The 71257-nt window shown below is 41.2% G+C and overlaps 4 protein-coding genes across 8 annotated transcripts; 2 read left to right on the top strand and 2 right to left on the bottom strand.

Moving 5' to 3' along the window:
* Positions 1–14354: 14354 nt before the first annotated feature.
* LOC125885567 (uncharacterized) lies at positions 14355–16629 on the top strand. Its single transcript, XM_049571214.1, has 3 exons — positions 14355–14992; positions 15116–15149; positions 15478–16629. Exons 1-3 carry the CDS (start codon positions 14771–14773, stop codon positions 15870–15872), a joined length of 651 nt encoding a protein of 216 aa, XP_049427171.1. The 5' UTR covers positions 14355–14770; the 3' UTR covers positions 15873–16629.
* Positions 16630–21144: 4515 nt separating this feature from the next.
* On the bottom strand, positions 21145–24315 carry LOC125885615 (tumor necrosis factor ligand superfamily member 14-like). Of its 2 annotated transcripts, none has more exons than XM_049571284.1 (8): positions 24137–24315; positions 23935–24024; positions 23329–23600; positions 22489–22557; positions 22336–22369; positions 22133–22201; positions 21773–22010; positions 21145–21597 (listed from the first exon to the last, which is right to left on the bottom strand). In XM_049571284.1, the coding sequence occupies exons 3-8, from the start codon at positions 23524–23526 to the stop codon at positions 21378–21380; spliced, it is 828 nt and encodes a 275-aa protein (XP_049427241.1). In that variant the 5' UTR covers positions 23527–23600; positions 23935–24024; positions 24137–24315; the 3' UTR covers positions 21145–21377. The 2 variants fall into 2 exon arrangements, with proteins under 2 accessions (XP_049427241.1, XP_049427242.1); XM_049571285.1 differs by having other exon boundaries at positions 21145–21582.
* Positions 24316–31444: 7129 nt separating this feature from the next.
* Positions 31445–39261, top strand: tmed1b (transmembrane p24 trafficking protein 1b). Its single transcript, XM_049567790.1, has 5 exons — positions 31445–31720; positions 33232–33329; positions 33430–33619; positions 37254–37421; positions 37528–39261. Exons 1-5 carry the CDS (start codon positions 31469–31471, stop codon positions 37576–37578), a joined length of 759 nt encoding a protein of 252 aa, XP_049423747.1. The 5' UTR covers positions 31445–31468; the 3' UTR covers positions 37579–39261.
* A 572-nt stretch (positions 39262–39833) lies between these two features.
* LOC125883480 (dynamin-2-like) lies at positions 39834–66962 on the bottom strand. 4 transcript variants are annotated; one of them, XR_007448537.1, is made up of 21 exons: positions 66493–66961; positions 62698–62771; positions 59909–60058; positions 59612–59815; positions 58337–58435; positions 57926–58086; positions 57418–57560; positions 57190–57325; positions 56674–56741; positions 56137–56275; positions 52658–52744; positions 52458–52528; positions 48760–48814; positions 47283–47393; positions 46461–46570; positions 46231–46342; positions 45103–45270; positions 44749–44972; positions 42268–42510; positions 40544–41971; positions 39834–40417 (listed from the first exon to the last, which is right to left on the bottom strand). XR_007448537.1 is itself a non-coding variant. In XM_049567784.1 (20 exons), exons 1-20 carry the CDS (start codon positions 66651–66653, stop codon positions 41905–41907), a joined length of 2586 nt encoding a protein of 861 aa, XP_049423741.1. In that variant the 5' UTR covers positions 66654–66962; the 3' UTR covers positions 40438–41904. The 4 variants fall into 4 exon arrangements, 3 of the variants coding, with proteins under 3 accessions (XP_049423741.1, XP_049423746.1, XP_049423733.1); XM_049567784.1 differs by lacking the exons at positions 39834–40417; positions 56137–56275 and adding an exon at positions 54341–54479 and having other exon boundaries at positions 40438–41974; positions 66493–66962; XM_049567789.1 differs by lacking the exons at positions 39834–40417; positions 56137–56275 and adding an exon at positions 54341–54479 and having other exon boundaries at positions 40438–41971; positions 66493–66962.
* Between the last annotated feature and the right edge of the window lie 4295 nt (positions 66963–71257).

Raw genomic sequence — 71257 nt, 5'->3', positions numbered from 1 at the left:
AAACCCTAAATTTAATCAGAACTCTGTTCTGGCAATTAAGATTGAAGAGGAACCTATGGCAAGTTCTCTATTAGCCTGTTACCTGGGTTGTATCCTTGATGGAAACTTAGGGGGGAGTCTCTATGGCCTTGAAGATTTTGGGCAAGGTAAACGCCAGACCTATACCTTGTCAGGGGGGCTACATTACTGAATAGTGTCACTTGGACTGCACTGTTAGTTCATGGTTGTGGGGCCTTAATAAAGCCTTAAAACAGAAACTCCAAGTAGCAGAAAGGTTAGAGTGCATCATATCCAACTTAATATGGTCCATAAGATCTTAAATGGCAGAGCCCACCGAAGTTAGAAATATACCATAACCACAATACCAAAGCTAAGGTAGCTAACCTGAACCTCTGGAGAATGCAACATCACTGAAATGCTGTTTAACGTTACATTATTTCAGTGACTTAGGTTTATCACTTTTTTGTTGTTGTGTTGCTTGCAGGTAATAAGTTTATTGTGGGTTATCAGTCTGACAAAATTGTTGAAAAGGGTGTTCCACAAGAGTCCACCTTGGGTCCCCTTCTTGTTTCTATTTTTATCAATGATGTACCTCAAGATTGCTCAAATTGTCACGCGCATTTGTGTGCTGATGACACTGTTACTTACATTTCTAACTCTGATATATCACAAATCCAAATTCTTTACAGTTAGGTTTTAACTTGGTCCAAATTGGTTTCATAACAACAAGCTTGTACTGAATAACAAAGAAGTCCTGCAGCATGGTTTGTGGTACACAATACAACCGTTTGCTTCCCTGAATTTGCACATTTAATTTGATGATGGGTCACCTCTTCTGCAAAAGGTGACTCATTCAAGTATCTTGAACTTGGATTGATCCTGAACTCTCCTTTGAGCCCCATATTAGTTTTATTATTAAAAAAGTGTATGGTTATTTGAGTTCACTTTATCAATCAATTAATTCAAGTCAGAAAAAGAGTCATTTCACCGTTGATATTGCCTAATATTATTGATTATTATTATTATTATTATTATTATTATTATTATTATAATAAGGGCGGCACGGTGGTGTGGTGGTTAGCACTCTCGCCTCACAGCAAGAGGGTTGCCGGTTCGATCCCGGGTGTGGGAGCCCTTCTGTGCGGAGTTTGCATGTTCTCCTCGTGTCAGTGTGGGTTCTCTCCGGGCACTCCGGCTTCCTCCCACAGTCCAAAGACATGCAGATTGGGGACTAGGTTAACTGATAACTCTAAATTGTCCGTAGGTGTGAATGTGAGCGTGAATGGTTGTTTGTCTCTATGTGTCAGCCCTGCGATAGTCTGGCGACCTGTCCAGGGTGTACCCTGCCTCTCGCCCGATGTCAGCTGGGATAGGCTCCCGCCCCCCCGCGACCCTCAAGAGGATGAAGCGGTTAGAAGATGAATGAATGAATGAATGAATGAATGAATGAATGAATGAATGAATGAATAATACATTTTATTTCTGGGTGCCTTTCATGACACTCAAGGTCGCCCTACACTGTAAAATACAGAGTAAAATACAATAAAATACAAAGAACAAGATAATTAAACATTTTTACAACAAACAAACAAACAAACAAACAAATATCAGTTTAAAAAGCAAACAAAACAAACATAAACAAAACATCTACCCACTCAAAGAGAGAAGGAAACCCTGAACAGGTAAGTTTTCAGCCTGGATTTGAAGTGTGGTAGAGAATCAATATTTCGGAGGTCAGGGGGGAGTGCATTCCAGAGTTGGGGAGCAGAGCGGCTGAATGCTCTGCCCCCCATGGTAGTGAGGCGAATGGAGGGGACAGTGAGGTGAATAGAAGAAGAGGATCTAAGGGTGCAAGCAGGTATGGTGATAGGAAGGAGGTTATTATGCTGACATTGTTTATCAAAACACATCTGCCACTAATATTAGACCTCTAGATGTAGTGCATAATCTCCATGTATATAATTGTTCATTTCTTTTGAGGTGTTTATATAGAACTTACTATTGTTTAATGTACATATGTATCCATGAATTGGTTGCAGCCTAAATCTTTCACTGGCTTCAATTCATTTTCAAATATGTTCACTTCAGTTGTCCCTCATATTTGAAACACTTTTTGATTCCATGCATTTCCTCTTAGATATATGTAATATCACATTTTCTTTGTCCTTAGAAGAAGTTGGACGTAGGTCATTCCAATATCGAGTTCTATCCGAATGGAATGATATTCCTTTTTCTTGTGATGTTACCTTTTTCCACTGCTTCAGAACTTCTTTATATTCTCATCTCAAAACAACTTGCTCATGTTTTTAAGTCGTCATATTGAAAACTGCCCCGAAACTATCGAGGTCATGTTATCCAATTCCAGTTTCCACTACAGGTGGTAGCTGTAGGTGGGTGATGGTGAGAGAGACTTCTGTATCTGTGTATTTGAAGTGTATATTTAATATGTAATGTAGTTTTGTCTGTATGTTTTTGTTCTGTATTTGTGCTGTGAGGATCCCCTTGAAAATAAGAGGGCGAGCCTTTTATAAATTCAAATTCAAATTCTTGCAATAATGGTGGTGTAAAACCACAAGCCTTTGATAAAATCAGTCACACAGAGGCTGCTAGATAACAAGTCCAAATGAGGTCATGGTCATTTTAATAGATTTTAATCACCCATCCATCCATTTTCATTTGCTTGCTGGGTCTCAGGGGCAGCAGGCCACCTTTAAAGAGAGCCATCCAGGAGGCATCCTGATCAGATGCCCGAACCACCTCAACTGGCCTCTTTTGACGAGAAGAAGCAGCGGCTCTACTCCGCGCTCCCTCCAGATGTCTAAGCTCTTTACTCTATCTTTAAGGCTGAGCCCAGCCACCCCATGGAAGAATTTCGGCCATATGTAGCAGTGATCTCATTCTTTAGGTCACCACCCAGAGTTCATACACATCCTGTATAAATATTATTTTAATTGGCATATTAATCTGTAAATGGATTGTTGTGCTGGGATGTGGCATGTTGAGGTCATATATAATCTGCTTTGGGTGTTGAAGGGCTGTTTCCATCTTGTAATGAGGATGGACTGATGGAAGACCTGGGACTATGATGGAAATAAGTCCTGGAATTTGTTGTGTTATCCCTGACAAATATGCTTGTGTTTTTCTACTATATTTTAATTTTGTCAAACTCAACTCAGCTCAAGTACTAGCAGGAAATCACATACACAAACTCACTTTGTATTATGACCCTGTCACATTGTCCCACGTTCTCTCTTTTGTTTTGGTTTGACCTCTTTTCTTTCTTATGGGTTCAGGGACTTAAAGCTGAAGTTCCGTTTTTTACAACCTGGACCTTATTTCTGGCATTAAATACGGTTGTTTACTCACCCAGATAAATTTGGTGTCATTTGGAGTCCTTCGGAAGATATTTAGATCCGTGAGAGCCGCGTACATCCATATAGTGGGAATGATCGGGGTACCGACAATGAGGCTTTACATAACACATTATCTGCCGCGAAACTCATTCATTTCACCAATATGTTTTTATGAATCGCTAGAGTTGCTTGTCATCATCATCCGGGTCATTTATACTGACCTACTAACCTCTGCAAAAAAAAAAACAGAGGCAATTCGTAAAGACAATCCTCTTTACCACCAAAACATTCACCTTTCTGTTTCTCACTTTTTGTCACTGAGCACTATGTAATAATAAATTAACGTTTTGCATAAGAAGTGCCTCTGCTTTTTGTGCGGTGTGCGGGCCGTTCTACACAAGTGATGAGAAGAAACTAAAGAAATGTAAATTCTTTTAGTTATTTACTTATCAAGCAAACAGATTCAAGGAAAATAAACAATTTATGCAGCTGTGTAGGCTACTTACTCAATTGGAAGTTGCCCGTTCGGTCCTGCAGGTTTTGGCTGGGTCTTCCAGTTTACTTTCAGAACACGAAAAAAACAGCCCAGTTGATCATAGAAGTGAAATCCTCTGTAGTTGTGAGACAGTCATTTCTGGAGACATCCAGACTTGTATCTCCTGGCCTCAAATCCCACTCGGAGCAACAAAGGCATTCCTCCTCTGTTAGCATAGTGGAACATTGTCCACAAGAACACCACCACTTCTCGGACATGCAGCGGTTTGTTGTTCTCTGGCCAGCTGCTCCTCTCTCTGCCTCCGCATCCTCCTTTCAAAGAGCTCCTCATCCGTATACTCTGGCTCAAAACAGTAAGGACATCCATCATATTCAAAGTCGTCGTCCACAACCTCAAAATCTGACAAATATTCAGCCATGTTTCAAAAAAACAACAGTAGCAAATTCCAGTTGTAAACAAAGCCGTGCTGCGGGTGTGTGGTGGTGTGCGTACCTGGATGACATCATCCAGGTCAGAGGTTAGTAGGTCAGTAAAATGACCCGGATGATGACGACAAGCAACTCTGGCGATTCATAAAAACATATTGGTGAAATGAACGAGTTTCGCGGCAGATAATGTGTTATGTAGAGCCTCATTGTCGGTGCCCCGATCATTCCCACTATATGGATGTACGCGGCTCTCGCGGACCTAAATATCTTCCGAAGGACTCCAAATGACACCAAACTTATCTGGGTGAGTAAACAACCGTATTTAATGCCAGAAATAAGGTCCAGGTTGTAAAAAACAGAACTTTCCCTTTAAGTCGAGGAATGGTTGATTGGGAGCAACAGATCAACATAATATTGTTTATACATCTCAGTTAACAACATGGGAAATGAGATACAATAGTTTCCTCACAGTAAAAGAAACTTTCGTGTCGTATAAGTTCCTTTATTCAGTAGGATAGTGAAAAAACACTAAGTGTATGGAAAGGTTTTATAATTTAACTCTATGATACCAGCGGGAAAGACTGTGTTTGCTCTTGTTTTGACTGTGAAATTGCAGTTGCAGCGGAACATTCAGGACTGATGGGTTTTGTGCTGTAGGGGGCAGCACTGGGTGAGGTTTCATTTGTCTTTGCTGATGTTTGTTTCATTTCTATATGTGGAGGGAAACAGAAGAGAGAGAGAGAGAGAGAGAGAGAGAGAGTTGTACTTTTCTGATTGTGAAGTGAAAACAGAGGCTTTGACTTCCCTGTGAGAAAGCCCAGCACATCACGATGGTGGGTTTTATTTTTGTCAAAAATGCCCTTATGTAATCCTGACCACAGAAAACCCAACTATGGATATGAAAACTGCATGTGTGTGCATGTATAGTATGAGTGTGTTTAAGTTTATAGATTTATAATTACATTGATAGAGTGCCATAGGTGAGCCATTAAAATAATGACGCAATTTTGGTTCAGCCTCTCTTGTGTATTTCATCATTTTCACTGGCCTAAGGAAATGTGTTACCATCAATGAAATGATTACATTCATCCATGTGACACATTACAGCAGCTGGCTGAGTAATACTGTATGTCACTTCCTCTGATGAATGCTGGAGAAGCAGTGGCCTGGGAGAACTTGAGGTTTCTTTCACTAACAGGTTGATAAACCACATCAGCAGTCCAGTAAATACAGTGTATAAGCAGTGAGTCCTGGCAGTGAAAGCATGTCCTGACAATCAGATGTGATGTTGGTTTTGGGCAAGATTTAGCTTTCGTGAACAAATCTGGAAACTTTTGAGGAATTTATCTGTGTGTGTGTGTGTGTGTGTGTGTGTGTGTGTGGTCGTGCCTGATGGTGTGCTTATATTTGAACAAGCGCTGTTAGTTTCATTAGGGAACAGAAGACATGGGTTTTTGCCCTGCAGGAGCATCTGACCTTCTGCAAACTGTATGTCATACTCGTAATGCTAAATGCTAAATTTCTCATTTTCTCTGTTTCATGCTGACTTCCCCATCTCTCTCTTTCACTCCCACACAGAAAGAAGTCCCCGCATTCTTTCCCATCATACCCACTGCCTTTTCTCACTTGTCATTCCTCATGACATTTTAATGAGTGAAGCACTTTTTTTTTTTACTCTTCAAAGTTAGATGATGTTATATCGGAACACTAAATGTGGTGAAGTTAAATTTATGTACTATATTGCAGTATCACAAACAATGTCTTAGTGGGCTTTACAGACCTGCAACATCAAAGCTTCCTGACCAGACCAAGCTCTCTAAGAAGATAAAAGAAAACTCCCCCAAAAAAACTCAGCACAGGAGGGGAATACGAAGAAGAAACCCAAGAACAAGAAATTTACAGAGTGATTCTCCGCTCTCGACAGGAGCCACGCTGTTGTAGGAAAGTGGAAGTTAGAAAATGAAAACAGAGTTGAAACAAAGGTTGAATATGGAATACATGTTAACTTGGAGGATGTGCAGTTTGTTGGAGGGTTTCCAGGGCAGGAAACTGAATAGAGTTGGAGACGGTTAACCTTAAATACCATACTACTAATACCAGTACCTCCAGATACTTAAGTGCAGTATCTACTCAATTACTTCCCATCTGTTCACATTGCTTGACAGAATAAATATAAATTGTAATAATAAACATTGTTATCGTAGTTTACTTGAAACCAAACAAGCAGTGCAATATAGCAAGAACAAAAAGAATATAAGCATGAAATATATTATACAAGAACCAATACTGTATTTATAATTATATGTACAATAATCACTCCTGACACATTATTACCGTCTATGTCAAAGTCAGTGATTTTCACTGTTTAAAGCTACTTGGCAACGTTTATGAACATAACGTTTTGTCATGAAACTGTCACTATAATTTGAAAAAGTACATGAGACAGATTTTCTGTGGAGAAAAGAAATAATGTCCCTCCTCCCCTCCTACTGCCCCTAATGGCTTTCACTAGAATTGACCACGGCACGCTAAAAACAACCAATCAGAGCCAAGGGGTCTCTAACGCAGCTGTCAGTCATGTCATTCACTATTCATGAACTTCAGCCAAACTGTCAAACTAGGCAGCGCTGATCAAATATGAATCAAGATTCTGTTACTGCATTGCCTTTTTCTTACCTGAGGTGTTTTCAGAAACATGTTTTAGTGTACTGTTTAGCTGCAAAATGAGAATACAGTCGACCCAGCACCGCCAACAAGCCGCACCATCTTTCTTATTTTTAAAATGCTCAATTTGTTGAACACATTCCCCATGGAAAGGCTCTTTCCTGTGTTTCATAAATTAATTTATAATTTTAGAGTTTTTTGTACTGTTATTTGACAAAATCATTAACAATGTGCAATTGCATTGGCTTTTATTTTCATTTTTTTTTGCAAATTTTCTTAGGCCTGTTATCTTTGTAGAAATGTAATTACATCTGAATGTCCTTGTGCTGTAAAAGCCAGCTTATAGGGTATTTATCTTTCTGGTTACATTTCAGATTTGATCGCAACTGACATTAAAATTCTCTTAATGTAATATAAATGTAAATGTTCAGGATTGAAAAAAAATAAAAGTGCTGTGTAATGCTTTATTTTGCTGATCTGTGCTTGATTTCTACATTTCTTCCAGACAGTTTTCTGGGAAGAAGAAACTTCTGTAACTGAAATTACTCAATTTAGACTCCAGTAAATGTTTATTCACCATTTCGTCAGTACTGGAACTCAAGTCTTTATATTTGATGAACTGGCACATCTGAGCATCCTCTTGAATAAATTTTCTCAGAGTTGCACAAGGTTACCAACTGATAACTCACTATTTTACCAATAATTAGTTCTAATTTTGGAGTTTCCAGTTCCCTCATCTCAAGGTCAATGGGTGCTTTGAATGTTTTTTTTTTGTTATTAGCCTCAGATAAGGTCTGTAGTTAATACAAGCTTGAGGTGTCTTCATGTTTTGTTCTGCGACATAACATACACCAGTAAATACCTGTATACCTGTAAATTTTGAAGCTTCTCTGTGACTTAAAAATGGCAGTTCCGAACAAGTGGCTATAATTAAACAAAAGAAAAAAGTGAGCGCTGCCCTGGGTCAGGATGAAAGGAATCAAAAAACCACACAGGTGCTCTTCGTGGACAAGGAAAAAATTGATATATAAAGAAGAAGAAGGACTGTCCTATTCGTAAACAGAGATATCAAAATGTAACAAAAGGTAGTCCAAACTAAGAGTCCGAGGCACAATGGGGTAGTGCAAAAATCCTTTAATAAAATGGGGATATCATCGCATTTCGACTATACAAGTCTTCATCAGGATATATCTTGAGTTTTTTTCAAGTGGCTATGTAAGACTACAGAATGTCATCACACCGAGCCGCGCCAAACACAGCTTCACAGTCTGTTATAGCGGTGACGTTAAGTCATGCGACAGAAATGTAGTTCGTTTATAGCTAACATTAGCTTTTTACTTCTGGTGATTGCATTCAGACTTCAATAATCAAAAAGTGGGGTTCATTTGTGAAGATTATCTTGCTGAACAAAACATGTTAGTATCATAAACGTTTGTTTGCCACAAAGCTTATTTTCTGCAATAATCCAAAATCCAATGGGAAAATCCCATAGGCTTTTTGACAAGGTAACCAGTGCGACGCTAACTTAATTTCGTGCTGGCCTACAGAAAAACGTCTTCCCTGATGGACTCTATCAGAAGTGAAACAAGGCAATGGAGTAGGTAGAGGAGTATGAATTTTTTTCCAAAGGTTATCTGTCTCACGCACTACTGTGTGGGTATAGAGACAGTTTCAGATAGGTTTTATAGAAAATACCAACTACAGCAGTTAGTATAACTGTAACAGCTGTTGTTGTGCAATTGTTATTCTGCTTTGGCCAAGAATAACACACGTCATGTCCCTCTCAGTCTGATCCACTACAGGCAAGTGTTTTTCAAGACTGACCCTTTACTCTGGATTTTATTGTTACATGTGTGGTTTTCAGGGCATTAAATGATTAATTAATAATACCGTTATTCTTTTTTTTTGATAGTTACAATTCATTACAATAATGGCTTCCTAAGTGAGGTAGGGAGGGAGGCAGTTATCAGCAATAGAGTGCTCCAGGGATGACATTTTTCTGCAGGCTGATGCAGAAGCAAAGCAGCAGAAGCAAAAGCTTCAAAGCTTTTTTTTTTTAACTTCAAGAGCACTTGGCAGACAAGAATATTGCATATCACTGCATGTTGCTCAATGATATTCCAGTATACAGCATCACTTCAGCACTGGTTCCTGAAAACCACACATTTAGATTAACATAATAGGCTACAGAACAATCACATAGAAAAATTCTGCTGGGAAACCTTGGGTCCTGGCAGTCACATGAATGTCACTTGACACGCACCACTCACTGTTCTCATGCTCGTATGTTTTTCCTATGAAAAATCATGCAACAATGCACCAGAATTCGTACATTTACCACATAATGATGAGGCAGTAATTTGTACATAATCCATGTATTTTAAAAGGCTGTGATCACATGACCAGTGAGCTTATGGTAATAAAGAAGGAAGCGGTCCTGAGAGGTCCAGTTAGGATGCAGGTTGGGGCAGTGGATGGGTCATAAAATGTAGGACTTCTCCCTGAGACTTTCCCCAGGGGGTCAGTGTTTGCAACCGTGTGAACTTCTGCTAAACCTAACCTCTGCAATTTTACGTTAAATACGTAACTTGCTTTGAGGACGTAACATCGTTTGTTGGGCAAGCATACCCAATTTGTACGGATCATATGGACAGCGGTATGTAAACTTTCATAGGATATCATACAAACCACTGTATGAGGATATGCTGGTTGCAGACCAAGTCCCACCCCATTATGGCAAAAGCACTTCCTGATGGCACAGGAAATGCTGTTACAGAAAAAGGTGCCGTGCCACACCGCATGACAAAGAGCTCAAGGCATCACTCTGATCTCCAACTTTCCCAGATCCCAATCCAACTGAGCATCCGTAGGACATAATGGTACCCCCGAGGTACCCCCAATCCATGGTGGGGCCTCTTTGGATTGAATTTGACCGTGACCTGTCAAGGCATGAATCTGGATCTCTAGGGGTGTCCTGTGGTGTGTTGCACCAGGGCATTGGTGGCAGATCCTTTGAGTCATGTGGGTTGCAAGGTGGGGCGTCAGCAGGTGGATGGGTGGTGCATGTCAAGTGGCATCCATATGAATGCCAGGAACTAAGGTTTCCTAGCAGAACATTGCATTGTAAAGAGATGGTCAGTGTTATTCACTGCACCTGTCAGTGGTTTTAATGTTGTGGCTGACTATGCCTGTAGTGTTTTCTGAACATCCTATAGATGTTTTTTTAATCGTCACCTGTTTCGCAATAGTCTGATTATCAGCGTCAGCTTTGACCCGTTTAGCTTTCTCAGCAGTACAGTCAACTCATAGCGTGAACACATCTCTGAGCAGTGACAGTCACTTCCCGTCTTATGCTTGTCTTTATGTCACTGTTCACTTCCCTTTCAGTAACAACCACAAACATTCCCTTGACATTTTTCTCTTTGCAAACTGTGCGGATCTGATCAGCTGATTGTGTTTTGATCAGTATTTGAGTGTGATTCCCAAAAGTCCCAGTGTAAACTCTCCTGTGGGAGGTCGGGTGCTGTATGGACCACCACCTGATGCAGCAGGACAACTCTCACCAGTAGTTGCACCAGTTGCATCAGTGATGACACTAGTGATGATTAGTTCGTGACTTTCTGTATCTCATTGTGAAAAATAATCAAAGCCCAAAGGTCCAGTTGGCACATCAGCTCTGCTCACCTGGAGGAAACATATAGACTTAAAATGCATTTATTCAGTCTTGCATTTGCAGTTTAATTCTTACCAGCAATCTCTCTAGCTGCATGCTCTCTGCACTGATCCAAACACTGATTAGGAAGAGTCTGCAGCGTGCTACCAGCTCTGTGAGGCTGTACTTAGGCACAGTGATGCTTTGAGCTACATGCTCAGCATCCTAACATGCTCGCATTTACAAACATGCTGATATTTAGCTGTTATTGTCTTAGTTAGCATGTTAGCATTTTCTAATTAGCACTAAAGTAGATCTAGAGCTAATGAAAAAGTCAATTAGCTTTACTTAGTTTTAAGGCCCAGATCCACCGAAGCTACATCAATGAACTCATGGGGAAGATGGCCAACTGTTGGTTCGCCTCACATCGCCTGTATCTCACCAAAAAATTTGCACTTGACCAGCTAATGGTCAACTAGCAGATACTTTCTCCACCTGCATGAGGGGAAATAACTCTATACCAGCAGACGGTGGTAGTCTCTATATGTTATTAAAAATGGGAAACTGGAAGACCTACAGGACAGATTCAAGATGCTAGTTTGCCAGTTAGCACATTGACAACACAACGTGATGTTAAAAAAATGAAAAATATTGACGCTTTGCTCACAAACAACAGCACAAATATTCACAAACCATTTCTGCTAAATAGCTCAACGGGTAAAAACATAATCTTACCTCATAAAACAAGCTTGTTTCGATCTCACGCCCTCTTGACTTTAGCTGTTTGTTTGATTTCCTCACTTAAATGTATTTTCTTGTGCATTTATTTTCAGTTCTTGAGCTGAAAAACCGGGCAACAAGGGCCGACTAGTGCCAACAGTGCAGACCCACGACCGCCCATTGTCTTGGTGTGTCAGGGCCCTTACAGGTATTTGGCTATAAACCAAAAGTATGTGAGAATTAAAACTGTGATCTGTGATGTTGGTCGATAAAAAGTTAGGGGATCATAAAAAATATTAATTCATTTAAGGGGATGTGAATGTCTGTGCTAAATTTCAAGGAAATCCATCAAGTATTTTGAAAGACAATTCACTCAAAGCCACAAACATCAGCCTCATAGTGGGGCTCTTGGGGCCTTGAATCTCAGTATCAACGTCCATGGCAATTCATCCAGTAATTGTTGAGATATTTCAGTCTGAATCAGAGCGGGGGCTCGACAGACAGACCCACACTGTCACACCTCGAGCCACGCGTGACACATTACGCCAGACTGTGATAAGAGTAATCACATGACTTCGCCATGACTGCCTGTGTCTTCACTATGATTTCAAAAGGACCTCAGGTGGTGTTTTTTTCTGCGTGAAAATAGTCTTTATAGACAGAAACATAGAGGACAATAAACTCTCTCATAGAGGTTGATTCATACTGAAGGGACACAAAGTCTCGTTGACCCCGGGGTTCAGCTACTTTTAAGCTATCAGTTGGAAGGCTTTTGTTATTGTTGGTATTCTCACTGATTATTTTTTGCCACAGCCCCCTTCTCACAAAAATTGAAGGTGTCACACTTGAGGGCTTTAATCTGCTGCTAAAACAGCCTCCACTCTTCTGTGAAGGCTTTGGAACCTGTCCACAGGGATTTGTTGCCATTCAGCCACAAGAGTATTAGCGAGGTCCGGCTGATGTTGGCTGATAGAGCCTGGCGTTGCAATTTATCTGAAAAGTGTTGATCAGGGCTCTGTGTAGGTTTGGACCAGTCAAGTTTGTCCTTACCAAACTGAGAAAAAAATACCTTTACTGACCTCATTTTGTACACAGCAGCAGTATCAAGTTCAAAGGGCCTCAGTCAGGCTGTTGCCACAAACATGGAGGCATACTATTGCCTATATCACTATGATGTAGCTTTAAAAGAACAGTGTGTTAAGAGTGAACTGCTGATTAGGATTCCATCAGTGTTCATTGTTCTTGAGGTTCTTACTGAAAGCTGAATTATGCACAGAGGTCTCTTCTTCTCCAAAACAAATGAACCAGGTAATTAAAACTGGTAAAAACACTGAATAAAGCAGTTTCATGTTATAAATCTGTATTTCTGCTGTGTTGTTTGGTTCGTCGCAGAGGGGTGATGAAGGTCACCCACCAAAAATGTGCACTCAAATTTTTTACTCTAATAACTTAAGATCCAAGCTTTCATGAGTATTTACTGAGAGCCAAATTATCCACAGAGGTCTCTTCCTCACCAAAACAAACAGACCAGATGATTAAAAACACTAAATAAAGCAGCGTCACATTAAAAATCTATAATCTATAATTGCCAATTGAAAAGTGAAGGGCTGTAGTTAGAGCCAGTGTTGAGATTTACAAACTGTATACGTGACATTTCACTACATCCTCCCAGAATAATTTAGCTGAAGTGTTAACTCAGCCTAACTGTCACAAATACTCTACAGATAAGCATCTACAGGCAAAGCAAAACAGTTGAACCTCAGCCTCAACGTACTGTAAACTATCCGTCGCCCAAAAGTACACAAAAGCACGTGGACAAATATATCCAAACACTTTTAGCCACAAAATTTACATGTAAATGTCCCAGACAGTGCAACTTTCAGGACTGCACAAAAGTTGCAGGGTGATGCAATTCTATATGTCAAAACCTGCGGCCTACAGTCACATGCTCAGTCCCATAACTGCAACTACTGCTTTTTGTTTTCATAATGAGCATTTATACACAGTGTATATAAACTGTAATCTCTTCATTTTGAATGTAAAGTGAAAAAAGAAAGACAACTCCAGGCACAAATGAATACTGCAAAATGGAGTACAGTTGTCTAATGGTGAACACAGCGTCTGAATGGTCTGACACATTGTGATATAAAGGGCTGCAGTGTCAACCAGCCCATACTAGGGCCCACTCAGGAAACTATAAAAAGACACACACAAAAAAAAATATCTATAAATGATTGCTAATTAAGTGTAACGTGGCGTCCAAGATGACCTAATGTAACACCAAAGTGCATGTTTCCATTTTGTGTTCCCTTATATGAACACTGACATCGTGGAAACACTTGGAAACCACTCTCCCTGTCTTCTCCTTTCCCTCTCAGTCTGAAGCACCTCTCTTCCCCCTCTCGCACACACGATGTGGGGAATTCCCCACATCAGTCGTCCTCCAGGCTTTACACTGTGCCACTTTAAGATTGCAGTAATTTTATAGGATACCTGTCGCTCCAGCTCCTCCGGCTTGTACACACCCACCTGTCTCTCTCTCTCTCTCTCTCTCTCTCTCTCTCACACACACACACACACACACACACACACACACACACACACGAAATACAGTGGGGGATTCCTGGTTGTTTTTGCACAACTGCAAAATTCAGGTTCTGATTTGTTAGTCAGCTGGCACGTGGTTATGCCAGTGTTACGCCAGGTATATAAACCTGGTGGTGTGACGCTGCGAGCTTTCTTTAGCCTGATGATGAAACAGCTTATCTTTACTTTTGACAAGTGACCCACCCTTTCCTATTACATCTCACACACGCGCGCGCACACACAGAACTGTCTCCCTTGTTGCCAAAAAGTACTTTTCCAATTAGGCAATCAAGTCCAGATTCACATTGTGCTTTAGTTATCTCCATTGTGCCACTTTTGCCAGCCGTGTCGAGGCTTCAGAGTGGAGTCAGAAAGATGTTTTAGTTTGACTGTGTCGGAATGTAATGAAGCTGTAGAGGATGCTGCTGCCTTTTCTCTCCCTTTCGATTTCCACCGCACGCGCTGTCTCTGGGGCGCACTTGCGCAATCTCAGTGAGAGCCGCGGAAAGTCTGTGCGTCTCTTTTCTCACCTCGCGTACACGCAGCGAAGGAGGGGGGCGTGTGTGAGGAGGCGAGAGGGAAATCCATGACTTCCGCGTTTTTCCTCCCTGTCTGAAACCGTGTGCACAGCACAGTAGCCTATAAAAAGACATCATGGTCCTCAGTTCACAGAAGCGACATTCACACGAAGACGCAAACAGGGCTGTGTGATATCAAGACAACTATTTTGTGGAGGTTAGGTACCGGAACACCTGAAGCTGCACAACTTCTCAAGTCTTTAATTCGCTGAGTCTGTAAACTGGACGCCGTGGACAGTCTCCCTGAAGCTCAGGCATCCTTCTGCCAACTGATACGACACCAAGATAAAGACATGGACATTGAGTCTCTCCAGAAGAGTGGCCGCCGCCGTGGAAGCTGCCTGGACGTTTTTCTCGTCATGTCAATCATTTTTCTGTTCGTGGCTGTGACAGCTGTGGCTGCCGGCGGAGTGATGGTTGTGATGGAGCTGCGGTCCAAACTGGACTCCACGCGTTCTTCTCCTGAGTTTCAGACAGCAAAGCTGACAGGAGACACGCCTGACCCAGCATACAAGGTAAACAAATGACTCCTATCACTATAGTCTGAATCATTTTCTGCTGTTGCCTACCTTTTGTAAAGTTTGACTCATGTCCTCTGCACATTTTAATTAACTTCATCTTTTCGGGATTGTCAACAGATGGAGAACTTTGCCTATCTGGAAGCCGTCTCAAGTAAGTTTACTTTTATTTGCTAAAAGCAGACATATAACAGAGTGGCAAGGGAATAAATCACAAAAGTATAGAAAAGTAAAGAAATGAAAATAGAGAGTAGGCTCTAATAATGGTCACTTCCTTAAGGGCCATAATCGTAGTAAAAATAAACAGATCCACCCATTTGCATTACTGGAATATGATATTAGAGATATTTCCTATGGTTTCCAGCTGTGCCAAATCTTGTCAGACTTTAGACAAAAAACACCAGAAAGGAATGTAACTATCAAGTCTGTTGTTGCATGGTGTAAACGTCATCTAAATGTGATGTGTTTGTCTCCTCCTGTAGGCGATTTGAAAACCTCCACCATGCACTGGGCCTCAGTTGCCTATGGTGAAGGGACATCTGTGGGAAGCAACTACTTGTTTGATGAAAACCAGCATTCGCTGACACCCAAACGAAAGGGGACCTACTTTATGTACATTGAGCTCAGCCTCACCTGCACCTTCGACTGCACCGGGGGCCTCCTCAACGTGCGTGTGGCCAATGATCAAGGCGATAAGCTCACCTGCGAGGTGGAGCTCCCGGCTCATTCAAGACGTGTGAGCAGGAAGTGCTGGACAGTGAGCCAGCTGGATGGTGATCAGAAACTGGTCACTCAGATGACTGTACCAAAGGAGGGACTGCAGAACTGGAAACTGGAGCTGCATGCTTCAGGATTTGGGATGTTCCATGTCGCCTAATGTGGACACTGCAGTGCCACTGCTGTCATCAAGATGCAGATCTGCCTGTGACCTTGGGTCCTAACTAGAGAACAACGCCAGTTTGTGTTTTCTTAAAGTCCAAGTAGGTGAAAATGGGCAGGTGCCGGTGCCATTTTCAAAGCTATGACCAGATTTCTTGCAAACTAAAGGTGCAAGATGATAAAGCTTAGCAAGGCTGTGAGGTGGAATCTGAAGAGAAGTTGCATTTAGGATGATGCAAACATCGTATGGACAAGACTGTACATTCACTTCATTCTGTATAGATATGTATTATGTTACTCTGTGTATGATATATTTATTTTATGATATGGAATTATTTATGTACCTATATTTATACTTTTTTTAAAGACATTTATTTTGATGTAGATATCACTACATTAGTGTTGATGTGCAATAGCTGCAAGTCCAATCAGCCTGCCTTGGGTTCATGGTGACCTCATAGCTCTGTTTTCATTTTATAAATGGCTTGGGGCATAAAGTTGAGGCTTACAAAAATGTGTATGATTATAATTCTGCTCCAAAAGCTAATAAGCTCCTCAGAGACCTCATTTAGATCTAGTGTAAAAAAGTGGAGTAATATGTTCTGGCAAATGATGAGTAACAGTTACATCCCATAATAATGATCCTTCTGTAATCAAAACATGACCAGAATGGCTAACATGTCTGTAATATGTGTACTCATGGACTGAGGAAATGTTTGTTTTTAAAGATATGTAAGTCCTGTGGACAAACTACACTGTTGAATTTATTTTATTGGAGTCCATATTAAACGTGGATATGTTGAACACTGAGAACGGCTTGGTGTGAAAAGTAGAAAGTGACGAGTGTGGAAGTGACTGCGACAAAGTTTCGAGTGGAATCTTTGAAAGTTTATAGGTAAGGGAAAGTTCCTTGCTGTTACACAGCGTATACCGTAAACTAGATGTACATCACTTCCTGTTTATTTACCATAGAATGTGGTTCAGAAAAAAAATTATGTGGGCCAGCAAACAAACACATCATACCTCCTGTCATCTGAAACAAATGCTACCCGCTATTAAAACATACGAGCTGCGGCTTTCACCTTGTCAGCGCAGACATAAGGCATGCTCAGATAATTATAGAGGAAATGCAGAGTGCTATTTGAGAAATTGGAGGTGGTTTTAATCAGATCATTAATGCTGAACAGTGCTGTAGTGTGTATAATTTGTTCTTTTTTTATTTCTACTCTTTCCCTGCTGTTAATTTTCTTAATGGTGACTCTCTTCAAAATTATTGATACCCAAGCTGAGACACATATAAAGTAAGCACAATATATTGTTTATGGTCAAAGTTACACATCAGCAGCTCAAGCATTTCCTGTAGATCCTTTACTTAACAGTGTACCAAATGACAATTTGAAAGGGGTCAGTCATAGACCTACAGAGAACTAGCACATTTTTATGGGGAGTTTCAGCTCATCGTTCAGCTGTCAGTGTCTACACTGCAGCTGAACAGTTCTGGTTCACTCTCACCGCTCACATTGCGTAATTTTTAGCTGCAGCAGACAGGTGTTTCAGTGAAAAAGCCATAAAAACCTACTATACACTCCCTGCTCAGCACTAAATGGCAGACTGATACAGTTAGCAACTAAGCTGGTGAACACCGTGGAGCATTTAGCAGCTAAAGAGACAGATATTTCCTGCACAAGGTGTCCAAAAACAGAGCTAAAAGAGACAGAATATTGGACTTGCATTCATCTGGTGGACACAGCTTCAAATAAATGATAATGTTGCTCCAGAACTGCAAAATGTAATGGATGGATTACTGAACGGGCCTGCCAGGCACAGGACCAGGGGCCTAGAGTGTCAGAGACCCGCTTTGTATCACCCACATTAACACATACTGACCAGGAAGAGATTTAGGCCTTGTTTACATGGATACTAATACAAATAAAAACGGATTTTTATTTATCCCGTATAAAAAAAAATCATACGATCAGTTGTGATGCATGCACAGTGATTTGTTTTCCTCTTGGCGCTAGTGATAAAAACAATGATAAACTACATTTTAACCTTACGTAGCATAGTTAGCTGCTATGCACTTACTAATATTGGGCACAACAGACATCTTTGTTCGCCGATGTAGCAGTGATGTTGATGCAGCAGTGCTAAGTTCATTTGTAAGCTGGTAAGTAGTCCCAAAAGTGCTAACAATACGTAAACAACCCGGCATATATCCGCCATTGTTGTTGTGGTTACGAGGCACCTAATGGGTATGCGCAAACTGGGTTGCAACGTCATCGTTTTCCAAAAACTCCGTCTGTCCTGCTAACATCTCCACAGAAATGGATATTTTTTTTAAAAACTTTAACTTTGGAAGCTGTTTTTGAAAAAACTATTACACAAAAAGATGGATAATTACCACAAAGAGACGAAAAAAAGAGGCAAAACCACCTCAAAGTCTGAGTGTCTTGTTCCTATGGAGGAGAGGTGGTGGGGCCTTTTGAATATCTGTGCCCAGAGGCCTACTGTCTCATAATACGCCCATGCTGGATACACAAATAAACAACTGTTTGTCACAAAGTTTGCTTTATCACCTTAAAAGGTGATGCTATGTAAATGTTGTGTTATCGCAGGTTGAAAGGCTCCCTGTGAAGTGTTTGACCTTTAGTAGCACTAAGGAGCTGTGAGCTGTGAGTTCCTGTTTCGTCTGTATCGTGCACACGCATACAGGTGATGCAATTCACTGTTGACAGTGGTTTCTCACTGTTCAACTGATCTGCAGGCACAAGCACTTAAGACTACAGGCTACTAAGCATGAGTGTAAACTGTGTGACTGAAAATACTACAAAAAATGTTTGGCAAATGTTTTGTGAGGGAGAAAATACATTCAACGCATGTTTAAATTCAAGAGCATCAAAATTTGCTGCAGTGATGTAAACATACATTTTCTATATTTACAAGAAAACTCACCACTGAAGGTACATTTCCATGCGTAAAAAATATACAAAGCCAATTTCTAAAGTACTTAAAATCCCTTCTAGACATGTTTTACACTATTTAAAAATACTTACATGCTACTAATATTTAGCTGAACATGATTTTCCCACATAATAGTTAAAAAAGAAATATAAAAATGGTGTGAAAGCAGATCTACAACTTCTCCCTTTTTGAGAAATTTATTAGGATTTTACTTTCTATTTTCTCCAGCACAATGCTGACTAGTGAAAGAGCATTGCCCATCAAGATGGCTAGCGCTAGCGTCAAAGGAAACACTGCAAGGATTCCGCCATACATGTTTGAGCCTGAGTCAGACCTTGACTCATATTAGGAATCTGTTGCGCATCAAAATTGGCAACTAGCAGACACATTAGAATGTTTATGCTGTTTGTTAGCTTGTAGGCTAACAAACTAACGGCTAACACAGCGTTAGTGACTGTGAAACACACAATAAAATCTGCTATGAAGAGGTTTTTGGGAAATAGCAGAAGGAAGCTCCATGGTCTGGTTTGCACCCAGTAAAACTGCACACTCTGCTGTATTTGCTGTCAAAACTTTCACTATGCGACGGCAAACTCTCGCTCTCTAACAAGTGCACTTTGGGCTGGAGGTTTCAGGTCTCTTGCTGGTGTTGTGTTGAAGTCTGTTTGATAAGTCTTTCTGATTTTGGGAAGTGATCGGGTTTGGTATATGTGATCAACCTGATGTAGCTCGTGCGGTTTGAATCTGCAGATTTTAGAAAAATGCACAGACATCACCCCCTTCGGTAGAGTGTTGTAAAAACACCTTTCTAGTGACAAACTTGCACAGGTACAAGTCAGAATAGTCACGGTCAAACATTTTAGGGGACATAACTGGAGGAGGACTTTAAATCAACGCTTTGTTTACATGCATGTCAAAATGCTGGTTTTCTTCTTCTTCTTTTTTTTTTTTATTAGATATTTTTAAGGGCATTTTTAGCCTTTATTTGATAGGACAGTCAAGCTTGAAGGGGGGAGAGAGAGAGAGAGAGAGAGAGGGAGTGAGGGAGTGACATGCAGCAAAGAGCCACAGGCTGGAGTCAAACCCGGGCCGCTGCGGCAACAACCTTGTACACGGGGCGTCTGCTCTACCACTAAGCCACCAACACCCCTGTTGGTGCATTTCTGTGTTGCTCTGCATTACCGTCACCTGTTGATCAATGGAGTAGTGAGATGATGTGATGTGCATCCATGCACCCAACAATGCACCTCAACTATACCCCAACTCCCCAGAAGTTATTTACATAAACACTGTTGTTTAATTTAGAGCAATGCATCATATTCTGTAAACTGGTTATATGTAATGCATGCAAAATCATACTCATAACTTAAAACTGCAGTTCTCAAATGACTATAACTGTCTTTGAAACATGGCAGAGGTAAAAGTAGAGTAGAGGTAAAAAATGGCTTAAGATAGAAACAATCAGATAAAGCACGAGTACATCAAAATTGTACTTAAGTGCAGCAGTTCAGTTGATACCTTCAAACACTGCAAGGACCGAAACAGCAACATTTTTTGTGCCAAACCTGTATGCTCGAGCTGCAAGAGCATTATCTTGTTGTGTGTTTGTTTCGCTCAAACACACAGATGATTATCTGTGTCTCAGAGCAGGAAATGACCCAAATATTTCAGCTGCATCTAAGGTCAGTCTTTCCACTCACATATATATTTGGTTACCTGTCTACCTGTCTACATGCTTTCCTGTGTCTTCACACTTTTCTCATGAGTTTGTAACACTTTGCTTTTTGCATTTCTTTTTCCAACCCAATTCTCGGGCAGAATTCCCTCGTTGGTTAACAAACTCTCCTCGACTTAACATCTCTGTACCTCCATATGCCTTTTTTTTCCATTTGAAGCCGCTGCAATGGCTGCAAAACTTTCCCCTGTGTACACTGTGAGAAGAGCTGAGTCAGCCACACCGACCTCAGCACCTAAGTAACTCTTCCCCTCCATCCTCTCCTCAGTGCATCCTTACTCAACCACATCCTGCACACACACACACACACACACACACACACACACACACACACACACACGTTTGTGTATGTATGTTTCTATAAATCAACAACTGTGTTCTGTGGTTTGTTTCAGTGTGCTCAAGTTATCCAAGCTGGTTACAAACAGTCTTGCATGTTTGCACGCTTTATCGTGTGAGCAGAGATGAAATCTGTTTGTATTCTTCTGCAGATTGTCATTAAAGATTTTTAGCCATTGAACTTATCAGTCCAAGATATGACCTTATCTAGAACTGATGCCACCTCACATTTCCATTTGATAGCAAACTGAATTTTATTCACAAAACAAAAATCAAGTAGAATTATATAACCTGAATATCAGGTACTTTTTATATCACAACCATTTGTTGTTTTCTCATAAAGGGATTGAAATACATTCATTGTGTACAGTATAATTTAGATTATATATATTAGATATATAAAATTCATCACAACATATGGAGTAAATTAACACACAGAAGCATAGAATCTGATGTAGGACAGAGGTATTATTGCTGCAGTTGACCTGGAAGTATCATAAAGGCCCCCATGAAATTGTCTTTAGATCCTTGACGCAGTTTTTGTATATCACTCAGTGTGACAAAAATTTTATCTCCCTTCTCCAGGTGAAAGATCCCAGCCAGGAAACTGTTCCACAGATCTTCCCCGCTTGGAGTCGTTGTACTTGGGGTTACCTGGGTCCGGCAGCGGTTTCTGGAGGAAACATGCCTAAGATGTCAGAAAGCAAACTTACCACATCATAATGAAGACAGCACTGATTTTAACTTGCATTCAAATGCACAGAAGCAAAGCCACAAACTGGCTGCACCCAAGTTTATTTGTGCACTTGTGAGCACATGTGCAGCGACAGAGGAAGGAAGTAAGGAGGGGTACACTGACAAACCTTTTTGATCTCATAAGCTCCATTGGTTTTCCGTAGGAGGCGGTGTATCTCATGACTTTGTGCTGAATAAGTGAACAGTCCTGTACAGCATTTGCTGTCACTTTGGAGTAGAGGTAGTAGTAACCAGCCTTCACTACCAACAACCGGCCATTGTCATAGCCCATGTTGTAGGTGACAGCATCACCATGTACATTTTCCCACAGCACCACATTGTCCCTCCCATAAGGATTACTGGAGCCTGGTATGAAGATGAGGAAGAAGAAAGGAAGAGTTAGTGTGAACAAAGAAAACAAAGGAGATCAGTTCAAATTAATCATTAAGATCATATACAATATTTTGGAGTGTTTAGAGGTGTCTAACCTGTCAGTTGAGCAAAAGGTCTCTGCTGGACCTGTTTCAGAAGTGGTTCCACTGTGGGAATCTCATTGTCTGTTAAAGAAAGCAGGGTCAATCAATCAATCAATCAATCAATCAATCAATCAATCAATCAATCAATCAATCAATCAATCAATCAATCAGTGGCTCATCTTAATCAGTTACAATAACAGAGAGTAACTCAATACCTTTATGTCCCACTTGACCCATTTTGGTGCCACCCTGAAACAGAAAAAAGGTGTTAAAACCAAAAACTCAACAACAACAACAACAACAATCCAAATCAGGCTGTGCGTCAGTATAACTTGTGGCTCAGCACCCACATATACACCCACACTTACCTGCTGGCCAGATGTTTGGGGATTGGACAGGTTCTGGCAGAGAGGATGAAACTTACAGATGGAAAATTCCTGCCGGGAGAGGATGAGATAAAAGAGGGTGAGAAATACAGGAAAAACACTTGGGTGAGTAACAAAATCTGTGTGCGCTTGCAAGCAAGATGTCAAAAGTTCAAGGAGTACGTAAGAACAGGAAGTGTCCTGCCTTGTGGAAACCAAAAGAAATGTACACAGACACAAAGACATAAGGTCATTTGACATACACACTAAAAAACAAAAATATACATCGAAGCCCTGAAGTTTTAAAAAAGTTAAACAGAAAATACATTTTAAATGAGTTTAATCAAAATTGTGGTCTCAGCCTCATGTGATATACAGTTGACACGAAAACAACTTTCTGCCTTTTAAGTGAGCTATTGAGAAATATACGGGTTGGTAAGGGAATGAGAGTCATTCAGGGACACTGCACAGCCTCTATGGTTTGATTTTTAAGCGTAGTGCATATTACATAACACACAGAGTGGACAACATAATAGCAGCAGGTGTGTAATAAACAACGTTATGAAACCGTCATAGAAAAGTGAAGTTATATTGTGGGTTTGCACTAGAGAGAAAAGAAAGGGAAGTAGAACTAGAGAACAAGTCCATTTCACACATTTGTCATTCTGGACCTGCAACTTCAAGCACAAATGACCACCCACTTAAAAATGTGTGTAGCTGTCCGGTAGTGCGCGTGTCTGGTGATGACGTAAAGGAAAATAGGGAAATTCTCGCGAAAAGGAATTTCCACGTGTTCCAAGTGCTTTGGGTTCTCACTTCACACAAACACACACATAGCCTCACCTGATTTTTTTTATACAGACTGTAGATGAAAATTCCCTCCACGACAAGTCCCAACAGGGCCAGTCCCACCAGCAGGAGAAGAAACTTTTGGCTTCCTCTTGCCCATCTTGCTTTCCTTCCACCGGGCACAGAGACGTAGTTGGCTTGGCTGTCAACCACAAATACCTGGGGGCATGTAGGCACACCGCCCTCTGCCATCCCACCAGATCACACTCCAAATGGGATGTTAGGGCTAAAGGTCAAAGGGCACGATTTGGTGCAGGGGACAGGTTCTGAAAAGACAAGGTTACAGTTAGGTAAAGCAAAAAAAATAAATAAATCTGGAGATAAGAAAGGCAGGGAGACAAGACAGGGAGAGGCAGTAGAGAGACAGAAACAAAGAAATACAAGACAGGATGAGAGAGATATGACACATACAGACTTGGCCTCGGGAGTTAAGTCTGCTGTGCTTACTAGGTATATGCAATGCAACCAGTTTCTGGGAAACATATTTCTACACCCCCTGACTACTGCAAGCACACAAGAAGAGGCAGCTTCAACAAGTCCAATGTTTCAAAGAAAAAACAAATCCTATTTTTTGTTCAAGGTAGATCAGACAGAGATTACCTTGGATTTAAATGTGCACCAGATGTTCCCCCACAGCTCAGTCAACCATCCAGTAGCACAGGGTGGTTTTCACACTCTCCTTTCTGACACCTTAGGGATTTCAAATGACAAAAAATGTCCCCAAACATTATGTTAAAACTGAAATAATATCAATGACATTCTCTGATATGCCACAGTGTATCACAGCTTCTCCATGCCTCACCTTCTGAGAAGATGAAAGTTCCTCCTCTGCACCGCTGCGGACAGTTCTCTGTGCTCCCTCACTTCTTGTGTTGCTCGCCTGCTGTCAGCTATCGCTAATATTGCTCTTTAAGCAAGCTCATGTAAGGAGGAAATGAAGATGACTCGGGGTAGAGAGAGAGAGGGTGAGTAGTGTGCATGTGAGAGTGTGTGTTTGTGTGGGACACTCCCTACGACTACTGAATATAGTTATCATCCCTCAGCTGACACTTCCTTTTCTCTTTCTTCAATTTCTCACTCCATATGTGTCATGTTCTCTTAAGCACTTTTGGTTTGTTTGTCTCAGTGTCTGTAGCAATTTTTAGTTTTTTTTTACTTGTCATTTTCTGAGAAACTTGCACAATCGCTCAGTCTCGCCGTGCCAGGCTTTTGGCACTTTTTTTTTAAACCCACTGAACCACGCCGTGTGATTTTAAGTGTTAGAATGGCTGTGGAGGCTAACTTGAGGCGGGGGGTCAAGTTGTTAAATTCACACCCTTGCTTTTGACCACTACTCACTGCTGCTACCACAGCCTTGCACACTATCACCCACAGTCTAACTCATCTGCACCCTGATGCAACAGTATCACTCACCCTGAGCTCACATTTACAGAGACTGTCAGGCTACAACTTTGTAAAATATATTCCTCCACAAAAATATTTACGGGAATTCATGGTTGCTATCTCATTTCAGCGAAGAAGTGGCAGTGATTTACAATGACTAATGTATTGTAGAGGATTCGAGACGGTGAAGAAAACTGCGGCTCAAATGCAAGGCCTGATGAGGCAACACTTTCTTTTTCCATGTTGACGGTCACTGTTTTTTTTCTTTTTTTTCAATGATTGCTTCACTTTTTTTTTCTTCTCTTCTTCCTTTTTCCCTGCATGTCTTTTATTAATGGGTGATTTATCAGTGATTGTTTTCTGTTTTTAGCTACAATGTCCTTTCCCTGCTCTGCTATGCTTGCAACATCCCATGAAAGTCATCCCACATCGTGATATGTCTGTGGACAGCTGAGTAGAAGTACAGAAATGTGGGCAATCTGTGTTACAGTTTTTTTTTCTTCTTTTTTGCTCTTCCTCTGAACCAAGTACTGTGAGACATACTTTCATCTCCCTCTCTTTATCAAACATATATTTTCATATGTGCTTATGACTTTGAATGTTTTCCTATTTCCCTGCAGTTTAAATGTAAAATGTATTAAAGGTCCAAGAAAGTATTTTGATTCTAAAAAAGCAATGATTCACACTTTGTAGAGAGTGAAACTTTTTTTTCTTTGCTGTAGGAGGGGGCAGTTTGACATGACAGACTCCACATGTTGAAACTACACTACATACACTTTGACTTACTTGCTACCCACACACTTTAACACACAAACATGCACACACACACACACACATACACACACACACACACACACACACACACACACACACACACACTGTGTTCAGTGGAGATAAAGAGTCAGGGAGGACAGACGGAAGTCTACAGTTGGTTATTTCTTGATAAATGCAGTTATTGAAAGAGAGAGACGGACCTGGACATGTGTGGAACCCCAGAAGTAACTTTTTACATAATTAACACACACACACACACACACACACACACACACACACACATTAAATAGCACATAAAATAAGAAATTAAAAAAAAAAACTCTTCTCATACTCTCAGTGGCTTTCTATTATCTCCTCACTTTCCAATCACATGTTTAATAATTATCTATTTCCTATTTTTGCCAAATAAGATTTCCCATACTGCTCTCGATTCCCTTTTACAAACAGACATACCCCTGCTTATATTATTTTTTTTTTTTTTAAAAAAGATTTTTTTAGTTTAAGCATGAAGCGGGGAGAGCGGCACGATGGTACAGTGGTTAGCACTCTCGCCTCACAGCAAGAGGGTTCCTGGTCAGTGTGGGATTTCTCCGGGTACTCCGGCTTCCCCCCACAGTCAAAAGACATGCAGATTGGGGACAGGTTAATTGGTGACTCTAAAATTGTCCATAGGTGTGAATGTGAGCGTGAATGGTTGTCTGTCTCTATGTGTCAGCCCTGTGATAGTCTGGTGACCTGTCCAGGGTGTACCCTGCCTCTCACCCAGTGTCAGCTGGGATAGGCTCCAGCCCCCCCGTGACCCTCAAGAGGATAAGCGGTTAGAAAATGGATGGATGGATGGATGGATGGATGAAGGGGGGAGAGAAAGAGAGAGAGGATGACATGCAGCAAATGGCCACAGGCTGGAATCAAGTCTGTGGCTGCTGCAGCAAAGACGTCGCCTTCGTATATGGAACACCTGCTCTACCCACTAGGCCACCAGGTGCTCCTGTCCTGCTTATATTCTTTATACTTCTTTGTTTCTCATTCATAAGGTATTGAGACTGATGTGCTGGTGCAGAGGACAAAGGTTGTTCAGGCCGTGGGTGTCTGACATTCGTACAAAAGGAATGCAGACAAACAATGTGTGTCGCAAACTGCATTCTCAGTAGGTGAGCGGCTCAGAGAATCAGCCGTCACTGGCATCCCTTTTGCCTTCATGGTCTGAATCTGCAGGGATGAGGCTGCTCAGGCTCGTGGGGAGGAGGGCTTGCACTTCAGGAAGAGCACAGGTGTAACTAATAACATTAATGATAAATCCATTCCATTCAGGTATCCCAGTAAGCCTTTAAAGTGAACCAGCAAGATTAACACCAAGGCCAAGCCTGGCTGTGGTTCAGCTAAATGACACGATGCTATTACTAATGTCACAGCTATTGTGCAGGAGTCAATAATTCACCTGGGGGAATTCCACCAACAAAACAAAAATGCTTGCGTCACAATTGATCTATGTCAAAATTACAGCTGTGTGATACTTAACCTGCCGCTAATGACACAAAATGAGGGTGGTTTGTAAGTGTTTAATTACTGCTTAGGTAAACTATGTTAGAGGACACATTCAAACTTCCCTGTAAATTGTTAACAAATAATAGCGGCTGAATTCCATTTAGCTGCTTCACCAACACATTCTCACGCCGACCTCGTCACATATTGACATTTGGTCATGGACTTTCCACGTCCACATACGATGTGCAAGGTACCCTGGGTGCGTTGGCTGTTGATGTTCTTGGACACTGTGTCAAGTTTTACCTGTTACATTGTCTCCTTTGAAAAAACACTTAAGTTCTCACAGGAAATTTACCATTTACATACAGTCTCTTTAAAAATAAACGCACTACATTGGTACAACACTGCAATTTTTTTTTTCCTTCAACAACAAAAACACATGGTTAGGTTTAGGGAAAAAAGGACAGGGTTTGGCTTCAGAATGTTATGGTGCGTGAACACTGCTCTCTCGGGTGAAAGTTGATGTTTATTGGACCCATCAAGCTCCAGTTGGACTCTCGCCGTCTTAACTTTCGTCCTTGGACCACCTTGTTTCCCCCGACACTTCTGACTATAACGGCAACCGGCCGCATAACATGCTAACATTAAAGGGTTCTTTTTTTTTTTGTTGGTTTCTGACGCTGCAAGTCACTGCTTCACTATCATGGCTTACCAGGACTAAGCCATTGTTCCTGTTATTATCAACACCTGTGATTTTCCCACAATGTCCACGTTTATATGAACAACATTTTCAGTTTTTGTCTGTATTCAGAAAACGATTCCTACTAAGCTGTTTAGATGGCAAATGAAAATGAATATTCCACTGATTATTCTCGTTTACATGCAGCCTTGCTTACTGCGATTAGTGTGCCATAACATGTCATTTATCACGTTACAATATGGAGAAGTGGAACAATTTTGCTTCTTTGAATCAAAACTGGATTTTTTCCCACCGTTTTCCACAGACTTGTTGAACTGTGGGAACACAGCTTCCCTCTTTCATTCCTTTAACCACCCTCTTGGAAAGTTTGGCATTGTGATAGTTGGATATATCCAAAAACCTATTAATGTTTAGAAGTAGGTGTGTTTCTACTTCCAAACAGAAGTGTGGGCTTTTCTTTTGAGTATGCATCTCTACCTTAACCTTGTATCTGTCTGTTTAAAAAATTATAAATCTAGCAGGATGAATAAACCAATTGATGAAATCATTCTGTAATCTCCAAAACCTGCAATAAAGTAATATAAAAAAAACCCCCTTGTATCTGTCTGCTATTTGGATTGTGTACAATGCATCCATGACAACACACAGAGCTGACTGTAATCTGGCAAGAGGCCATATTTAGCAAGCAGCTGTTAAATTGAGATGCATATTTTGGATGCACTGTATGTCCAAAGAATGTTGCTACAACCTGAATAAAATCCCACATGTCTGATTCAGAAAATGATTAATTCAGAAAAAGGCCTAGAAAATCCAAATGGGACATGCTGATTGCATGACCAGTATCAAATTCATAATATTGTCATATCCAGAAAAAGTGGAATACTTGTGCGTATGTAAAAGTCACCAATGAGTCGTTAGAATTTCTGCTGTAAAAAAAGGCCTGATTAATTTCTGTCATGCAAGACATAGTGACTGAGTGAGCGAGGGAGTGATTTTGTACACAGCTTGGGAAAACTGTTATGGACACACTCCCTTCAGTACAAAACGAAATAAGACATTGTTTCAGTATGATGTTACTGATTCCATTACCAGGAGTCAATGACCAGCACATGCCAGTTGTGTCACGTTGTCACAGCCACGATATATGTCACGTTAAAAACCACAGTCAAAAATCCCCAAGCTGTGGTGTAAACTGTGTGTACTCAAAACAGCATTCATAAACTGCGCAAACTCAGTACTTTCATTTTCCTGTCAGGACCCTTTTCACAGCGGCAGCTATGAAAATGAGTCATGGCTAGGTTTGTTTTGGGTGGGCTAATTAGCAAGCATTGACAGTATTTACTGTTACTGTCTTTGCTTTCTAGCCGACAGACCTTCCCATCATTAAGTTGATTACCTGCAGCTGTGTCTGCCCTGCTGTGATATGTAAAAATAATCAAATGGATATGTACTGAGTGGAGTGCAAAAGTAGCGGCAGTATGTGTTTGACACAAGACACAACAACTGAAAGCATTAAATTAACTCTAATGAGTGTTTGCATCCTGTGAAAGTCTACTGTAGTAAGTGCATGAAGGAGGAACTATCAAGCGTAATAAGTAAGGAAAGGAAGGCCTGCGTCACCTTATTTCTCCCCCCAACCATAACTAAATGTGAGATCATAATAAACAGGCTTCCTCGGAGTCTGACGGGGTTAAGGAAAGGATCATGCCCACAATAGGCCAGCTCCCCCATAAGGCTCTGTTGTGGCCCAGATGCTGGGTCAACATCAGTTACAATATACAGGATGTTGATGTTCATACCAGTAGCCACACGCTAACTCGCACAAAAGGGCTCCCCCACCCTGGTTCAAACCCCCCACCTTGGGTTCAAACCAGGAACCCTCTTGCTGTGAGGCAACTGCGCTAACCACTACGCCACTGTGCTGTTTTAATGTGTTATGTGCAATATCCACACATGCCAGATGATTCATTGTTCTTCAGATAGGCTGGTTGTCCTTTTCCCTAACAAGGACAAATGTTTGAATTTGAAGGAGTGCACTGATTGTACAGAACAAAACATTTACACGGAACAAGCCCTCTCAAGTTCAGGGGAGACTCATGGGTACCCATAGAACCTATTTTCATTCAGATATACTGAGGAAAGAGTTCAAGGGACCCTTGAAAATGGCCATGCCAGTTTTTCCCAATAATTTAGCCTAACTTTGGAGCATTATTTAACCGTCTTCCAACAAGCTGACATGGATGGTGCCGATGGATACCTTAGGTTGTCTAGTTTTACAAGTTACCATGCACTGCAGCTTCTTAAAGACAATAAAGTCAAAGTTCAGTTATTTTTGTTGGGGGACACGAGCAAATGGCAAAGCTTTTACTTACTTAAATGCACACTTTTGCCATGGCCCCAGTACAATTGGCTTTGCATATCACCTCTGACATGTATATATGTAACAGGGTCAATTATACAGCAGTGATATGTGTGACAAAGTCAAATGTACATTTGTAATTTTAGCAATTATAATTGCACAAAATTAGTTCCAGTTACCTGACACGCTTAGGCCTCCATAGTCAAGATCTGGAGTGTTTGATAGTCAGTTTCTGTACCCCTACGTTCACCTTTGGAGGGACCCAACCTATAAAGGGGTATCTCCTGCCTTACCTCTCCCCTTTTGCTGTTGTACTCCATGGGAGAGGTAAACGACATTGCTCTTGTAGTATTTTTGTTTTGTTTTGGTGCTGTTAAGCTATAGGTTTTTCAGCCTAAACTTATTGTATAATATGCAAACATTTCCCTGTGTCACCTAATTTGTGTAAGGGCTGGAGTTATATGGTCGTAATTGACGGAGGATTTTGTTTTTACCTCTTGCTGTCAGGTATATTTTCTGTGTTTTATTGTACTGAATTGAATGTAACATGGCTGCCATTTTTGCTGTTGTACTCCATGGGAGAGGGGCTCGAGTTGTATGGTCGAAATTGACAGAGGATTTTGTTTTTACCTCTTGCTGTTAAAGTTGTCAGGAATAAACGGAGGTCGCCTCCAAAGATATCCACGTTCTGGGCCTCTTCATATCAACACAACGCAGACGACACTAGAGTCCACCAGTTACATAATGATACATACTATATTAAACAGGATTGTGGTACTCACATTTTAACTCTGCTGGTATTGTGTATGCACTTCAGCAAATTTGTAATATTAACTGTAAAATAAGGAACCAAAGTATATCATTATGCAGTTCCTTAACTCTAATACTGACACAGTTTTTGCTTATGCTTCAACAGCATATGTGAATTCCAGCATACGTAAGAGCAGATGTTTTGGTTTGGGGGATTTTTCAGTGGCCCCGTGTGGTCACCCCTATGAAAGTTTTCTGGGGGCCCCACTGACTATAGGTTGCACAGTTCATTAAAGTTTATTCAACACGTTTGTTTCAACAACAACAGCTGCTTCATAACCACAAAAGATGTAGCTGCAAAGTAAAATTTCCTGTCCATATCTGATGCACCTGCAAGACAGAATTTTCACAACCTGGCAACCCAGCTGTTGTTCTGATTAGTGCTATCGACGTATACTAATCTGAAAAACATAACCACATTATGATTTAACCTTTAAATGACGCCATCAGGTACTGAATGATCCTCCATACAGTGGCACCAGGTGGGGGATCACGGTTTCTGAGTGAACACCTCAGCCCTGCAGTGATTGGAGGAGGATTGCTACTCTTCCTCCTCTGATTGGCTCGCACCATCGTCGCCTCCAGCCAATCGCGTCATCGCAAAGTTCTGCTGCGGAAGAGGGATGCAAAGGAGATGGCTGAACTTAGATAGCCCTGTGTGTGGAAATATCTTCACCATGGACCTTCTCCGGAGGAAAGAGGCGAGCGGAGGGCGACTGCTCGTCCTCGCAGTAGTGTTGGGGTGGTGTTTAGGGTCTGTGAGCTGTTTCGGACAGAGCCTAGACAGCGAGTTTACGTTTCTGCTGCAAGCCGGAAGATCCGAGTGTTTCTTTCAGACAGCAGTAAAGAATGGTACGATGGAGGTCGAATATCAGGTAACTGTGTGTGTGTTTGTGTGTGTGTGTGTGGTCACACATAATCACTCACTGTGTTCACATTTACATGCTATATGTTGAAGGTTTACACCAGCGATACAGGGACACGCTAATGGCTAACATACCGTTATCCCTTTAGCTAGCTGACATGCTGGTAGTCTATGAGCATACCCTATAACTGCAGTTAATGACAGCTTCCTCCATTAACTTTATATCGTGGGAGTTAACGCGACAAATATAATAACCGCGTGACTGTAGCTCACATTTTCCAGAAACTGTGAATCAAAAAAAAAAGTCCACAACTTCAAATTAAACTGTATTTATCTAGTAGCTGCAGACTGCAATCAAATAATGACTTCCCGACAGAGATGACCGCACGAGCTTCACACACACACACACCCACACACCCACATACAGATCAGAGATAGCAAAATACTCCACAGGAAATGAGATAATACACACATTGCTCATGCCAAGTTTCAATGAGTCACTATGTGTATGTAACTATGTCTGAAAGTTTCAGATCCTGGTAGCCTCTGATCATCCAGCAGGTTGTTCCTGCAGCAGACCAGGAAAACTACAGACACTATGACAATTGTAGTTTCCTGGTAGCAGACAAGTTTTGGTTGAACTGAGTGGGTGAGGAGAGGGAAACCAAATGGCTGTTGTCTGGCATTTCATCAGACACTACTTTCAGCTATTCAAAGGTCAGCAGCAGAATGTTAAAGTCTGCTCTCAGTGCTCATTTACTGAACAGGATGCACGCTCATTAGAGTTAATTTAACACTTTTGAGTGGTTCTGAGCAGCTGCCCCCCCAAGCTACAGGAGCTCCGTTTGCACAGGGAAGTCAAAAGTCTACCACTGCAGCCAACAGATATTTTCAAAATCCAATAATCTGCAGAGTATTTATTTTCCATTAGTCATGAAAAATGTCAGAAAATAAAGAAAAATGTCCACCGTAATGTCCCAGATTGCTTGTTGTGGCCAAAAACCTGTCCAAAATCCAGATAAAATCAATTTACTGTAACAGAAGGCAAAGAAAATGAGCTCGAAATGCTAAAAATAGTGACTTTGGAGCATTTTTTAATTATTTCAGCTCTACTTCCAGCACCACATAAAACAATTAAACACTTACGTACACAGGGACACGTCTTGTAATGTAAAGTTCTAGCCTATTAGTCAGTGGTGTGTTTGTTAAGTGGGAGAGTCTCAATCCAAGAGACGACAGTACACTCTCTCTTAAAATGCACACATAGTCTCTCTTGGAAATGTTTGACCTGGGGCATCCTGGTGGTGTAGTGGTTAAGACGCACACCATGTGACTACAACGTGCCTGTACCACCCAAGGTGGGGACCTTTGGTGCATGTTATACCCCTGTCTTTCTTCACATACGGTATTTTTCTGTCTTTATCTCTTTTGTCATTATCTAATGAACAAACATAATCTCAAAATCTTCTTCGTGTGAGCTTGTTGCTCAGTGTGTGTTTGTATTTGTGTGTGCACATCCAGGTGATAGCAGGTGCTGGTATGGATGTTGACTTCACCGTCATCTCTCCAGAAGGCAGCCAGCTTGTATTTGAGTCTCGACGCTCTGACGGAGTCCACGTGTCAGTGCGACCTCACTCATCCTCGATTATATTTCATATTACCGAGCCAGCGGTGTTGGATCTGTCTGTTTATCTTTGACTTCATTTCCTGTTGTTCCAGGGTGGAGCCCACGGTGGAGGGAGACTACGAAATCTGTTTTGACAACAGCTTCAGTCGCTTCTCAGAGAAGATGGTGTTCTTTGAGATCATCATCGAGGGTCAGGGAGGAGATGTGGGTGGAGATGAAGAGTGGCCGGGATTAGACGAGCCTGATGGAAGCCTTCTGGAGTACAAGCTGGAGGACATTCGGGTGAGATGTTTGTTTGGGGTTTAAGAATACATTCAAAAAAGGAAATCTAGTTCACTGTGCAGCTGAACTCTTAATAACCCCCTGTTGTTGACACCAATGTTCACACAATGTCCAGGGAATAAGAGGAGAGATAGCTTCTGTGTAGGTGCAACACAGAGCGGATATATCATGTTTTAACTAGACATGAATTATATGAAGACAATTTAGTTCTGTCCTTGCTCTTGTAGTTCTCGTCTCTGGACCAAATACCATCATTAACGCTTGTAAACAGTAGTGGCAGAGCTGGGCAACTTTAAGTGGAGTAGCCAGGATTGGATATACTCTGGTGCCCGATCATTGAGAGCCTTGTATGCGATTAAAAGAACTTAAAAATGAATTCTGACAGAGACAGGAAGCCAATGCAGGGAGGCCAAAATAGGTGTAATGTGTAAGGATCATTCTGTTTTGGTCAGAAGGGCAGCTGCTGAATTTTGAATGATTTTGAGCTGATATATAGATCGATTGTTTAGGCAGGTTAACAAGGCATTACAGTAATCACGGTGAGAGAATATAAGAGCATGTATGATTTTCTCTGTGTTACTTAAGGACAGAAGTAACCTACATTTGGAGATGTTCCTCAGCTGGTAAAAACAAGACTAGACTACTTTATATACATGTTGCTCCAGGGTCAAATCACTGTCCAGAATAACACAGAGGTTTGTGAGTGAGGGGGGCTGATGAGTGGCTGAATTTGCTTTTGACATATGTTCAGGGCCAATGATGAGAACTTCTGTCTTTTCAGAGTTGAATTTTAAGACGTTTTGGGACATCCAACTTTTTATATCACACAAGCAACTATGAAGAGATGCTAATTTATTGGTGTCAGAGGGTTTAAAAGACAGGTAGAGCTGTGTGTCATCTGCGTAGATATGGAAAGAGAAGTTGTGATGATCTGTTATCTGGCCCAGGGGCAGCATTTACAGGGTGAACAGAACAGGTCCCAAAACTGATCCTTGTGGTATACCATGTTTTAGCTGAGCACTTCTTGAGGAATATTCCCCAACAGTGACAAAAAGTTTCCTGTTGGTTATACGTGAAGAAAAGCAGTCCAGAGCGGTTTCAGTAAAACCTGCCCACTCTTTTAGTCACTCTATAACACTGGAATGGTCAGCAGTGTCAAAAGCTGCACTGAGGTCAAGCAACATTAACACAGAACATGCACTGGAGTTTGCAGCCATCAGTAAGTCATTTGTGACTCTTAGGGGCGCAGTTTCTGTGCTGTGCAGCTTGCGAAAACCACACTGAAGTTTTTCAAATACATCGTTGTTGTTGAGTGTATGTAATAGTTGGTTCAGCACTACCTTTTCTAGGATTTTAGATACAAAGTTGAGTTTGGAGATAGGCCAGAAATTTTTCCAAGTCTGGGGGATCTAAACCAGGTCCCTTCAGTAGTGGTTCAACAAAGACAGTTTTGAAAAGATCAGTTCCGACTTCAGGTGACAGAGAACTCTTGATGATAGTCAGCAGCGCAGGGCCGAGTGACTCTATTGTGTCTTTAAACTGATTTATTAGGATAATATCAAGGGGACTAGAGGAGGGATTCATGAGTGGTCTGAAGCAATCCAAAATAAAGGGCAATTTTAGGCACCTACAACACATAACTCAACACAGATTAAATAATCTATACATCCAACACTTTCTTCTAATTCCTGCAGGTAAAGTAAGAAAGAAACTTACACTGTTGGTACGAAATGCATCTGTCCCAAGGTACAGAGTATTTACTGCTCTGAGAGCAGATGTTCAGCACAGCGTATGGTGCTCAGCAGCACTATAAGGCATGGGATACACTACTATAGTATGATATAAGGGTTACTGAGACACAGATAGATACGTAATTAAACTTTTTTTTTTTTTTTTTTAAGTCAAAGTCCGATTACATTATATGTAACCAATAAATACAATAAACATAACGTGTCACAGCAAAGCTAACCAAATAAGTGCTCATGAGATTAACTGCTAATCTTACCAAGCCATGACGAATGTCTCTTTATTAAAGACAAGCTAATTGTGATTGATTTTAATAAAGCTAATTTAATCAAGTTACTGTAATAGTATGTTTAAAATGGCAGCAAATGGAAGTATCCTTAAGCAGAGGTTGGAGTGTGTTTGCTGAAATGTTTTTAGGATTATAAAAACAAGCCCCTACTAGGAAGCCAGGTGGTAATGATACCACTGAATTACTATTTGTAATAAAACAGAATGTGCTATCATACATTAATGAGCAGTGGGGAAACACCTGGACACAAACATTAGGTCGGCATTGTGCATGACAAAAAAATATTGTCTCCAATTTTCCTGATTAAAAAATATTCAAAATATAATTTGAATTAAATTGGTTTGACTCAGAATGTCAAAATAATTTTTTTGTGCCGCCTGCCTCCAGATTTGTTTGCTCTAAACTTCGCTAAAAAGGATACAGTCATGGATGGAGTAATTAAAGGCGTCGAAAAGCAATCTGCCTTCTGACATTATTATCTCACCTGTAATCATTTGTTGGTTTACTAGACCGTCACTGCCCAGCTGTAAAATCTCCAGATGCGCTCATGGGTGTGCACCTAAGTGAGTGTGTGTACAAACTTAAAATGCGTCCCAGGTGTGTTGCATCTGTACAGAAATTGATCCACATTCTGCCCAAGAAAAATTCCCCAAAAAGGCAATAACGACTGCAGCTGATTTTTGTCCACCAGCTATTAAGCTTTCTTGATAATTCGGCTGTTCAAAGGATGAGGCTAGCATTATTTTGTGTGTTTCATATTGTCAGCAAATCCCATGAAAATATCCAAACCAACAATCCACTGATCCTACTAACGCGTATCGTCTGTGTAGCCAAAGCCTGATATTTATATTGTATCCCTCTGTGCCAGAGAGCTTTGTTGTCATCCAAAAAATGATAAAAAAAAAACACATCAGTGAGCCTCATTGTTGCACTGCGTGACATGTTCCTGCATCATGATGAGCAAATGTACTGTTGGTTATTTACAGTCAGTCCCAAATATGCCGTCCTGTTGCCGTAAATACTCACCAGAGCATATTAATCCAGGGCTGAAAATAGACTTCTTCTTCTTCTTAGTAATGTTTGCTGAAAACTACAGTGGCCAGCCTTGCTGTAAATCATTTAGACTCATTTTGAAACTATAAATCTCTGGCCCGTTGTTGTTTTGTCTGTAGGAGGAACAAATTGAGCTTGAGGCAGAGTGCCACAGACAGGTTGAGGAAGTGGGAAAGTATTGAAAGACGCAGTCTTGGTTTTGGGATCTGCTGACATTATGGAAAATATAAAATACGTCAGTTGTAACCTTTTAACTAAGATGTGTCTCCTAGAAGAGTCCTACCAGCTAACAGCAGCTGGAAACATTCAGCTGCTCTGTGGGTCAGGCTAGTTAGACGCAACCACAGTGATGGTTGCATGACCCAATATTATGGTTTGCCCGCCAACACAGTTACCACGACCTGCAACAGAGGATGTGTCGATAGTGATTGAAAATTCTATGTACTTTTGTGACTGTTTTCTATGTTTCTTACTTCTACTTTTCTGTCATTACAGCCACCACTTTTTTTTTTAAAATACCCACAACTTTTCTTGCAATTTCCTCAGGAGTCCATGGACTCTCTGCACAGACGCTTGGAGCGCAGCCGGCAGATGCAGACTGTGTTGCGGGCTTTTGAGGCACGGGACCGAAATCTTTTGGAAGACAACCTGTGGAGGGTCTCATTCTGGTCCTGCGCCAGTGTGCTGGTGATGTTGTGTGTGGCTCTTACCCAGGTAAACGAAGCACTGACACACCACACAGGGGAATATGGCTATTAAACCGGTAAAAGTTTTGGCTAATCAACACCATGCTGTCTGTGTTTATTTCTCCATTTTCCAGGTCTACACTGTCCGTAAACTGTTTGACGACAAGCGGAGGGTCTGCACATAAAGGGATTATTTCGTCACAATTAAAGACAGCCTTTGAAGAAGAACAATCCAGTACAAGATGTCCAGCTGGTTACCCGTTCAGATTATGCTCCAATATCTTTTCTTTGGTCTGTGTGAACACCAGCATTCAACACCAGTTTCAGTGGATCTTATTTTATTTCCAAAATCTCATTTAAATCAGTTTGTGAGCAATAATAGCATACTATGAAGTCATGAAGGGTAACCAGATGAGGAAGTTAAACTTGGTTATTTCATTTCATTAGTGCCTTTAATGCCAAATCTCACCACAAACCAATGAGGAAATGCATTTTAAAGGCACTGCCCGCATAGAACGATAACCGTTGTAGTATAGGTGTCCGTTGTTTCTGAAGCTGACAAGAGGTTTTAGGAATTTTTCATTAAAGGTTAAATTATTGTTGCTAAAGGTTAAAGGTCAGTTAAATGACACACCTGAAAAACTGATCCACAGAACTCCGAGTCTGCTGGTTTACAAGGGAGAACAGTGTGCAATAGTGTTGTTGGTGTATTTTTCCTGACAGTTAAAATGGGACCTATTGTGCTTTTCCTTTCTTTATGGTCATAGCTCCAGGTATGCTACAGCAAGTGTTTACATTACCCAATGCTACATGTAGCTACATGCTTACATCGGGCTGATATGTAAGCTTGGGCACTAATGTTTTTTCGTATCCTCTGATTTCGGATCAAATTCCTGCTGGAACGTGTCTGGTTATATTTAGAAGCTTTTCTTGGTGGCTTTTCATGGTAGAAAGTGCTGCTTTTCTCTGTTAGCTGCTACATGTAGCTACACGCTAACGTCAGAAAACATGTAATCTTGGTTACTGACGTTTATTTCTCCCTGATTTCAGATCATTTTCTTGCTTGAGCAGGTTTGGTTGATTTGGATATGGTGATTTTTCATGGCAGAAAATGCAGACACAGAAACACTGACCAATCAGAGCAGACATGGCTTTTTCGGGAGGCAGGCTTAAGAGACAGGAGCCAAACATAGCGTTTCAGACAGAGGGTGAATACAAGTGTTCCAGCATAGACAGTGTAAGGAAAATAAAGTGTTGCTTGACTATCAAAGCGTGTAAACATGTTTTAATAAAGGCTCAAAATGCAAATATGAACCTGGAAACAAGCACAATAGGTCCCTTTTAAGATCTTTCCTTTAAATCAGTGATTTGTCCAACTGACCGGGTGTTTCCTTGGTTACACCCGTGTTAATGCTGAGGTTTTTTTTTTTTAGATGTTACTGACTTCTTTTCGCGTGCCAGTTCAAGTCCATGCTGACAAATAAGAATGTAGAATAAGAAGGAGATGTGATTTGCAGTGTGATTGCCAGTATTGTACAATATGTCAGTACTCTTCCAGATAAATACGTATGTGTATGTCAGTTCAGACATGTATCAGGATAATTCAGTGTGAAGGTACTGATTGTTAGATGTGTGTTTGTGTGATTCTGGCTTCGATCTTCAACATGATCAGCTTTCTTTATTTTTCAGATGTATGTTTGTGATAACAGAATGTGACATTTTGATTCTGCTCAGCCACTGAGTGTGTTTTTTAAAAGTAAGAACAGGCATTCATTTCATGTTCTATAGAGTAAGTAAAATCAGGTTTACATGGGAGTCATTGATATTAATAAATGCATTTTTTACACAGGAAACACTTGGTGTGAGTCATCTTTGATGGATTCAAAATGGCAATACACAGAATAATCTGTAAATGTGTCTGTGATGATTATATCGTGAATGTTAATCATGAGGAGCTGCCACATTTCATCATCAAGTGACACAGCTTTAAACCTCAAGAAACACTATTTATGTCGTCATTTTTTGTATCTCTTATTCACTCTTAATTTAACATAACCCTGCTGCCTGAGACCAAACATGCACAGACACTTTATTTCTGCTGATGTAGCTCCCCCTAATGTCTGACCTTAAAAAACATTTTCAAAAACAACTTTGACATTATCTGACATTAAGTTGAAGTTGGTGTAAAGGTTAAATACCAGGTTTATTTGATCACATACTTTAAGTATCAGCATGATTTAAATGCACTTGTCGGTGAGCAGAAATACTTAAAAAAACAAAACACTGGATTTGCTGAAACTGTCAAATTTCCAAGTTACATTGAGGCAGTTCTGCTTTATAATGATGTGTAAGCCTGCCAGAGAAGAGCTTGGATCTAAATTTGTAGTTCGTAGTCACAGATGACATTATATAGTATCTTATGAGTATAGAAAAAACATGCATGAGGATTGTAAATTACTTTATTCTTTAGTCATGAAGGAAGAAATAACAACATACTGCATGTGCTGTGCTTTCTGCCAAGTTTGCTTCAAGATAAAATTTCTTGATGTTTCAATTTGGCACACACAGGTTTTTCTCCCATATCCTAGTTGACCCATCCATCCTAAAATTTGGCACACATTTCAACTGAAAAAACATCATGAGATAAAGTATTTCAGTAGTACTTACATGCAGAGAAAAACAGATTATCATTTCTCTATAGTATATATTTAATATTGGAAACACCATATAAGCTCAATAACATTCCTGTATGTACAGAGGTTATCACTATTTATTTATTTGCAGTAGGATCATTCTTAGGTTGTGGACCGAAGCAGGATGTCAGCTTTGATCCAGCCACAGCCTTTGTCGTTACTCTGCATCCTACAATGTCTTATAAAAAACAACAGTTTCAGAATCAGGACATAAAGCCGGACTCTTCCAGCTCATGCTGACTGAGCCCGTCGCGTGGCTACAAGTTGGAGTGCTCCACATTTGACTTTCCGTCACCAGTGGTTGGGACGAGAGGGGACATGCGGAGGTCGCCTGTGTGAGAAGACCATGACAAGAAAACCATGATAAGATTTTTTATGATCAGTTTCTGCTCACCAGTGGATCAGTACGAGCTGACAGAGAAGGAGAAGATCTCTTGGAAACAGAAAGATTGCATACCTTTATTCATCCCTGCTTGACTCTATGAACAGCCCAAAAAGCATTGAGTAACACTGTCTTTACTGTGTTGCTACTGGCAACCACGGTTGCTACGGCAACCCACAGCTCCATCATACAGCAAGGTAGGAAGGAAGGGAGGTCATGCCAGACTGCACACAGAAAAGTGAAATGTTCTTGTTCTGCATGGCCGTCTCCATTTGACTACTGAGCGAGTCAAGAGGTGACCCGAACTCTGTTGTGTACATAATACTCAGTGAGCTGTGCGCTGACGCTATCATACAGTGACAGGAAGTACATGTCCTACATGTTTACTGTCATGTGTATGGAAACGGCAGATCAAACAACAACATAGCAGACAAAGAAAGGCTCGGTAGTGCAGTTAAGACAAGAAATGAGGCAAAAAAATGTCTAACAGCAAAAACAAGCACCAGCCAGCACATCTTCGTTTTCTAGTCCTTTATTCAGTCCATCACTTTATACACCTTTGTCCTTTCATGATCCGTTTTTTCTCATTACGACTTTTTTAAGGTGATAAGAAGTAACTACAAAATAATTTTTTCTCAAGGCACTGAAGAATGAGAAGTGGTGGGAGGTAACTGTCAGGACGTTTCACCGGGCAAGGTCACCTCAACTACTGTATAATTATCAGTAATACACTGGAAGACGCCGCACGCCCACTGCTGCGCTTTCTTCCAACACCCTTCCTCCTCCTCTGTCTCAGCTTTAATTGGTCCACAAATAAAGAAACACAGAAACTGTATTATGCTCGAAAAATCTTGTAATAAAAGTAATTAGCCGAAATACTGAAGAATACAAATTTCATTGGTCAGTCTGATTTTAATAAGCTCATCTGGAGGCTTTGAAAATCTACCAATGAAGAAAAGAAAAAGACTTAATCAGAAAGTGCTGCTTACTTAATGAGGTGCTTAGTGTGTAAGATCACGGACAAATGTTAGCAAGTATTCATCTCACAAAAAAACAAAATCTAAGAGTTTTCTTACCATTATATAAACGTTAAGAGTCGTATATATTGTTTTAAGACACATTTCATTTCAAAATATTCGAGATGACCTGCTGGTTCATAACCTTAAATCAATAAAATCATCAAATTTATCCCTTTTCATAACACAGAATGCAGAAAATCTCTCATATCTTTGTTAAAAAAATAACACTAACTACACATTAAGTCAAAATTACATACATAATGCTTCTGAAATGCACAGACTGAAACAGCATCAGATTACCAATTACAGTAGGACAAAGTTTGCAGTTATAGGAATATACATGAGAAAAGAGAAGAGAAATATAAAAGTGTAAACAAAAAGTAATGTTTTAATATGTGTATGTGTATGTGTGTGTTTCTAGTCAAGCAGGGAGGGCTCTGATGGACGTATGACAGTGGGTCGGTTGGGAGCAGCCGGGGGTCTTCTGCTGCAGGAAGAGAGAGGAGGAGAGGTGTTGGGGGAGGAGGAGAAGGGCAAGGGGGAGGGGGAGGGGGAGGGGGAGAAGAAACATGCAAGGAAAAATATCATCATATAGTCATGCGCCTAAGATTCCCCAAAACACCAAAAGCCAGAACACAGAATTCAACCCTTCACCAGCAGCCTCAGTTGCCCCAGCAACTTCCACCAATACCAAAGCCACAAAAAAGCATCAGATTGTGTGTGTGTGTGTGTGTGTGTGTGTGTGTGTGTGTGTGTGTGTGTGTGTGTATACGATTTTACCTTGGAATCCCTGGTGGCAGTGCAGGAGGCACGCGGGCCGGCCTGGAAGGAACAAGAGGCACAGAACCAGAGTTGGGATCGCCTGCGTAGGCTGTTTGGCCCGGGGGTCGAGACGGTACCGGCGGCGCTCCGAACGCTGGTGAAGGGTTGAGAGGGGGCGGAGGACCCGGGGTGGGCCCCCTCACTGCCGGGGGTCGGCTGGGAGGGGGCGCTGTTGCCGAGGCAGGGCGGGACGTTGGTGGACTGAGACAGGGACAGAATGCTAATGAGTGAGGAGTTACATTTCATATGAGGTGTCCTTGATTACACCATCAGTTCACTGAGGACTGTTAACATGGAAGATAAATCTCACTGTGGCTAATGAGTCACATTATTAGGACCTATAAGAGCCAATTAAACATAATCTTATATTATTTTACATTATATGTTGATGTCATAGGATATATATGTTCTCATAACATCATCAACTTCTATGCATATTTTCAATAGGTTGATTACACAAAACTGATGATTGAATGACAATTATATGCTTAAATACAAGAACATATTATTTGAGGACACATTATTTCATTTATTTGCATCAGGTGGTAATACCCTGAAGCTATTTTGGTGTGCAAATATAAATTTGTGTAGCAATAACATGATCCCGATTAAGAGAGTCTGCAGCTCAGGACCCCAGAGATTTAAGTTATTCATCATCAAATGCACAATAATTACAGAGGCAGTTGCTGTCTCAGCCTCCCTTGAGCAATGCTAATTAATTAAATATATATATATATAAAAAGAAAATCACAGAAGTGACCAACAAAATGAGAACATAAGACATAAAATCATGCAAGTTAAAATACAGGGATAAAATATAACGATATTAATGAATAATGAATGTGACACAATGTCTGTGTGTCCCCTTTATGGCTATCTGATTGGAGATGTTCTACAAAGAGATTTTTTTTTTTTACATAAACACATAACATAAACAGCAATCTTCCCTCCGATTTTTATTTATTTATTTATGCTGTACAATACTAAACTCAACATGTCAGTGGCCTCTAGTGGCCAAACTATGTAATGGTGACACTGCTTCTAAAATTACCTTGAACCCAGTTTGGCTTGTCTGCCCGGACATTTCTTTTAACACCAGTTTTGTGCAAGTGACTAAAGGTTCCCTTAAAAGTAACTGAATTACTTTATCAATTACTGCATATAAAAGTAATTAGTTGCAAATGAAAGTAACTTTTGCTCTGCCTTGTAATATCTGCTTCAACTCTCTCATTGATGCACACATACATAGCTATATTATTTTGTGCTGCTGTGGCACTGTTAAATGTTATCTATGATTATTCTTTATCAACCTGATGAAACTTAAGTATTTGAACAATAAAACACGACAGATATGTTAAGGCCTATTTATTAGGGTCTGGAGAGGCCTTCAAATAAAGCAACACACGTCAGATTTTCCTCATTCCGCAGAGTAAAATGACGTTACAACTGTGTATCAGACACGTGACAGTGATTTCTCATCATGAAAGGCCTAATGGAATTAAAGTGATAAAAGCTATTTAATAAAAAACACACTGAGCTTTATCCTTTGTAACCTTAACAGTAATTCAAATCCAGCACACAGACTGTAACTCACAACTACAGACCTATTTTTGTCCTTGATCTCGGAGTGATAAATAATGTCGATATTTCCAGGGCAGAAAGCTCAAATGACCTGAACTGTCAGCCGCTGTGTGCAGTAACAGTCTCGTGCTGATTGATTGATTCTCACAATTCATTGTGTAAGGTCCGGTGAGTCACGCCTGTACATTATACTGTATGTGTGCAAGTCGAACGGTGGGTCCTGCAATGTTCCGAGTAACGTTACTGATAACTTGAAGTACTGCGTGCAACAGTTCACCTTCCGTCTCTCTTCCCCTCTGTGTCTCTTTCTCTTTCACACACACACACACACACACACACACACACACACACACAAGACAGAGGGTTTTGAGCATCACTTAAATAAGCCACACATCACTGCGGGTCTAGGTTAATTGGTAACTCTAAATTGTCCATAGGTGTGAATGTGAGTGTGAATGGTTGTTTGTCTCTATGTGTCAGCCCTGCGATAGTCTGGCGACCTGTCCAGGGTGTACCCTGCCTCTCGCCCGATGTAGCTGGGATAGGCTCCAGCCCCCCCGCGACCCTCAAGAGGATGAAGCGATTAGAAGATGAATGAATGAATGAATGAATCACTGCGGGTAATGTTAGATTATAACCGGGAAAACAATCTAGGAAACAGGCTGAGTTTGTCTGTCCATTTAAATTCCAGTAGCTGTAATTGTAATATGTAATTTGAAAAAGTAACAAGTTACATTCCTATCTACCACCAAAAGTACTGGAATCACAGTTACTCCCAACACTGCTTAACACAGATACCAATATATCTGCAATAAGCCAACATCAGCCAATGTATTTGTGTGTATTCGTGTTTGTTACCTTGGTTCCTTGATCCAGGTGTCGTCTACTGGTGGAGGCACTGGGGTGGAAACAGTGGTGGTGCTGATGTCTCCGATGAGGACCAGGGCCTCTTTCAAAGCATGATACATCCTCAGCATCTCATCTCTCCTCTGTGCCTGCTCTGCTGACTCCTCCATCAAGCTGCCCTGGTCCCCGGCCGAGTACAGGTAGGCCAGCAGCTCAGAGTGGATGAAGTCCTTCGCCTGGAAATAGAGGAGGAAAAAGGAAGGAGGTTAAGAAAGAGCCACCTATGTTACTGCAACTCCTTTTTGTTTATCATACCTCTTTAGATCTAACATGACTAATGGGAAAATGATAAAGCAGAACACATACACTGTTGATCATGAGGTGCATGATGGTCTTGGGCATGAGGTCTCTGATGGACTTGTTGACGATACCGATGTACGAGTCCACGAGGTTGCGGATGGTCTCCACCTGCCGCTCCAGCTGTGGGTCCATGGACACGGTGTCGCTAGGATTCATCGCGTCTTCGCTCTCAACCTGGAGACAGAGGAGGAGCGGTGAGGGGTGCAGCGGCAGAGATGTTTGGTTTGTGTGAGTGTGATCCGTTAAAATATGTTCTAAGTTTTTGTCTGCACACTTTGTACTGGTTTGAAGTGAAAAATGTGATGTCACACTTCTGAGCACCAATCAGGATGAGGCACCATTTGAATCAGAATGGGATGGATGCAAGTGGGTTGTGTGAAACTCTTAAATTAAAGGAGCTGTATTTGGGTATCTCAGAGCATATCTATAATTCAGAGTCTAAATCAGAGGTTGTCTGCACAATGTTTTCAATATGGAGGCAGCTGAACCAGAAAGCAGCTAATGGAGCTCCATAAACAACGCTAACAATGGCAACAGTGCTGACAGAGCTAACAGTGTTAACCAGCGAGGAATCAGAGGGTGGACGTACTTAAGATTTGTCCACCGTGATACAAATACAGACGAAGGCACTTCTGTTTTTCTTCAGTTTCAGCATTCCGTCCACACTACACCAGTATTTTCGATCTTGTTGCATACACTCTCTTTAGTAAACGACCTGAATGTATAATAGCACGGGAGGTAAACAGTGGGAAGCTGTGGCCTGGATATTGGATCCCCCAGAGTGCTTTCTGGACCAGCAGAGCAGTGAATTGAATGAGCAATTGCACACAGTGTGGTTGTGCGTCAGGGCTTTGCTAAAAAATACAAAGAGCATCTGTGCTCTGCAAACGTACTCCAGCAACATTTCAATTTAAAGACAAAAAAAGTAATGTAATTTGAGTTGGAAAACTTTGTTCACAAACTTTTTTCACCCAAATTTATGCAAAGAGTCGACAAAAGTAAGTAAAAAATCCTCCGATGTTCTGTTTATCTTTAAATATACTTATGGAGCATTTCAAGAACAGCTGGAGTCCTTTGTAAATACACTTTGTTAACTGCCTACAGTATTTGAAATGCGAATTCACTCTGGTGTACCTGGTCTTTCTCTGGGTAAACACCAGCTCTGAGGAAGGAAGCCTTCCAGCTGTCTACATCCTCCTGAGTGTCACATGCCAGCTCAATCTGACGCAGGTCTTTATACACATTCCTGTAACACACACACACACACACACACACACACACACACACACATACACATTAACTAAAGATCAGAGCAGATACAACACCATCAACACGATTATTTTGGAGGATCATAGCATACGCACCTCTGCTCCGTGTTGAAGATGGCAAAGACGTGCTTGCTGGACATGAAGCCCTTCTCCACATCTCTCAGTTTCAGGTTATCGAGAGGCAGCATGTACTTCTTCTCTTTCTCCTGTTCAAGCACACAGTGATGTGATGATGAATATAAAAGAAGGCAGACTGTAACAAATAAAACATTTACTATCCGTGACACATGATGACTTCAGTTTTACTGTAGCGTTGCTTTACGAGATGCTGGAAATTTTATCTTCGAAAACAAGCCCGCCTCCTCTCTGTATACTGTATTTTGTTAGGTTTTGGATGTTGTATTATCATGAGTGTTGTCTTTTCCTGGTTTTAAAGGCTGCATTATAGTAAAGTGATGTAATTTTCTGAACTTACCAAAACATTTCTACCTGTTCTAGTATTTGTCTTTACCCACTTCATCATTATATCCACATCACTGATGATTATTTATTTAGGCGACACAGTGGTCCAGTGGTTAGCACTGTCGCCTCATAGCAAGAGGGTTCCTGATTCCACCCGGGTTGGAGTTTGCATGTTCTCAGCGTGGGTTTTCCCTGGGTACTCCGGCTTCCTCCCACAGTCCAAAGACATGCAGGTTAATTGGTGACTCTAAATTGTCCATAGGTGTGAATGTGAGTGTGAATGGTTGTCTGTCTCTATGCGTCAGCCCTGTGAAAGTCTAGCAACCCCACAATATTGTCACAATAACGATATCGCGGTATTTGGTCAAAATAATTGTGATATTTTTCCATATCGCCCAGAATAAAACAAGAAGTCACAAATTTTCCAATCATTTATTGTCCCATAAACAGCCTTACCTCCTCATCTTTGTACCAGGACAGAGACTCAGCGGTCAGGACAAACCAGTAGTCCTTGGATCCTCCCTTCATGATACTGATGTTGATGGTGAGCCAGCCTCTGCGGATCACCTGCACACGAGAGCCCAACAGTTGACTAAACTACACACCCCACAAGAGGGGTAATATGTATCTACAGAGAGCCAACAGAATACTAGAAACAAATGAAATTAAAAAAACACAGACAGAGAACTGGCATCAAAATACAGCACAAGAAAAGCCATGCGTGTGCAACAGTATTTTTCATTTACAGTAAGAAGAGCAGAGTGCAGTCAGATCCACCCATACTGTATGAAACTGAAAACACACCACAAACAAAGAGACGTAAAAATAAATGCTGACACACTCCAATTAAAAGTCACCTTCTCTGCTTCCCTCTCTCTGTCAGACTGATGGACAGGAAGACAAAGGGAACAGACACACACACAGGGATAATAAGCAGACATGTGCAATACCCAGTTCTGTGACCATGAGTGTATTTTACAGTTGGAGAGTCGGCCGTGCACCAATTTGTCTCAGTGGCAAGCTGAGGTGCTGCAATAAAACATTCCCCTGCGGCCTAAAAAGCATGCTCTCCCTATACTGCCATTATAATCAGAGCTATTCAGGCATAGACAAGCTCGGCACCAAAGAGCTGGATTTCTTTGACACTCAGTCTACTTTTAAGTAGGTCCCTCTTATGTCTACGCATGCATTTCATTGTTAAATAAGCTTTTTGGCAATGCTGTAACATACAGCTGATTGTGACGTGACTCTGCAGGCTGACTCTATATGGGAACACTTTAACGAGGGCTGAAGCTCAGATAAAACTGCTGCCTGTTGCTTACTTTGTGACTCACAGTTTATTTGTTCACACCGCCATGTAACAATCAAAGACATGAATAACAAGACAGGCTCCGTATGTTCCATCACATCCCACATATGATCAAAAAATAAAGAACCAAAACAAGATGAGGAAAAACTTTTTCCCGGCCTACTCGCTGGGTGAGAAACTTGGAAAACTGGGATGAAAGGCCACCATCTTGTTACAGGGTATCTACTCCTCATGATATATCTTTAAGTGTAACTCTTTCACTTCCCTCTTCTCCATCAAGGAGCACAAATCCTGTTTCTCGACATGGCCCCGAGTGACCGTTGACTCCCCCACCCACCCAAAGAGGAAGTGACAAATGGAGGTGCAGAGGGGGTATGGTACTTACAAGAATCTCTCCCTGGGCCGTAAAAAGGAGGAACAGAAGAGGAGAAAGAGGAAAAGGGAAATGAAGAAAAAAGACAACACAGGCACAGACTAGAGTGCATAAATGTGAAGCAACAAAGGGCAACAATGGAAAGGAAAGATGGGCTGAGACAACAGAAAGAACAAGAAATAAAAAGGAGGAGAGAGCAGCTGCTATGATGCTTCAGTGGTGTGATAGCTTTACGTGGTGTGGTGAGTTACCTGATTGGGCATGACTCTCTTCTTGGTGGCGTTGGCAGCGGTTCTTTGCTGAGCACTGCAGGAGAGACATTCAATAACATAAACTCTGGTATAATATCCAAGGATGAAGGAATAGCTCAACAAAACCACATTACATTATTTAAATATTTATGATATCACTAGTACTATTGTTACATAATCTATTATTCTGCCCACGTTAATTTGGTCTACATCTCAGAAAGATCTCAGTGAACTGGTAAAAGGTGCCCATCACAATTTCTGTCTTCCTAGGAAGTTTGACCGATCTGCATGAAACTTGGTGAACATAATCTAGGGACCAATATCTAAAGTTCCCTCTTGGCAAAAGTTGGAAAACTTACTAAAACTGAGCTTCTATAAGGCAATGAATATTGCGGAGGGCGTGGCTCATCACATAAAGGTGTATAACATCTCAAGGGTTTCACCCATCACCACGCAACTTTGTAGGCATATGAGCACACATAATCTGAGGGGACCCCTCCATTATTGACCCCATCAAACAAAATGGGGGCGCTAGAGAGCTAATTTCTTATCTAGGCCTAACCGCCATATTGATTTTTCCAAAACTTGGTAGATATGTAGAACAGGAGACCTCAAGGTGACTGGAGAAACTTAACTCTAATTGGCAACTGGGTGGCGCTATAACAACAGAAAAATGCTTAAAAATAGCTAAAATGCGACCGATTGCTGTGGCTCTCCCTGTGGCCGAATGTTTGTTTTTTTGCTAATTTTTGGTATGATTAAGTCATGGTATGGTATGCTGCACATAATCACGGATGGATTCCAACCCCTACCGCTGCAACAAGGGCTAGCCACACCTTTCCCATGTGAACTACCAGTGCGGCCCACTTTTAAGTCAATACAACATATAAACACTTTAACTATCTGCCTTTCAACGTGCTACCTCAACTACTAATGTACAGTTTAGCCCACTAACTATCCCACTATTGGCAATGGTACTACTGTACTTTCAATAAAGCAATCATACTATCAAATTCACAAAAACTCTGTCTGAATACATTGCTCTTCTTAATGGGTTCAGTTGACTATTTAATCTGCAATTTCCTATAACCTGTATCCCAAACACACAGCATGTGAAACTGTACGTGGGCAACTGTGTAGTGGGTATGGACTAGTCTCAATTATTTTTACATTTTCTTAAAAGCACTTAATCAGTGCTAGAACTGGGAGACAAATCACCAACAATGATATCAAAAATCTAAGACACTATATAGTCTCATTATGTCAGTAATGATATAAAATCTTCATATTGCCCAGCCCTATTTTAGCTATTAATAAAATCATAAACTCTTAATAATATACATAGACTCAATTATTTAGGTCATTGCCTTCATGTTTTTACTGTACCCAAAGTCACAGATGCAGACTAGTGGTTAGAAAAAATGATCTAAGTGTTTGGATTTTGGACTTTTGGATATCTTCAGAAAAACAGTTAATTATAGGATAATGTGTACATATTTTTAAACAATCTGTGTTTCATGTTTAGGCAGTTTTAAGAAGCACTGCACCCACAAGCTAGCAGGAGAGCTCACTGTTCAACTCCACAAGTCTGAGAAAAACAGATGTATCCCTGTAAAGGACGACTAGTGCAGCTGTATGTGCTTCTACAAATTCTTCTCGTAATGTTGACTTTGCGGTTTTGAAATACGAATGGTGGTGATAATAGTAAAAGCCCGACTGGCCAGTATTAGCTAATATCATCTGCTGACAGATTGTAGTGACCCCAGGGCCTCTGCCAGGGCTTGTGTGTGTTGTTTGTGTGTACTTTCAGTGTTCCTGTTCCTGGCTGATTGGAGCTGGAGGTTGTTTGGGAACTGGAAGCCGCTGGCCACTGGCCAGGTCTCCGTAAAACCCGCCCCATCCTGGTCATGTTTGGCAGACCTCGTCTCCCTGGTGTCACATTATGTTATTTTAAGTTCTTTTGTTTTTCTCTATAGTTCATTTTTGCATTACCCTAGTTTACCTGGCAGCATGTTTTTCTGCCAGCATCCTTTATTAGTTTCAGAATCTTTATATTTGTTAAACTTTAACTTTTGTTAAATAAAATTCCTGTCTTTTAGTTTAACCCTCAAATGTGCTTCCCTTACTTGTTATGGTTTCAGAGCCAATCCATAAGAAGATACCATTAAGTCACAAAAAATTGCAATACAGAAATGCCAAAGATATATTTGAGGTGAGGAATATTGGCAATGCAAATGTTTGATTTTTAAACTCCTAAATAGCCTCAAAAATCTAGTATTGGTTGGGCTGCGGTAATCATGAGTCAACTTTTTTGAACTTTCTATGAATACTAAAAATGTTTAATTTCTTCCCAGCACAGGAAAACATTTCAGCAATTTTTAATGAAAAAGCACACTGATCTTCACATTTGACTGATCAATCGTGACACGTTGACTGGCTGGATGTTAAAGGTAAACTATGCAGGACTGTCAGTTACTGTTTGCAAAGACATTCTTGAGTGAAAGTGACAGTGAAAGCCAACTCCAGATTCACTTGTGTTTGAATTTTTGCCTCACTATATTTGTGTTTATTTCAACATTGTATCTCTTGGACCCTTGCTTCTTATGATCTGGCAATTGGTCACTACCTTTTAATACAGTCCCGCCCTCACCTGAGTGCTGTGGGGCTACACGCCCACAAACCTCCCAAGCATAGAAAATGTAAAGAAAAATTGAGCATAGCCTTAGCTCAGGCAGGACACAATGTCAAACTCAGCTCACATCCCAGCTACATCAGGTGATTTCAAGCAGCCCTGTCAACTGATGAGTCAGCTGACTGATCACATGATTGCTTTCTATGCAACCAATTGGGGAATCTCATTCAGGGCGCTCTATTTCATGCTGTCTCTGACTTATTAGTAAGTATTATTACTGTTTGTCATTGGTGCTGCTCTGTTCTGTTCCCGGGGGGTCTTTGCTGCTGCTCTCCTTAGGCTTTTTATGTAGGCACATGGAAGGGCAGGGAGGTGTGCTCTCCCTGCCTTACTGCTTTTCTCGTTTGCATGTGGAAGGGCAAAGAGGTGTGCTCTCTCCGCCTTACGCTTTCCCTGTTTGCACGTGGAAGAGGCTTTATGTGTAGGCCTGAGGAAAGGCAAAGAGGCCCCAGAACAGAGCCATACCGCCAAATTTAATACTGCAAATGAAAGTTTTCTTCGACTAAAGTGTTCCTGACTGAGCAAGAGTTTCCGCAAATAATTATGCCGCTGCACACTTTAAGTGGGTCATAAGAGATGACTGAGAGGGATTACTGTATGAGTCAAAACACTGCTTTTTAGAAAAATCCTGCTTAGTTTATCTTTGAATAGGAATTGGGTCGTACCTAATGATTATTTTCCTGAGGATTTAGCGATTAATCTGCTGATAATATTTTGGATTATTGTTTTGTCTACAAAATATTTGAATGTCCCAGAGCCCTGGATGACTTATGTTTGGTTTATACAGTCCAAAATGCAAAGATTTGGTATCAAATACAGCAAAAAAGCATCAAATCCTCACAGTGAGAGGATGAAACCTTTAATCTTTGCTTGAAAACTTAATTAATGGTTGCAGATTAATTTCACGTCAACTGACCTATCATGTCAGATCTAGAAAATTTGGACATGATCTTCATCTCTGATTATAATAAAACTCATTAATAAGTTTCTCAAGTGAGTATCTTACTTGGCAAATCCAATGAAGTCCTCATGGTTAGTGTTGATGTAGGAGAGCTCAATGTCAATCAACAGCAGCACCTGACAGGCAAAACATTACACGTGTTATGTACACAAAGAAGTGAGACTGTACGAATATATGGGCGAGCTGCATCTTTCTCCTCTTTCTATCTCACACACACACACACACACACACACACACACACAAACCTGGTCTTTCGTCTTGCTGTCTCTCTCCCTGACGTAGGTGGTGACAATTCGCTCCGTCTCTTCTCTCAGCCGAGGGTACGAACCCAGCTGTAGACCCACACACAGAAAACACACCCACTGCTGCAGGCACCGTGATTACAGAAGACACACCTATGTAGGCTTACACAACACCGAGAACACTGTGTATCCTCATAAGTTGCTACACCCAACTACTTACAGTTTTTATACAGTATAAACACACAATATGAGGCAGGACAGTTGACACATTAAAACTGAGGAGGCATGCACTAATGAGCTCCGTATCAGCTTGAGATTTCTTGTCAGCTATAGATGTCGTGACAGCAAGTGTGAGGGAACAGTGAGCATAAGCATAATGTCATCTCAAGCTGATAGTGAGTCTCAACAAATCAGGGAGGAAGTGGAAAAAAAGGATCAGGTTAAAGACCAGAAAGAGATGAAGATTGGGTCGGGTCTGGTGGAGTCTGGTGAGGGGGGTGGATTATCAGTGTGGTGCAGGAAAGAGTGTATCACAGGAGAAATACATTAAAATCTCCCTTAACAACACAGAGTGAATCACAGCCACAGTTGTGTCATTTTCTAAGCAGCGAAATTTCTCAAAAGGCTTTTCCATTGGTGCTTTAGTCAAAAATTGATTTGCATTTCCATTACTAGTTTAAGCGCTAAGTCACACCCAGTCGAGTCGGGCCAACAGCGTGCCCAACCGCCTCCAGGTGGGTTGCGGTGAGGTCAAACAGGCTTCATTATCACTACTTAGCATCAACATTCAGTGACCATTGAGCAACATGTCAATCAAGAAACTTTCAGAGGAGTGATGCATATTTCATATACAGTTAGCCTTCTATAGACTGAGTAAAAATAATTTAATTCACTGTGCTGCTCAAAGGCTACTGGCAGCTTTTAAGGTGGAATGTTTTCTAGCATGTTACTCAATGCATGATTTGACTTTGTGATTCAATCAACAAGCCTTAAATATCAGCAGAGGGTTGCTCTAGTGCACTCCAGCAGCACTATACCTATGCTTCTGAGACGCTGCAGGCAAGCTGGAGGAGAAGGCATCCGGCATGAGTTCATGCAGTGCCAAAAGGAAATTTAAAAACTCCACTAACAAGAAGCTGTTAACCACTCTAATACCAGCGGGGCGGATAAAAAATGTTCCACTGGTTCACAAATTCAAGCACGTCGTCGGTAAAAGACACCTTCAAGTGGGTAGCTCTGTTGTACGGAGACGCAAATCCGTGTTGTGCTGAGCTGACGCGCCAAGTCAAGTCAAGCCAGCACATGTGTATGGAAAAGGACTATTAGTGTGTGAGCGGGGATTTGATTTGATAAGTGAGGCAGGGTGAGGGAGTGTTACATAAATCACCAATCACAGTGCTGATGGGGTAAGTGGGCTGGTAGGGGTCCAGGATCAGAGAGGGCTCTTTTAGATTTGTCACTAAAGAGGGGAACCACAGAGTAAGGTGGGTGGGACGTGTGCTGAGTGAGGGCTTCAAGCAGCGGTGAGGGGGAACGATCAACAACAGACAGTGACAAGTTAGTTGATTAACATTTTTCTGACTCTTTTCCTTTCATTGATTGTTCTATCACTCTGCTTGCATTTGTTTTCTGCCTTCATTCTCTCATCATCATTTTCAAATCTGCCCCTCCGCTCTTCCTGTTTACCTTTTCAGTGCATTTCCTGATCAGGGCGGCAAGCTCGGTGACGACGAGGTCGACACATTTCAGACAGGGGTCTTTCAGCTTAATGATCTGCTTTTTCACTATGGCCTCAAACGCCAAGTCTGGGGTGAACAGGCCTGTCCTGTGGTGAGGCATCATGGGAATTGGAGGTTTAATGTCAGGTGAAGGAGGAGGCGGTGAAGCATGGGTGGGGGCCATGATGAGGAAAAAGGGAACGGTGGCAGGAAAATAAAATTGGATGGAACAGAAAGAAAGAGTTTCAAAAAGGAAAAGAATGATAAAGGTCGAGGAATATGAGAAAAAAACAGGTATTTAGTTAGTTCTACTTCATGTACAGAACATAAACAAGCTGCAGGTTCTCAGAAGTGTTCACTGTAATTTCAGCTTCCTATTCACATGCATGTTAAGAGTCAGCCTACAGCGCTTTAGCCATGCTAGCTGCACAGCTCTATGAATGGCAGTGTCATTCGGTTCACCACTTTGATCCAGCTATTGGATGGGTTGCCATGACATTTTGTACAGACAGTCATATTTCCCAGACAATGAATCATAATCACTCTGGTGCTCCCTTAAATTTCCTCTTGCGCTACTACTTGGTCAAATTTCCAATTTGTCCAATACTTTGATGCTAGCAATAAACTGAATTAGCATTATACTCGCTAAACATCAGCCTATTAGCACGCTGATGTTAGCATTTAGCTCAAAGCACCACAAGTGCAGCCTCATAGAGCCACTAGCACAACTGTAGAGTCTTAAAAGAATATTTCACCCATAAAATGACCATTTTTATATCAGTTACTCACCCTATGTTACTTGAAGAATACTTTGCTTTTCTTGCATGCCTCCATGGTGGATGGAGAATCCATAAACTGAGTAAAACGGGGCCGTGTTTAATGACAGCAAAGCTATATCAAAATACCCATTTACAAGCTGTCACACAACTTGTGCAGCATAATCCAAGACTAATTTATCCAGTCATATGCTCAGTGCTTCCCAAAGACATGTTTTTTTTGCTAAAGAATTTATATCTAAACACTTCGGCATGAACAGTTTCACGCACATGTAGTGTGTGCGTTTGATCTCTGTTCAGTGGAATGTACGAGCAGAGTTCAAACATATGCGCTTACCCATGTGTGCTACTTGTATGCGGAAGTGTTTAATAAGTGTTTAGTAAGGTTTAGCAAAAATGAATGTGATTGGGAAGTACTGAGAATATGAAATTAAAATTAGATTACTCTGCACAAGCTGTGCGAGAGCTTGTAAACAGACACTTTCATATAGTTTTGCTGTTGTTAACTGTGGACCCCTGTAACTTCAATTCAGTTTTCGCACAAATCCAGTGTAACACAGGGTGAATAATTGATGTACAAATGGCCACTTTGAGGGTGAAATATTCTTTTAAGTCTTGTTTAAGCTGTAGCCTAAAACCAAGCCTGCAGCTTGTTTTGTAATGAACCTGTACGGGAACATGTAACAGCCTGTCTGCTTCTAACCACACAGCCTCTCAGAGACACCACTTCAGTGCACTGCAGTACAGCCAGAACATTCAAGTATTTTCACTGATGTTCATGTAAGTGAACTTCAAAGCAGGACTAAACCCTCTCTCTGAACCCAAGATGCCAAAATGATATCCAAAAGCACATAGCTTAAAAAACTAAAACGTCTGCTTTATAAAACAGTTTGGCCCCAAAATGGCCCCTGGCAGCTGTAACGTTGGCTGGTCTCTGTGGTGTGTATGTACGGGTGTGGCAGCCAGGCAGGAGACCATGCAGCGATACCTTATTAGTGCACTGTCTGACTGTGTTGATGAGCTCCTGGATGACCAGGTCGATGCATTTCAGACAGGGCTCTTTCAGCTTAATGATCTGCTTTTTCACTATGGCCTCAAACGCCAGGTCTGGGGTGAACAGGCCTGTCCTGAGGGACATACAGACAAGACAAACATGGAGACATGGAGCAGGAGAGGGGGGGTAGATAGACATACAGGAAGAGTGTGAGACAGGCACATGGATGGAGGAGGACATCAGCAGACAGACACTGAGGAAGATCAGATGAGGAGCAGTGGAAGAAAACATGGAGTGGAAGACAAGCAGCCAGGAGGGCTAACTAAAACCGGCTCACAGATGAATGGAAAACAAAGACTGACAGAAGAGACGCACTAAATGAAGAAATGAAAACCAAGACAGATATTGACACTTGAAGAAAAAGCCTAATGGACACAAACAAACAGGGAAAAAGCTGGCCGACATGTTCGCAGACACAAAGACAGTGAAGGCAAATGTGTGTGACATGTAAGGTGCAGTTTGCAAGCTTGCCTGACTCCGTGGATGTTCTTGATGGCGTAACTGATCTCTTTCCTCAGCTCCTTCTCATCAAACTCCATCTAAGACACAGTGCAAAGGTTAGATTGTATTTGTCCAGTGCTGAATAAATGCTGCCTCTTTATGCCTGTTATATACCGGCACACAGTCAATCATGAAGCCAGACAAGAGGGATAGTCTGTGGGTTTGTGTGCCCTTTTTTAGCGCTGGATTTATGAGAGGGCTTAGGCAACATGGTTACAGTATGACACCAGTATTTATAAAGATTGCCACATCAGTTAGTGTCAACACAAAAACAGTCACAGAGGAACTCATTAACTTAACTACGAGCGCACTTGTTCACCCTTAGAAATAAACAATCCTCTGACACAGTTAAAAATAAACTGACAATTAAGAGAGCAGCTCTTTGCCAAATTAAATGACAAATGCAAAAATATGTGCTTTATAAATGTAACTACTAATCCACAAAAAATAATGATGATAATCATGTTAGAAATTCACACTACTCACCTTCACCAGCTCAAATGGAAACCGCTCGTGGAAGATGCGATTGATCTTTGCTCCACCTGACAAGTTGGAGGTGTCCACCTGATCCCCAGACCCCTCGATGCACTTCTCAAAGTCAACGCCAAACTGCTGCACCATCCTATGGATCGCACACAGAATACATGAAATGTCCTGAAGTAATGTATTTGTGTGTCTGCGTCTGTGTGTGTGTGTCGGAATGTGTGTACTGACTGGAGCAAGGCCTTTGTCTTGCGTGTAGGGTCATCAGGGCGGAAGTTCTTGTACTCGTCCACCTCTTTCTCCAGTGATAACAGCTGGCTTTGCAGCTTACTGCGTAACCCGGGCAACGTGTCGCGGATGTGGTTGGTAAGTTGCTGGAGAGACACGAAAATAATACATCTTTATAAAATATATCACTTCATTTTAATTATGACCTGAGGGAGAATTTTAATGCTGAGGAGAGCTGTTTTTATTTCTTTCTACCATGCGTGCTCCCTTGGTACACACTCACTTAAAACAAAAAAAAATCTTAATGCGATAACATAAAAAACATTAAAGCACAAAGGAAAACAAGCCAGAAATAACATTTTAAGCCTTGAATATTAGTTAACAAATTAATCTTCAACAATTTGTCACCATCCTCTGAGCTTTATAAAAGAACATACTCCATGTCTCTATGTGTGTGTGTGTGTGTGTGTGTGTGTGTGTGTGTGTGCGTATGATGAGGTGTGTGTCTCACCTGATTGAGGGTCTTCTGCAGATGTGGTGTGCCCATGCGTTCTGCAATGTGTCTGTACGCCGGGTGGGACAGGAAGAACTTCCTCTCAGCAGCCAAAGCAGCACGGATGTCTTTCTTTCCATCGATGTCCTTTTGACTGCGGTTCACCACCCCGATGTAGCCTGAAGAAAGAAAAGGTGTCTGCTGTTCTCTGTGGGTTGTAGACTAAAGACCATCACTGATCGCAGAGGATTTTCAAGGAAATATTAAAGTATGACGACGTATAAAATCTGGGAACTGTGCATCAGAGGGGCTGTTCATCTGGTGTGGACGAAAACACAATGAAGTTTAACCTGATAGTCAATTTAACATCATGGTCGTTGTTTAATTTGAGAGTTAATGTGTAGCAGAATGTGTATACAGTGGTCTCACCTCGGCGAAGCGGCAGTAGTTTATTTTCCAGAATGTCTCGGGCATCCGTCCCCTCATCCATCAGGTCCAGTTTGGTGATCACACCAATGGTCCGTAGGCCTAAAGACAAAAGTGTCATTGCTTTGACTGTTCTATCTATCTTGTTCTATCTTTCTACCATCTATCTATCTTTTTTTTGACCTAATACAAACTTAAGATGACATTCAGTTTAGGTGCTTTGTGGCAAGCAGACACACACATCCTGTGATGACGTAATTACGTTAATGAGCACTGGACCAACACCAGTGTAGCTGGCTATGCTGCATTGTTGCTCGTAGTGTGTGTGAACACAGCATTAGGCAAAGCAGTGCGCTATGCTAACATCAGCATGCTCACAGTGACAATGCTAACATGCTGATGTTTAACAGATAAAAAGCTAACCATCTCATTAATCATCTTTTTCAGTGTGTTAGCATGCTAACATTTACTTAGCAATTGCTTAGCAGCAGCATTTAACACAGTGTAGCCTACAGCTGAGACTGGTTGGGAATGCCATTAGTTTTGCAGGTATTTGGTCATAAAACAAAGTATTAGACAAAGATGAAAAGTTAAAGGAAAGCTGTTGAAACTGTAGCTGTTACCCTATGTACTAGGGCGGCTGTGATTTAGGAAGTAGAGTGGTCATCTACAGATCAGAAGGTTTGATCCCTAACCCCTGCAGTATGTGTTGCAGTGTCCTCGGGCAAGAACCCCAAAGTGCTCCCGATGGCCGTGCCCATCGCTGTGTGACTGTGCTTACGATTATCTGATGGGCCCCTTGTACGGTAGCCTCAGCCACCAGTGTATGTGTGTGTGAATGTGGTGCCTGTTGTGTAAAGCACTAGACTAGAAAAGCACTACATGAATGCAGACTATTTACTATTTCTGCAGTTACAAGCCTGTACCTTTAATAACATCTTCTGGATTGAATGAAATAAGGCTAAAGGTGAGGGTGATTAAATTTAATTACATCTCTACTAATCTTATTCAATATATCTATGCTGCCAGGAAGTCTTTTAATAATGTAACTGTTAATTATTGTGACGAGCCGGCTCCTGCACTGAGGCAAGGATTAATAAAAAGAAAAAGAGTGATAATGGCTTCAAGGTACAGCAAAAAGTAATTAGCTTCATAGCAAATTAGAGCCAAAAATGTATAACATTTATAAAAATATCCAGAGAAAGGGTACCAAAAGACATACAGACTAACAGGATCCTACACACAAACTTTCCCCAATGTATCACAAGGTCTCCTTACCCTGAGGGTCCACCTCCTTAGCAATCTTGAGGGCATCGGAGTTAGCCAGGTCAGTGTTGGCTGGGGTGACGGCCAGGATCAGACAGCTTTCCTTGGTGATGAACTGCAGCAGCATGTCCCTGATCTGGTGCTCGATGTCTGGAGGCTGGTCTCCCACGGCCACTTTAGTCATCCCCGGCAGGTCGATCAGGGTCAGGTTCAGCACTGAGAGATGGTGATGGAGCAGGAGGAAGGAAAGGAATTAGTCAGAGGTTAAAAATGTACACCTAGAAGGCGGAGTTTGTTTGTGTGTGCTACCGTTAGGGGAGTAGACGCGGAGGTTGATGGGGATGGCAGAGATGCCCTTGTTGGATCCCGTGATCCGGTCAGTTTCTGCTTCAATCTCCAGACGCACCTCATCAAAGTCCACAAACTTGCGTCCCTTACAGTGCAGGAACTCGGCATACTCTACATGGAGAAAATGAGAGATTGAGACAGGAGAGAAGGCGATGGATTGATGGGAGACAAATATAGAAAACAAATGTAATAAGGTGGACTGCACAGAGGGGAAGATGGCACATGTGTAGATTTTGATGGTTTTACAACTACATGGTGACTAAATTGTGCTGACAGTTGACTTTCATTATTTTCACACTTTATTATCTTTTGCACTGGAATAAATTAATTATTTTGTTTCTGATTCTTACTAAATTTCTATTGGCTAGTGAGACTGTCAAAAATGATATGATCTCTGTTAATTAAACATTCAATAGCATCGAAAGCATGGACTGTACAAAAAAAAAAAGCTACCGTGACATAACTCATTGGTTTGTGGACTCCCATTTTGAAGAGACTGACATTTCGCCCATCGACTTCTTGTTTTTTTGGGGCCAGAAGTGACTATATTTTGGACGAAGGGTAGAGCTATAGAGGAACAAATGGTGGATAGAACTGAGAAGCTGAGGACACTGTCAGCCGACAGCCTGTTACTCAAAGCAGCCACGTCCATAATTATGTGTAACTTTAAGCCTTATGTAAAAAGTAATATAAAAATCCACCCACTGAACAGTTGTCATGAATGGGAAATTTAGCTATAGAGACCCAAGCTGTATTTTGGCAAGGCTGTAAGCATTTTTATTTTTGCTTTAAAGTGAAGAATTTTAACACTGGGGGCCTATAGAGACAGAGCGCAATGCGTCATAATCTGAAAGCCACGCACCCAAAGGGGAGGTGAGGCCCACTTTCCCCTCACACTTTCCCCCTCCATTTCCAGCCTGGTGAGTTTTCCTTAAGTCCAAATGCCGAAAAGTTGCTGTGTGATGGGCTGCACGGCCAATAAAAACCCAGAGCTTAGCTTTTATCAGCTGCTGAGCAGAAAAACGGAACCTTGTAGAAGACAAAAGTGGATACAGGCAATAAAACCTGAGGTTTCAACAGGGAAGAAATTGTGGGATCCCGACACTCGGTATGCCTACGTGTGCAGCACACACTTTGTCAAACCCTCCAAATGTATTTTTTAGAGTAACTGTATTTATGTTAAGCTAAAGCACTGACAGTATGAATGCAACTTCTGTTATAACTGTGCCCAGCGCTCCGCGATTCAAGCAGTCCAGTCCAGCGGTCCGCTCTAGCACTTCTATCAATCTGCCAGCATGTAGAGGAATATCTCAAAACAACAACGTGTGCTGGTAGTAGGAGCATGCCGAAATGCTCATCTTCTTAAAAAAGAACCTCCACATCATGTTTTTCCAAGACGAGCAAGGTAAGGAGAAGGGACACCGAGGCAGACCGGCAATATTAAGCTTATCAATATACCGTTGCCTCTCTGGTAGGCAGAGCATACTAAAATAATCCTTTGCCATCTTATTATTAGCTAATTATTAGCTAGCTATAGTTAATAATTTTCGCTAGCTAGCAATTCAGTTGTGGAGTCTTGAAGGCGCAGCTGCGGAGGCAGAATGACAGCGAACGAGCAAAGAAGCGAAGGGGAGAGCGGGCCTCGTTTCCCCTTTGGGGGCGTGGCTTTCAGATTATGACGCGTTACGCTCTGTCTCTATGGGGATTGATTCATTTCTGGAGCCAGCCTCAAGTGGCTGTTCAAGGAACTGCAGTATTTGGCACTTCCATGTTGGTTTTATTTTCAGCAGCGAAGGTTGCCGCATGATCAAAAGTAGGGAAGCTATAAAAAGTAAAAGCATTCTCTCCAGCAATGAACCCACCATATAACTGAAGACAGAGACACAAGCAGGCAGCACCACGCAAGTGGATGTCAGTGTCTATTAGTTTTTATTTCTATTTGCCATGATTTTGAAAGAGGCACTACGTATTGTTTTGTATCGTTTTTTTTTTTTACACTAGCATCACATCAGAGTTTAAAGTCGCAGTATCGTGACAACATTATTAGCTTGGACTGTTTTGGCTACACACACCTAACCGGGTCTTGAAAAGCCTAGATAAAGGTCCAGACATACCGAAGTGACATAAAGAAACTAGTGCCACCAAAGGCCAACTGTTGTGTTGCCTCATGTCGCCTGTGTCTTGGCCAAAAAGTTGAGCATTAGAATGCACCACAAAGACTACAGCTAACGGCCAACTTATACTAACATTCTACGCCTGTGTGAGAGGAGATAACTCTCTGTTACAGCAGGTGGCAGTAGTCTGTAATTGTCATATAAAAAGGGAAACTGGAAGACCGACAGAATGGATTCAAGATGCTACTTAGCCAGTTAGCATATTAACAAAAACCTCAATGGCTGAAAAATAATCTTACAAAATAGTTAATTTAATTTAGTTAAGTTAATTTTGCTCTCACTCTACCTTGACTTTAGTTTTTTGTTTACTTTCCTCACTTCCATTTCTCTTCTTGTGCACTGAGCTTAACTGCTGATCACATTGTTTTCATTCCCAAATGGGTTCTGCTGTCTCCGACGCCAGTTCAACATGCTGAATTAGCCGAAAAAAGCCGACAGTGCCGGACACACAGCAAAAACTAGGGCAACAGGCGGCCACCAACGGCCCGACACTGACCGAAGGCTAACCATTGGTTTGGTGTGTTAGGGCTTTAGCGTGCAAACCCTTTCCCAACCCGACTTATGTAAACAACTTGCCTGCTTTACTGTTAACCAGCTGGAGGATGAGAGGACGACGGGTGACGATGCCAGATCCTCTGGGCAAGAAGTCCCTGAGAGAGAGAGACAGAGATAAAGTTTAATACACACAGACAACCAAGGGACAAGAGTATTGACAGGCCGATGGCCATTAGGCTGACAGGGACATGTCACAACAATATGTCAGATCAAATCTTAAAAGATATCGAGCTCGCTCCTCATTGATCCCTGATTAATTATTCAACAACATGATATTTTATTCTCAGAAAATACAAACTGAGGGGGAAAAAAGCCCATGAGCATCTTTAAACATGTCAAAGTACTGAATTTGTCTCAGATTCTACTAAAACAAGAGTACAAGCTCTAAAATCCATCCCCAGTGTCTACGCTTGTACATTCATGCATTATTAATGCAAGGCCAAGATTGCCTTACAACCTTATTCATTATAAATAGTGCAAAAGGAAAGAAGCATGTTTCTCTGTTTCTCCTTCTCATTACACGCACATTCATCACAACGGAAACTGTTCAATAGAATTGTGATTATTTCCAGGTCACTGACTACACATCTCTCCAGGCTGTGAGAATATGTCTATGTCTGTCCGTCCTTCTGTCTGTGTGTTTCCCAGGTCAGCAGCAAAGACTGAGTAGTTTTAGCATAAGGTAAGCAGGCCATACGTACACACACACACACACACACACACACACACATACATTAAGACATACACACACCCTGTGCCTGCTGTCCACTGCTGACAGAGCAGTCAGGATGTTACACAACAGTGATTCCCATCCTCTTTCCTCATCTCTTCCTGTCACTTATGAAAGCACATCATGAATAATACGTTTACTTGGGCTGTAAATCTCAAGTTTCACACAATATGATATTTGCTGATATCACAAAGTCTGCCACAATATGATTCTGATTTGATTCTGTTAAGGGGCCTGTGATCAATATGAGACGTCTGCAAACATCTTCACTGTCTTTTATTCGGGGTGCTTTTCCCTGTCTGCCTGGTACTTGGCCGCTAACACTGTTCAAACTTTAAGAAGGAGGTGCGCTTGGACAGAAATGGTGACACAGATATGCCACGGGAATTTCAAAATAAAGGCAGATATAATGGCTCATTTATGCTCATCAGTAGATACGTATTCGGACACGGACGGCGCCTTGTGTTCGTACTCTGCATTCATTTCGCCCATATCTGTGCACGTTTTCTAAAAACTTACAAATATGAACAAAACAGCGCAGTACCACCGGAGATCATGGGGGCAGTGTAGCGCAGTCCAAGTGAGATGCGACTGTAGGAGATGACGAAGATATTTTAAAAATGGCTGAACAGAATGAATAAGTAATATAGTGAAAAAAATTCAACAACTACATCTTGCTTGGTATTCAACGGCCTTGCAGACCACCGCTGTCTACAACGCTAAAAGGTACATTATTACAATCTCCTCCATTGTTGCCATGTTTGTTGTAGACTGGACCTTTTGTCTCTGCCCTCTAGCGCCATCTAGTAGTTGTATGCCAACACAAAAGTTGCTTGAAAGCATGTGGGCAGTGATGGTCAAAACATTTAAATAAATGTTATCTACTTTCATACGTAAAGGGAGTATAAATGAGCCTTAAAGTTAACAGTATGCACAAGTGTTTTTACTTTGCATCGATGGTATCAGATCTTTGATCACTGAATCAATATCATTACACCACTAACGTTTACTGAAAAAGCAGGTAATCAATTAAAACGTGTCATTTATCCAATAAACATCCCAACCAAACATTTGCTGGTTGCAGCTCCTGAAATGTGAGGATTTAGGCTCTTTTGGTTATTTTTTTACACTTTATTTATATAACTGGCTCCTAACATGAGCTGAAATAATTGGTTCGACAAACTGATTTGTAACAAAATTTATCTGCAACAATTTCAGTATTGATTCATTCATTGAAGAGACTATGTCAAATTTATTCTGGTTTTAGCTTCTTGACTGTGAGCATGTGGTGCTTCTCTCTAGTTTCCTTCATTACAAATTGGATATCTTTTCATTCTGGAGAGTGGGTGAACAATACATTTGAATTAATCCAAAAAAATTATAATCAACAAATTGATCAGTAATGACAATAACTAGTTGCAATGCTTTTATCAACCATTCTGGTTTTTAGAATTTGAAATGAAGCACCACTGCTTGTAGGAGCTTACATATGAGCACAAAAGAGTGATTTCTTTACTTGAAAACAACTCAGACTTTAATGCTTGAATAACTGTTTGAGGCCTGAAGAGGAAAAAATATTCAATATTTCACAAACAAAATAATTAAATTATAGAATAACCATGTCCAAATCTACTTTCCTGTCTAATTAATCGTCTTGTGACCCCCCAGATTAATCATGCACATCATTGAAGGGGTCTCTACCCCCAGGTTGGGAACCATTGATCTACATGTTCAAGTGGAAAATGAAAAATAGATTGATCAACAATTAAAATAATTGCTATTTGCAGCCCTGACTGACTAAGACCTACTCCAAATAACTAAGAATGAATAAATAAGCAGAGCCAGTGTCTCACTCCTTCATGTCAGTGGGCTAATTAACAAACAGGAAAACAGCTAAGTAGCCTCCTGTGGGTATCTGGTACCCAGTGTGTCATATACACATGACAGTGCAGCTGGTGACATCACTGATGACCCCAGCACAAACACATCAATGCCCCTACTGTCTCCCCCAGCCACTGCTTGGGACTCGGAGACAAAAGGCAACAGGAAAAAAAGGAGACGTGGCTGGCTAATCAACATTCCCTATCTCTTGGACAACAAGTGGAATCATTCTAACATGTCGAAGACTTAAGCATCCCCTTTTCTGGGCACCGTCTTTTGGAGATAAAAACACAAAGCAGATTAGGCCTCTGCGGCAGCAACACGAACATGTCTTCTTCCCCTTCCCTTTCCTCATGAATAGATCTTCTCCCAAAGTGTGTGTTAGTGTTTCAACTGCACAACAAGCTGGCTAAGTGGTTATTTTCCACATGGTTATAAACTGAGCAGAGCGATCCAAACACATGGCATTGATGGAACAGTTGGTTTGCTGCTATTTGTCATCAACCGGGGGTCCACAATTCAAATTCCTTTATACTCATTCATCAACCTCACTGTGATATTCAGCAGTGCAGGCAAGCTGGGAGTCATTTCCATTTGCTCTGTCAGTATTTGCACTGCCTCCAATACTTCATCTGTCTGACAATGACCTCTTCAAACCTGCCTGCAATCTTTTTGTACCTCACCCTTCAAAGTAAAACATTACCCTGACCTATGTAATGTGAGGCTTATAAAGATGTGTTTACAACACCAGGAAACAAAATCTCAAGGAAAAACAACCTTTGTAAATGTTTGACAGACTGGGCCTAATGTGAAGCAGCGACTGCACAGATCAGAGATCATACTCCTGCTGAGGAGAGTTCATTTTTATCCACTAAAATCACTTCTATACACCCTTCAAACCCATTTCTCCTCCGTTTTTGTGATTCAACAGCTGTTTTGTTTTCCGTAAAATGCGTAATTGTGGTTGGTGAATAGCTCAGCTCCAAAATGGAAAGAATCCGTTGGGAGAAAAAAAACGTTATGAACTGGGAGGCACCGACACAGCGCGTAACCAAGTGCTTAGTTGGCGACTTTTACGCAAAAGCCCGGCGCAGTTTGTCTTGAAAGAAGCGCAACAGGCACAGGCAACAGCCATTAAAGTAAAAAAAAACAAAAACACATTCACAATGTCAGATAACTCCAAGACTACATATATATTGTACAACCTCCCGACGAAATTCTCCAACACGGAGCTCTTCCCTGCGCTCTGGCCGCCGACAACCGCTATCTGCGGCAGGTCCAAGTTGCACGTCTGTCCGATGGAGCTGAAGGCGTCCTGGAGCTTGTTTATGAGGGGAATAAGGTCTTCCATCCCCCGGTTTCCCATAGCGGCACCTCGGTCAGCCCAGCGGGCTCTATCCGGCTCTGCTCCCCGGTCAAATAAGAGCCAAAGGGTCGCTCTTCCAGCACAGCAAAAGTTCCCAGATGGCACCGCAGTGTGTCACAGTGTCTGTGAGTTTATTTCATTAAAACACACAGCAGATTGGAGTCATGAGTCCCGACTGCGGTCAGAGCACTGGAGACGACATTAGCTGGATGATTGCATGATAAAAGTAGCCACATTAAACCGAAAACTTCTGTCATCATCCGGTCAGGCGACACCCAGCCTCCGCCGGAGATTGTGGCTCCGCCCACAGCGTCACACTCCTCTGTCATTGGTCAGCTGGGACGTCTGTCAATGTAAACATACATGTCATCATTTCTGAAGTACAGTTTGTGAAACAGGAGGAGTGATAGGCGTTGGAACATTTTAAGGGTTCATTTGCAAAAAAAAATAGCTTTTAATGGTGCACTCAAACTTTTGTTTAGCATGTATTTTTAATTTCTTCTAAATATTTGGGATCAGTAGGAAGTATAAAAGACTAAACTCTGTCAGCGATTATAAAGTCCCAGTGTCCTCAAATGAGACGATAATAAAGTCCTAGTGCCCTCAAATGAGATGACAATAAAGTCCCAGTGTCCTCAAATGAGATGACAATAAAGTCCCAGTGTCCTCAAATGAGACGATAATAAAGTCCCAGTGTCCTCAAATGAGACTATAATAAAGTCCCAGTGTCCTCAAATGAGACGATAATAAAGTCCCAGTGTCCTCAAATGACATGACAATAAAGTCCCAGTGTCCTCAAATGAGACGATAATAAAGTCCCAGTGTCCTCAAATGAGATGACAATAAAGTCCCAGTGTCCTCAAATGAGATGACAATAAAGTCCCAGTGTCCTCAAATGACATGACAATAAAGTCCCAGTGTCCTCAAATGAGACGATAATAAAGTCCTAGTGCCCTCAAATGAGATGACAATAAAGTCCCAGTGTCCTCAAATGAGATGACAATAAAGTCCCAGTGTCCTCAAATGAGACGATAATAAAGTCCCAGTGTCCTCAAATGAGACTATAATAAAGTCCCAGTGTCCTCAAATGAGACGATAATAAAGTCCCAGTGTCCTCAAATGACATGACAATAAAGTCCCAGTGTCCTCAAATGAGACGATAATAAAGTCCCAGTGTCCTCAAATGAGATGACAATAAAGTCCCAGTGTCCTCAAATGAGACAATAATAAAGTCCCAGTGTCCTCAAATGAGATGACAATAAAGTCCCAGTGTCCTCAAATGAGATGACAATAAAGTCCCAGTGTCCTCAAATGAGACTATAATAAAGTCCCAGTGTCCTCAAATGAGACGATAATAAAGTCCCAGTGTCCTCAAATGAGATGACAATAAAGTCCCAGTGTCCGCAAATGAGACCATTATAAAGTCCCAATGTCCTCAAATGAGATGACAATTAAGTCCAAATGTCCTAAAGTCCCACTGTCCTCAAATGAGATCATAATAAAGTCCCAGTGTCCTCAAACCAGATGACAATAAAGTCCCAGTGTCCTCAAATGAGACTATAATAAAGTCCCGATGTCCTCAAATGAGACGATAATTAAGTCCTAATGTTCTCAAATGAGACTATGATAAAGTCCCAGTGTCCTCAAACCAGATGACAATAAAGTCCACATGTCCTCAAATGAGACCATAATAAAGTCCCAGTGTCCTTAAATGAGACCATAATAAAGTCCCAGTGTCTTCAAACAAGATGACAATAAAGTCCCAGTGTCCTCAAATGAGACCATGATAAAGTCCCAGTGTCTTCAAACAAGATGACAATAAAGTCCCAGTGTCCTCAAATGAGACCATGATAAAGTCCCAGTGTCTTCAAACAAGATGACAATAAAGTCCCAGTGTCCTCAAATGAGACCATAATAAAGTCCCAGTGTCTTCAAACAAGGTGACAACAATAGACTCACATTGTTCTAAAAAGAGATGACAATAAAGTCCCGGTGTCCTCAAATGAGACCATAATAAAGTCCCAGTGTCTTCAAACAAGGTGACAACAATAGACTCACATTGTTCTAAAAAGAGATGACAATAAAGTCCCGGTGTCCTCAAATGAGACCATGATAAAGTCCCAGTGTCTTCAAACAAGATGACAACAATAGACCCCCATTGTCCTAAAAAGAGATGACAATAAAGTCCAAGTGTCCTCAGATGAGACTATAATAAAGTCCCAGTGTCCTCAAACAAGATGACAATAAAGTCCCGATGTCCTCAAATGAGACGATAATTAAGTCCTAATGTTCTCAAATGAGCTTATGATAAAGTCCCAGTGTCCTCAAACCAGATGACAATAAAGTCCCCATGTCCTCAAATGAGACCATAATAAAGTCCCAGTGTCCTTAAATGAGACCATAATAAAGTCCCAGTGTCTTCAAACAAGATGACAATAAAGTCCCAGTGTCCTCAAATGAGACCATGATAAAGGCCCAGTGTCTTCAAACAAGATGACAATAAAGTCCCAGTGTCCTCAAATGAGACCATAATAAAGTCCCAGTGTCTTCAAACAAGATGACAACAATAGACTCACATTGTTCTAAAAAGAGATGACAATAAAGTCCCAGTGTCCTCAAATGAGACCATGATAAAGTCCCAGTGTCTTCAAACAAGATGACAATAAAGTCCCAGTGTCCTCAAACAAGATGACAACAATAGACCCCCATTGTCCTAAAAAGAGATGACAATAAAGTCCCAGTGTCCTCAAACAAGATGACAACAATAGACCCCCATTGTCCTAAAAAGAGATGACAATAAAGTCCCAGTGTCCTCAGATGAGACCATAATAAAGTCCCAGTGTCTTCAAACAAGATGATAGTAGAGTCCCAGTGTCCTCAAATGAAACAATAATAAAGTCCCAATGTCCTAAAACAAGACATCAATTAAGTCCTAATGTCCTCAGATGAGACAACAATAGAGTCCCAATGTCCCAAAATGAGATGACAATAGAGTCCCAGTCTCTTCAGTCTTACCTTGCTACTGTTGCTAAAAGTGGTCAAATTTGTTGCCATATCAAACTACAAACATTATTAATCATAAATAAACAAGTTTCAACCATAAAATGTGATCAGGTTTTGGACCTTGTCCACTTATGTGCCAGGATCAGCTGCAGACTGACTTGGCAGAGATGGGTGTCATCTTGTTTTTCCATGGATTAGTGTACTCTAGTCTTACTACCACTAGATGGCACAAAAAAAGTGTGAAGGTCAAGTAAACCCAAAAGGTGATGTCCTCACATGAGGACACAGGGTCTCAGGAGGTTAAAATAGCCTATCAGTTATTGCAAACGGACTTGTCCCTTAAATTTTCTTTATCAAAAAAAAAAAAAAAAAAAACATGACAAGACTAAACCAATTCATTCATACTTGAACTTAAAGGAGCTTTAATATCTTTTAATTGCTGAATGCCAGATTTCTGACGAAGGTGAACACAGGCTTTTGTTTACTGATATTAACTGAAAATGTAGACAGCATTAGATTCATCATTTAAGAGGAAGTGGATCATCAGTTTGTCTCTGTGTGGACTTATAAATTATTAGTGTGATTTTAAACCTTCAATTTGACTTAAATTTAATGGTTGAATGCTTGCTGTTGTATGGATGTGCAGATCAGGTTTGATGTTTGCTGTTATTAAATTAAAATATGGCCTGAAGCTTGTTCAGTTGATCTAAGATCTGTTCATGTGTGCTGGCTGACTTTAATTTGTTGTTTCTGTTGCATTTCTTATGTTGTACTGTTTGAGTAAATCTGCCATGTGTTCTGATCTTTCTTTTTTCATTTTGCCACATTTGTACTGAAACTTTTCATGATTTTTTTTTACTTGGATTACACAATTATTTAGCAACTGAAAGGTCAAACCAGGCAGTGCCCTTGATATGACTCATGATATAGTTACCAGCTTGAGTAAGAAGTGAGCAGTTGAGTTGCTGAGAGTTGACATTAAAGGGACAGTTCACCCAAAAATCAAAACCACATGTTTTACCTCTTACCTGTTGTGCCCTTTCTCAATTATTAGATTATTTTGGTGTGAGTTGCCCAATGTTGGCATGAGAATGAAGCAGAGATGTCTGCCTTCTCTTGAATAAACTACATGGCGCTCAGCTTGTGGTGCTCAAAATGCCATAAAAATAAATTAATAAATCGAAAAACTCAACAACAATGACTGTTCAGTGTTGCAAATTTGCAGTTCCTAGCATAGCAAAGGCATGACCTGCCTTACTCTGCCTCTGATTGGCTTACTGTGACATTTTTACACTAACTCTGAGCAATCTCACTCCTCTTGCCGAAACCTAACCAACCCAACCAAACAGGCCAATGAGTAATAGCCAATCAGATTGAGAGTAGGGCCTTCACTATTCAAGTAAACACAGATTTACTCCCCCCTTTCCAGACTTAATGCTAAGCTAAGCTAACCAGCTGCTAGTGGTACCTTTACATTTACAGTATGGTACAGACATTAAAGTGATGTCAATGTCCTCATCTAACTCCTTGCAATAAAGTATATTTCCCAAAACTATTCCTTTAGCATGTCTAGCACTTGTGATGAGATATAAATTTAAACT

This window comes from Epinephelus fuscoguttatus, linkage group LG3 (assembly GCF_011397635.1).
Source record: "Epinephelus fuscoguttatus linkage group LG3, E.fuscoguttatus.final_Chr_v1".
NCBI lineage: Eukaryota > Metazoa > Chordata > Actinopteri > Perciformes > Serranidae > Epinephelus > Epinephelus fuscoguttatus.
The sequence above is the reverse complement of the archived record's forward strand: the minus strand, read 5'-3'. Positions and strand labels throughout refer to the sequence as shown.

Excerpts from the sequence above, each read along its gene's own strand:
- tmed1b (XM_049567790.1), top strand. The coding sequence starts at position 31,469 with ATGCAAAGGAGATGGCTGAACTTAGATAGCCCTGTGTGTGGAAATATC. Across the intron at positions 33,330-33,429 it reads CGCTCTGACGGAGTCCACGT|GGTGGAGCCCACGGTGGAGG; the intron begins GTCAGTGCGACC and ends CTGTTGTTCCAG. Across the intron at positions 33,620-37,253 it reads ACAAGCTGGAGGACATTCGG|GAGTCCATGGACTCTCTGCA; the intron begins GTGAGATGTTTG and ends CAATTTCCTCAG.
- LOC125883480 (XM_049567784.1), bottom strand. The coding sequence starts at position 66,653 with ATGGGAAACCGGGGGATGGAAGACCTTATTCCCCTCATAAACAAGCTC. Across the intron at positions 58,087-58,336 it reads ACTACTGCCGCTTCGCCGAG|GCTACATCGGGGTGGTGAAC; the intron begins GTGAGACCACTG and ends TTCTTTCTTCAG. Across the intron at positions 52,745-54,340 it reads TCAGGAAATGCACTGAAAAG|CTGGGTTCGTACCCTCGGCT; the intron begins GTAAACAGGAAG and ends GTGGGTCTACAG.
- LOC125885615 (XM_049571284.1), bottom strand. The coding sequence starts at position 23,526 with ATGGCAGAGGGCGGTGTGCCTACATGCCCCCAGGTATTTGTGGTTGAC. Across the intron at positions 22,011-22,132 it reads ACCTTTTGCTCAACTGACAG|GCTCCAGTAATCCTTATGGG; the intron begins GTTAGACACCTC and ends TCTTCATACCAG. Across the intron at positions 21,598-21,772 it reads GAGCTTATGAGATCAAAAAG|GCATGTTTCCTCCAGAAACC; the intron begins GTTTGTCAGTGT and ends CTGACATCTTAG.
- LOC125885567 (XM_049571214.1), top strand. The coding sequence starts at position 14,771 with ATGGACATTGAGTCTCTCCAGAAGAGTGGCCGCCGCCGTGGAAGCTGC. Across the intron at positions 14,993-15,115 it reads CGCCTGACCCAGCATACAAG|ATGGAGAACTTTGCCTATCT; the intron begins GTAAACAAATGA and ends GATTGTCAACAG. Across the intron at positions 15,150-15,477 it reads CTATCTGGAAGCCGTCTCAA|GCGATTTGAAAACCTCCACC; the intron begins GTAAGTTTACTT and ends CTCCTCCTGTAG.